This window comes from Diospyros lotus, chromosome 9 (assembly GCF_014633365.1).
Source record: "Diospyros lotus cultivar Yz01 chromosome 9, ASM1463336v1, whole genome shotgun sequence".
Lineage (NCBI taxonomy): Eukaryota > Viridiplantae > Streptophyta > Magnoliopsida > Ericales > Ebenaceae > Diospyros > Diospyros lotus.
In genome coordinates this window covers 77411-149499 of record NC_068346.1, presented here as the reverse complement: position 1 = coordinate 149499, position 72089 = coordinate 77411, and the positions used below count along the sequence as shown (strand labels likewise).

The following is a 72089-nucleotide window of genomic DNA, read 5'->3' as shown; positions in this document are numbered from 1 at the left end:
TAGAAACAAACCACTCAATCACTAGCTCTTAAAAGTGCTCTGCTCTTATGACTATTCAACAACTAAAAGCAATTAACAAATGACCTAGTGAAAGTAAGTAATGTGCAACAAATGTGTCTTAAAAATTAGAAATAGAACTTGTCTTCTTTAAGAAAATATTAAAACTAAATTTAACCAAGTAGATGCACTATAGTGATGGGTTTCAACCCCTACAACCCTTATATTCGATTGGAGAAAAGTCATAGAAACCAATGGTGGAAGAATGGATGCAATAGAGAGAGAGAACAAAAGAAGAAGAAGAAAAATAAATAGTAATGATAGTGTTGTGCGGTGAGTCCTGAGCGATTGCAAAACATGGCTTGATCTGTTGTTAGTGGATAAGCAATTGATGATGGATAGTTGTCTTCTCCATCACCAAAGAAGCGAATTGTATGGTCTTTTTCGAGAACCCATCTAGAATCCCATATGAAAAGAACTGATTTAGAATCCCTTTCCCAAAAGTTGTTTTGTCTTCTTATTTCTCTTCTTATATCTCTTTGAAACCCATTGCCACTTGAACGATTTCATATCCCTTTTTCCTTACAAGGAGACTAAATAGACCAACAACAATGGTCTCTCTTCGATGACTGGCTATCTATGATTGCTCCAATCACCATGACCATGCATGGTTGTATTCCACGACAAGCCTTTGCTATCCATTCAACCACTAGCAATTATGGTTCCAACAAGGATGTTCTGGTGGCTAGAACCTGTGACTGGTGGGCGATTAGAGGTCTCTGTCTATGATGTATTCAAGTTGGAACTAATCGTCGATAATAATGGGTTTCTCAATTTAACATTGGTTAAATTTTATTTAATTTAATTTAGTTAGGGTTAATTAGATTAATTTAACTTAATTATAATTTAATTAATGTGTTTTTGATGGAGGAGTGCTAGAACAAAAGAATAAATCATATAGACCTTAAGAGATATTTTTGCATTATAAAGGTTCTGTGTAAATTATCCAAACCACTAAGGTTGAAAGGCAATTTACCTTCCTATAAAATTGAAACTAAATACAAAATTCGGTATATAATTTGAATAAATTGAAACTAAACACAATATAATAGCTTTTGACACTTAACAACAATCAATAATTCATAGTTTAAAAATATTAACATGATATTCTTTTTATTTTTATAGATAAATATAGGCATGATATCTTTTTTTAAAATTTTATTTTTTTTATCAAAAATTATTTTCAACGTTAATTTTTGAAATAAATATAAATATAGATATGATAGTAAAATAAAGATAATTAGAGATATCAAAAAAAAAAATTTATAATTTTATTTTTTAACATTTACAGAAACTTTAGCAGAAGAAAAAATTGTCACCTGAAACCAAAATTTTAGACTAAGAAAAGATTGAATTAGAGGCCGTGGATGGCAATAAAAATTTTTAAAAGTGGAAGAACTTAGTATATTTTGTGTGTGTGTGTGTATGGATTAGATTTTAAAATTATATCAACAAGTTAAAATAATTTTTCATGTAAAACTAAACAGAAGATTAATGGCCAGGGCCACCGAGGTTGGAAAAAGTTGCTTGCTTCCCCCCGACTTTTCTTGACCTATAAGAAAGTAAAGCCCAATCCGAATGCCATCATGGCATTGCTTGAAAACAATTAAAAAGAAAACTAAAAGGCTATCTGTGTGTGGGGAAAGAGATCATCATTCTGAGATGAGAAGAATTAGCATATTCCTGAACCTCTTTCCAGATGTAGAAGGGCAGTGGACCCATCCAGTTTGCCACTCGGCAGAACTCCACATATTTAGTTACCGGCCGCCCAACCGAAACAAGTCTTTTTTCTCCTCCTACTCCTCCTCTGTTATAATGTGATAAAAAAAAAAAAAATTAGATAAAGGGCTCATACACAATACCATAGCATCTGATACAAAACAAGTGGTAAATGTATTTCAGTCTATTTGCCTTTGAGCCTTTTGTTCCTCGGGATTGAAGGTTCTCAACCAACTAATATACTACAGCGATAACAGAAGGCCAAAGGATAAAAAAAAAAAAAAAAAAATCGTTAAAGAAAAGAAAGATGCTATTCTCAGCAACCCTCAAGTACAGTTGTTGCCTAGAAGACAAAGGGTGTTTGCAAGTTGCAACAGTATGCAAGACCAATCAAACATCAGCCCGATCTCTCTGTCTCTTCTTTCTTTCATAAGAGCGTCGTCGATGGGGAAGATTATCAGTTGTGGGTTTTTGACATATAGTGGAATACGGTTGAAAATAAGGGCCAAGGTCCCACGTACAAAAAAGAAGAGGCGGCCTTGAAATTTAGCCGCCCCCTCCCCCCAAACTCGATTCTGATTCTCAATCTTCAATCAGCAACAAGGTAAGCCTCGTGGATGGATGGATGAATGGTCGGCTTATTATAAAAAGATTTAAACTTTACTATTTTCATCCCTCTCTTTGCCTGCGTCTGCGTATACTTCAAGTTCTCTTCATTTGGTCCCCTTTTTTTTATCTTTGTCCAGGGGAATATTCATCTGGGTGTTGTTTTATCATACAGAAATCCCGTCTGTCCTTTCGATTCCTCTCCGTTCTTCACTTCTTCTTTCAGACTGATTGTCGGACGGATAGCAGTGCATGCGAGGCATATGGTGAAGAAAGAATAGGGGTTTCTTTATGTCGTATAATAATTCTTGCGGGTGACTATGCTTTCAAATGATTTGGATCAGTGATTCCCTGCAGAATCTGTAAAAGTTGGTGGTGAGTTCCTTCCAGATCATGATAACTGTTTATTCAGCTTGTTGATGACTTCCGGCACGTCAATTTAGTAATTCGTCAGAGCAGGCTAATCTATAAAGATGGTTTTAGCTAGGTGGGTTTGGTAGTTTTAACTCTCCTTGATGGATGGTTGAATTGTTGCAATTTTGGGGGCCTGATATTGTCTGACTTACGGTTTCATCCAAACAATTCACCAAGAGATATTTTCATCCAACTACCATTAGATAGATCCCTCATCATGGTAATATTTCAGTAATATAATGGACAGTAGAAGAAATAGTTTTGCCAATTATGTAAGAGGACTAGGTCCGTGTTTGCCTCGACTCTGATCTGGGCAGGCAATTAACCGAGTCAGAATCATCTTTTCGTAATGGTTGGGGATAGAGATTTCTCTGGCTTGAGGAATAACCACTTCTGAGATCCATTACAGTTCGTTTTGTCGGGCTGTGATGAATTTGGTTTAAATATTTCTACTTTTATACTCCAATTTCCTCTCATTTCCGTTAAATGTCTTCCTTTTCCTCTTTCACCATCACTTGTTTAAGAAAAGCCGGTTCCCCCAAATCAGAAGGTTACTCCTCTTTCTATATAGAATTAGTGGGGTGAAGCATTATTGTCTTGACTGAGTTAACCTTTTCTTTTCCCATTTGGATCATGTGTTATTCTTAAACCGTGTGAATTGCATGGGATGCAGGACAAAAATTGCCAGCCCATAAGTAGTAAATATATCGCATTATGGGTTGGCTAACCAAGATTCTTAAAGGCTCCAGCCACAAAATCCCAGAAGGGCATTATAACAGCAAGCATGATGAGGACATAATTTGGGAAGGAGCGGTACTCATTTATTTATACCATCTCTGTACTTTTTGGCTTGGTCTGATGTGTTTTTACTTCTAGTTTTGTTAATACTTCATGTATTTCCAAATATACGGAAAATCATTCATGTGGTCTGGTCTGATCTCTGATGGTGGTTGGTGATGCTGATAGGATTAAAGTAAGCATGTTTTAAGTTGATAATTTGCACTGTGTTCGGAGGTCCTTCAAAGTAACAGTGTGCTTTAACTATATTCTAGGTATATTCCTGTATTTTTTCCTGCAGTAACTCTGCAAAATTGTGGTCTTGGATGTAGGATGCACGATCAGATTTTGATAATGAAGATATTGATCGTGCTATTGCACTTTCCCTCTCAGAAGAAGACCAGAAGGGGAAAAAAGTAATTGGTAAGCTAACATTGCACATTCAAGCTAGTAATGTGAGAAAAATACTCGTGCAACAACGGAGATGGTTTAAGTTCTGAGATGCAGTGAATAACTGAATATATTATTAGTAGGGGAAAACAAAATACAGAGATGATATATGCCTCTTGTGTGTTGTATGATCTTATATTGCTCTCTTGCTTCATGGTCCCTAACTCTGTGGTAGAATTCCTATTACTACTGTTCTGGCCGAATGAGTAGAATGGCGAAGAGCTACTATTTTTTTTATTTTTTTGAAACAAGCTAAAACCATTTAAATAATGAATTGGACTTGGCAACAGCATTTTCTACATCTGAGTAAGAGACCCTTCATTGTTTCTGTCGCATGCTCACTATTTTATGCAACATAACCTTGTTACCTGCTGATTATACCTTCTCACATAGAAATTTATTCGACTGATTATACTTACTTCATGTGTCCATCTTCTCTGGGCTGTTAAGGCAGAACTGATAGTGTTGCCTTTTCGTCTGATTCTTAAGCGACATGGAATGTTATGTCTGCAATCGGGGAAAGGTAACAAGTATACACTCTTAACTATCTTTCTACTATTGATTACCAGATAATGAGTCTCATTTGGAGGAAGATGAACAACTTGCCAAGGCGATTCAAGAGAGTCTTAATTTGAGCTCTCCAGAATCTCCAACCCATACTCCAGCATCTCCACCCCATACTCCACCACGATATAATTATGGAAATCTGTTTCAACCTTATCCATACTTCTATCCAGCTGGTCACAGGTAAATTATTCTTGCAGCCCTGAATGAAATTTCAAGGGGAAATTTGTGAACTACTTTGGAGATAAACTAAGACAAGGAGACCTGATGGCGTTGACCTGTTGCCATTTGTTAATGTCTGACCAGTTCAATGCAAAAATTTGAATTGTTTTATGTATAAAATGTTATAGTAAGTTGAATTTGCACATGAGGTGATCTTCTATAGAAGAAGAAATCCTTAAAAAACAATTTGGGGCATATCCGATGCCTCAACAAAATTTGACTCCTAAACTAGCCTTGTGCAACATCATGGAATTCATATGGATCGCCTGCTCGTTTTACTATTTTCAAACAAGATTCACTTCTGTAGTTCACATACGCCATATATGTTAATTTGAACAATCTCCTATTGCAGTCTCTGTGCCGGTTGCAATGCTGAAATTGGTCATGGACGATTTCTGAGTTGCTTGGGAGCTGTTTGGCATCCAGAATGTTTCCGGTGTCATGCTTGCAATCTACCCATTTCTGATTATGAGGTCCAAAGCTTGCTCACTTCTATTTGATATTTTGTTATTGGCTAACAGACGTGAATCTCCAGCTACTTCCTTCGCTTGCTTAGTGACTTTGAGCTTAACTAGGGTGACCTAGACTTAGAATTTCTTAAGTTCCTTTCTTTTGCAGTTTTCCATGTCGGATAATCACCCTTACCATAAATCCTGCTATAAGGAGAAGCATCACCCAAGGTGTGATGTTTGCAAGAACTTTGTAAGTGTCTATTGTATGTACCTATATATTGCCTGTCATTTTTATATGGCATACCTTTAACCACGACCAAGTACATTTTAAGCTCTTTCGTGTGCGCTGCCTATATTTTGCTTCTTGTTCGTATATCCTTGTTTTGCAAATAGATTATACTTGCCTATGATCGCAAACTTCATTTAGAATATCTGGCTACCATAGTCAATTGTAATGCTCTGTTTCCAGTCCATATTCTGACTAACAATGTTTCTCAGTCTGTCCAGAGGAAAATTTCAGATAAGCTAGAAATTAACAGGCCCACATTTCGTGAGCTGCAGTATCCTGGTAACCATCTTTAAGTATGACATTATGTAGACTTTGTGAATTTCCCATGATTCAGAGAAGGAATGTGTTTCAAAGTGACCCTGTGGTATAAACATGTTTTCAGAATAAAATGTTGTCTAACAGCCTAGTCAGACTACACTTCATTAAAGGGTATCGCTAGTGCATGAGGCTTCACTTGAATTTAAATTTATTTTATACTTTTGTACAAGAAAGACAACACGTTGCATAATTTACATTTTCAGTGCTCTGATTCAGTGTTGGAGAAAAGAAAATGATGTGGAAAGACAAAGTTGGGTCTCCATATGATTGATTCGATGATCTCAGGAAGGGGTGAGTATTTGATCAGTTTGGTTATTGAACCGACTGAATTGTTCAAACCGAATAGACCGAACTTTTTCTAAAAACCAAACCGAACTGAACCGAACCAACCAAATAGTTACTTAAAACTGAAAAACAGAACATACGAACAACTGAAGCATACACATCCAGTTGGACACTCTCAATCTTCCTTGTTTTCCTTTCCCGACCACCAAATTAACATGATTTCTGGTTACTTAGGATGCTAAGAATTCTTTTTTCAGAATGACAACTGTTCTTGAAATGAACAGCTACCTATCTTTGAGGACAGTAAATCTTGAGTCCGATTTTATGAGGGCATTGTACTTATGGATATAATTTTAGTTAGCTGAACCATCTCATAAATTTTTTCCTATTTACGCTCACCTATGTCCAGATCCCAATGAATGCAGCTGGTCTTATTGAGTATAGGGCACACCCTTTTTGGTCACAAAAATACTGCCCCTCGCATGAACGTGATGGGACTCCCCGGTGTTGCAGCTGTGAAAGAATGGAGGTCAGTTGGTGAAAATTAAATAACAAAGAAAAGAAAAAATAGATCCATGTTACTTAACTAAGAAATCCCGACAACTTGCATGAATCCAGGACTTTCTATTTTCTTATCAACAGCAATCATCACTACCCGTAATCCCACTAGGTGGTTTCTATTCTCCTAGCTTTCTTAATACTACAGTTTCCCTCCTATGCAGCAAACAGACACAACATATCTGTTGCTTGAAGATGGTCGGAAGCTATGTTTGGAGTGTCTTGACTCGGCAATAATGCATACACATGAATGCCAACCTCTTTACCTTGAAATACAGGATTTTTATGAAGGTTTAAATATGAAAGTGGAGCAGCAAGTTCCATTACTTCTGGTTGAGAGGCAGGCTCTAAACGAAGCAATGGAAGGAGAAAAAAATGTGAGGCAAATGTTTTAATGTTATTCTACATGCTATGATTTTTCTTGAAGTTTGATTTTGAGCTAAGTATTGTTATCTTCGTTAATGTGGTTAGGGTCATCATCACTTGCCTGAAACAAGAGGGCTTTGCCTATCAGAAGAACAAACTGTTAGCACTGTATGGGATTTGTTCTGACATCTCATCTCTTGACTATTGGGATACAACTAAGTACAAGATGCTTGCTCGTTAAATTCTGAAAACATAATTTGTCTCCCCGTAATTTCTAGATTTCAAGGAAACCAAGGATTGGGACTTCGCGGATCATAGACATGTTTACCGAACCTTGTAAACTAATCCGGCAATGTGAAGTGACAGCTATTCTGGTTTTGTATGGTCTCCCCAGGTAACACCTTTCTTCTTTCAGTGGTATCTAGATTCTTACTTGACTCTAATTTGTGCTATCTAAAACTGTTAAAACAAATTAAGGTTGTTGACTGGGTCAATCCTAGCTCACGAGATGATGCATGCATGGCTGCGGCTCAAAGGTGATCTTTTAAGCAGTATCTGAACGACACACTGTGGTGTTTAAACTGTTTCAGCTGAAAAAGAACTGTTGGAGGTAATTTGCAGGTTATGCCAACCTACCTCCGGATGTTGAAGAAGGTATCTGCCAAGTGTTAGCTCATATGTGGTTGGATTCTGAGATTGTGGCTGGTTCAGGAAGTAATGTTGCTTCAACTTCATCATCAGCTTCGTCTTCTTCATCTTCCTCTGGTTCCTCATCAAAGAAGGGCAAACGTTCTCAATTTGAGAAGAAACTTGGTGAGTATTTTAAACACCAGATAGAAACGGATGCTTCTGCAGCTTACGGAGAAGGGTTTAGAGCTGGTAATAAAGCTGTGCTCAAGCACGGCCTCAGGATCACTCTTGACCATATTGATCTGACTAGAAGTTTTCCTTACTGAACTGAGAAAGGCTCTCCTTGCTGTCTCCCGTCACAGAGATAATAATTCTGGCCCTTTCATATTAGTTCCATAGGGACCAAAACCTGCAATAGAGAACATCATAATGCTAAATATATAACAGAACCCTAGGTTCGGTGTTAAAAGTGATTGTGAATTTGTCTTCCCTTAAATATTTGGCTCCGCATCGTTAAGACTTCTTGACATAGAGGAGGAAATAAACAAAAAACAAATAAATACTATGAGTATATGGATTTATTCTTTATTTCTATTTGTTTTTGCATATCATCCTTCATCTCTGTTGGGTTTGCTAAAGTATGGCACTGTACATCCAGAGGGGTGAATTGAGTAATTTAAAAAATTATTTAAAATTTAAAAATATTTGCTTGAAATGAGATTTTAGTAAATTAAAACAGAAAATATAAAATGTCAAATGCTATGTTTGAAAAATATAAAGAATTTTAAGCATACTAAAATCTTTACCAAGTAGGGTCTTTAGCATAATCGTTAAGAAATACAACATTCTATTTATATATAAATAGGTTTTCTACCTCACAAGGTAGGAATCACAAGAAGAAATACAATCAAGAGAATTTGAGAGTAGACACTTTCACTTATAATGATCTCTCAAATCAAAACACAAAGGTTAGAACAAGATAATACAATTGATAAATATAACCCTTTGAGAAAAAAAGTGAAAGCATAAACACTATTAAGAAATATGAATACAAATGCAAGTTCAAATTATTTCATTCTAGTTGATTAGATTTTTCCAGTCTTTAGAATGCATTTATAGGTTTCTCCAAAGTTTGAAGAAAAGCTAGTCGTTTTGAATGGTTGGAGCCTACAAAACTAGTTGTTGAAGTGATCTATGATGAAAATGGTCGACGGGCTCAAAGAAACGATCGACATGAAAGAGAAAAACAGTTGATCAATTTTTTTTGTAGTAGCGGTTGACCAGAATTAGCCAAGAGTCTACTTAAACCAAGACGACAGGTTTGGAAAGTCGATCGACACTTCAAGAGCAAGCGGTTGATCAGTTTATAAAAACAATCAACAGTTTGACTTTCAATTATAAAAATATGATTTTGATATTCAAGTGCCATATGACCAAATTTGATATATCAAAAATAAAAGAATATTTTGATAATAAAAACTTGTTTTTCCAACTACCACCAAGGATATTGAAAATGAATTTTTGGCATTGGATGACTTTATTGTGGTGCTTAACAAAACGATTCAGTTGCACCAGATAAAGAATCATTAAAAGAAGGATGCATAATATTAAAAAAATATTTTTTATCATCAAAACAATGTCAAAGAGCAAAAGAACAATCTCTATTCTTGTTTTAGAAGAACGCATTGTTAAAGTTGGACACAAACCTATTGGACAGGAAAACTTGAGGTGACTGAGGAAGCCTGTTCATTTATGATTTATGGAGGGTGTAGAAACTGTAATAATTTTTTATATATCTCTACATTAGGGTTAATCACCCTTGATACAAGAGAAGAATTACAAAATAAGAAACTGTAAAATTGGAAATAGAACAATTGGAATTAAATCTCCAATAGTCGAGCCATAATTATAGGAGTAATCCCACAATCATCGGAAGGAAGAAAGGTAGATTGATTGAGTGATATGATTTTTGACACTCTCCTTCAAGTTAGAGAGTATATGTTACTATTCTTAGCTTGAATGTAATCTCTTGAAATCTTGCTAATGAAAAACCTTTAGTTAGAATATTTGCTAATTGATTTTTTGTTGGCATATAAGGAGTGGTCATTAAGCCACTGCCCAATTTTTCTTTGATGAAGTTTCCATCTATTTATATATCTTTGGTATGATCATGTTGAACTAGATTGTGTATAATACTAATAATAGATTTATTATCACAATACACCTTCATTGCCTTTTCTAGTTTGATCTTGAGATCATCCAATATAATTCTTAGCTCTAAAAGTTCACAAACTACATGAGTCATAACTTTAAACTCTGCCTTGTCACTTGATCTAGCAACCACACTTTATTTTTTACTTCTCATGTGACCAAGTTTTCTCCTAGGAATGTACAATAACTTAATGTTGATTTTCTATCCATAAGTGAACTTGCATAGTTAGCATCAAAATAAGTTTCTAGAGTCATATTATCATTGTTTCGAAACATGATTCCTCTTCCTAGAGTTGCTTGGATTATACATAAATTGACTGACTACTCTCACAGAATAAGCAATACCAGACCTAATGTGGGATAGATATATTAATTTGTCAACTAAGGTTTGATAAGTATCTTTATTAACTGTCATGCCTCTATCTTTTGCTCATATTCTATGATTTGGGTTAATAGGAGAACTTGCTACTTTACTATTAAGTTTTCATGTTTCCTTCAAAAGTTTCAAAATATATTTCATTTGGGATAAAAATATACTATTTTTGGAGTAGATTATCTCAATTCCTAAAAAATATTTTAGCCTCCCAAGATTTTTAATTTCAAATTCTGGTGCCAGATGTTCCCTTAGATCAATTCTTTCAATATCATTATTTCTTGTGATAATAATATAATCAACACAAACTAATAAAATTGTGATCTTACATTTTTCATTATGTTTTATGAATAGAGTATGATCTCATTGACTCTATTTGTATCTCATTTGTCTCATTGCCTTTATAAATCTTGCAAACCACACACATTTGGAGACTATTTTTGTATAATATCCCATATTGCGTAATATTAAGTAAGTTTAAGGAACTGAAAATCGATTTGAAAATTTAGTTCAATAATTGCCGAATCAATGGAAGAGAGTACCCCGGAACGTAAATACATAAGGAAAAAAGTATGTCATTGACGAATGTCTTCATATGAGATTTATGACACTAAAAGCAATCGAAACAAAAATAATTTTCAGTACAGCTAATTTTTTTTTTCTGTAAATAAGTACAGCTAATTTCAAGACTGGAAAATCGAATGATCATAAAGGATATAATACCCAAGATTTTTAGATTTAAATATTTGAGGAAATAGGACATTTCAAAGGATTATGAAAGTTTGGAGATAAAAGTTCAATTTCTGAGCTAAGGGCAAAATCATAAATACTGAAATTCGGGTAAAAGTATAATTTACCTAAAATCTTAAGGTATTAGCATAATAAATCCTTTCTCTAGGGGCATAAGTGCAATTAAAAATGGTCGATGGATCAAGTTGAAAGGGGTCTAAGTGAAATTACCCAAAAAGTTCGAGTCAAAGCATAAATTCTTGAAACCTTTTTCTTAGGGGCATCTCGGAGATTAATGATAAAGCCTCATAATGATTTAAGAGATAAGATAAAGGCTCATGATGACTTTAAAGATAAGATGAAGCCTCGTGATGATTTTAGACATAAAGATGAAGTTTCATGATGACTTTAAAGATAAAGATAAAGTCTCATGATGACTTTAAGGATAAGACTTGATTTGGATAAAGATTTGAAAAGATTTGATTTGAATAAGATTTGATTCGGATAAGAATAATTGTAGAAAATATTAGAAGATTTAGAATGATTAGAGAAGATTTGAAATGATTTGGAATGATTGGAGAAGATTTTAGAAAATTTGAAATAATTGAAATATTTTGGAAGATTTGAAAAAGATTTGAAATGATTAAGAAATATTATAATATAATGTGACTTACTTGGTGGCCAAGTTTTAAAGCCTACAAATAGGGTGTTCATGGCCAAGGGTTTTCTCATTCAAAGTTGAGATAAATTCGTGTTAGACGAGAGTGTTTCAGATTTAGTGGATAAAGGGCTTTTAAAGTATACGTAAGGCATCACACGCGTAGAGCACTTGGGCAGCACGTGAGGGCGTGTAAGGATGTGGTTTGGTCAAAAGACTTGAGGAGTTGCACGAAAATCGAGATTGGGCACAAGATTTAAGGTGTTCTGAGTTTCATTCAAGGTGAGTGTTCAGCCCCAAAACATGGTTTTATTGTTGGTTGTTCGACCCTATACTTGAATTTGTTGCATACAAACAGTTTGACATGTGAAGGTTATTTTCATGTGGGAGGTTCGTCCCAAAATATTTATACATGTGTATTGAATTTTGTGAATTAAATTATGTGCATGAAATGTTGTTTTATATGATGCAGCGAATCATGGTATGTGGCATTGGTATGTCTTTGTATTGTTCATATAAGATGTCAACCTGGGATGTTGTCTAGATAGTGTAGCCGTAATTTTCCAAGTGTGTTGCCAGAATAATGTATAGGGGTATCGCGTGCCGAGTGTGCTTGCCGAGATAGCCGCCTAGGGTTCCATGCCAAACTGTGTGGCCAGGGAAGTTATATTAGGACGACTGGTTGTCTATATGGGATATGGGTTAGGAATGGGTAATGTTTCTGGAATGATTTTGAGTGGGATCGTAATTCCTGACGTGATTGTGGTGAGCCGAGTTCCTGCGTTGATGTTGACCCTCCTGAGCTGGGAGTGGTAACGATTGTTCCCGAGATGTCGGGGAGATGCGTTGACTTTGCCCCTCTTAATTTAGGATTGTGTTGTGCCAATGTGTCAGTGTGGTGATGTTGCCTTTAGAGAGATTGCTCTTTCTCCGTGGTTGGGTTAAGCGTTGTGTGGGATTCTCTTGGACTGGGACTTATCGAGTATGTCGATTTGTTTCATGTCTTGCATACATTCATGAAAACGTGTTTTGAACTCTCACTTAGATGATTCAACATCTTATTTGGATTTTGTTTTTGGAATATTCAAACATTCTATGTGAAAGCAGCGGCAGTAAGGGGAAAGGAATTGTCGAGGATTGACGGCGATTAGTGGATTATCTGTTACATGTCTTTCAATTATGATGTGTATTTTGATGATGTCATGTTAAGTGATAAGTACGGCATTTCATGTTATGAATAAGATGAGTTTAGTTATGTACCGTTTAAGGTTACGATCTAGCTTCCGCATATATGATGATTTACCTATCTTAGCTTATTGATTCTTACTTTGGTATGCTAAGAATGTGTAATGGGATTTTCGAGAAACGATTTATGTTGAGTTTATGTTGAAAAAAATAATATATCCCCAAAATCTTACGTTATCTAATGCCTTGAAAAAGTGGGGTGTTACAGTTTTAGTCCATATAAAGCTTTTTTCAAATGACACACCTTATTATCTCTAAATAGCTTTTTGAACCTGGGTGGAGGCTCCATATAAACTTCCTATTCTAAGTCACCATAGAGGAAGACATTTTTGCATTTATAACATCAAATTGTAATAGTGGCCCATTAAAACAACCAACAAGAGAAATAAGTATCCTAACCGTATTTATCTTAGCTATAAGAGAGAATGTTTCTTGATAATCTATCCCATATGTTTGTGTGTATCATTTCGCTACCAACCTTACTTTGTATCTTTTGAGTGTCCTATTAGATTTGTGTTTCACTGTATACACTTATTTAGATCCCATTGGTTTCTTATTCTTTAGTCTAGGTATAACTTCCCGCGTTCTATCTTTTTTTAATGTTTTCATTTCCTTCCTCATAACAAGTATCCAATTCTTATCCTTTAATGCATCATGAATTGACTTTGGGATTTCTATGGTGTCTAATGAGGTAAGAAAAGCTTGATATTGAGAGGATAATCCATGGTTCGATACAAAATAAGATATATGATAGGTTTGAAATCCTATGGCACATACTCAAGAGGGGGGTGAATTGGGTAATTTAAAAACTTGATAGAAGTTGAAAAACTTCTTGATACAAATTGAGGTTTTAGTGATTTAAAACGTCAAGCATATAAAATGACTAACGTAAATTTACAAAAATAAATATGTGAACTAAGTGAGGAATAATGAAATGCTTGGAAAGATAAATAGATCGAAGAACACAAGCACAAGAGAACACAAGGATTTATAGTGGTTCGGCTTAACCCAAGCCTGATCTTTTACCTTAGCTCCTCACTAAGGATTTTGCAAACAATCTACTAAAAAACCTCCTACTTACCAAGTAGGCCCTCTAGTCCAAAACTATGAAATTACAAACCTTTTGCTTATACAAGCAAGCCCTCTAGCACCTAGTTAGATATTTCAACCCCTTGCTTCAAAGAGCAAATTCTTTAGCACAACAAGCTAGGAAATACAAGATTTTAACAATAAGAGATCATCTAAGAGATGAATCTCTTAGTTACAAGATCTCTCAAAATACAAAATAAGGCTTGAATGAAATAATACAAATTTAGATCAAAGTCTTGAAGAGAGAAAAATGAAGTACAATCACTGTAAATACAAATGAGTATAAATGTAGGCTCAAATCAATTAATTCCCGTCCATTTAACCTCTACTTGATGTCCTTGATTTGTATTTATAGGCTTCCCAAAAGTTTTACCCGAAACTAGCCGTTGGAGAATGAGAAACTAGCCATTTGAAATTGTCAGAGACATAAACTGTCAACAGACTAAAGAGGTTAGTCGACTAATTATATGAACAAAAATTAGACATAGTCGATAGAATTAGACCCATAGTCGACAGATCAAAAATATAAAGAAAACTTCTACTAAAATACACATTGATAGTCAATAGATCAATTTTAACAATTGACAAAACCAACTAAATAGTCAACAAAACAAAACATAGTCGACAAATGCATGGCACATAGTCGACAGATGCAAGAATTTAATCGACAGAAGCAATAGAGATAGTCGACGGATGAAGAGAAATTTCAATCCAATACATTACAACATATTTACATTTATTTAGTTTAATACATAAGAAAGTACCCTCTATTTGGATTCAATAAAAATATCCAAAAAATTAAAATCCATAACCATAAGAAAATAGACTTTTGGTTTTAGTACAAACTCGGGATTTAGCAAATTTGCCACTCTCAAAATACATACCTTATATTTATTGAAAAATTCAATAAAAATCGTTCTAATAACAATGAATACTAGCTATCAAAATATCGAAAGATAGTTTTTCAAAATAAAAACATTTTCATATATATCTCATTATAATAATGTGCTAATCTTCTAGACATAGAGGCATAACATTTCTTAGGCTCAACAACATGGTCTTTTGTCTTTGAAACATTTTGCATAGATCATTTAGTTTTTCATTTTCACAAAGAACTTGAAATTGATTTTTGTTTCCAAATCATATAGAGTTGAGGAAATGGAGACAAACGAATAATGTTTCATTAAGATCCAAATAAGGCTCTTGTTGCTAAGGGGTCGAGAAGTATAGTTAACACGACTTCTCCCAAAACATATTTGGGTACATAAGATTGAAATAAAAGGGTTTAGGTGGGATTTAAGAGGTGATGATTTTTCCTTTCAACCATACCATTTTGTTGGGGGGAGTCAACACAAGAAGATTTGTGTATAATGCCTTCTTTTAGAAAGAAATGAGTTAAACACTAGTTGAAGTAATCCTTGGCATTATACGACTGAAACTTTTTGATAGAATCCTTGGCATTATATGACTGAAACTTTTTGATAGATATTTCGAATTGGGTTTTGATCATTTTACAAAAGTTGGGAAAAATATACAAACTTTGGATTTTTCTTTCAGGAGATAAACCCATGTGACTCTAATGTAATCATCAATGAACGAAACAAACCATTAGCCCCCATGCAATTTCAAACCCTTGAAGTACCCCAAACATCACTATTGATTAAGGAAAAAGCTAAAACTGACCTTTTATTAACCAAAGGAAAAGAAGTTTTGTGACACTTAGCAAGTTCATAAACTTCACAATGAAGAGTTTCAAAAGATACATTATGAAATAAGGATGAAAATATAGTTTGTGATAATCTAAATGGAGAATGGCCAAACCAACAATGTTGTAGTAAGATCTCAAGTAGGTTCTTAAAAGTAGAAGCATAAGATGAGACATTTTGTGATGAGAAGGTCAATTGTTGCCTTGGCTCATGAGAACTGCTTGTTTCCTCAAGATGATAGAATCTGTCATTAACCTTCGTGAATAAACAAAGAAATAAACTGAATAGAACCCTTTATTTGAGTAACTTAGAATCAATTTACTCAATTAAGGAGAGGCTTATTCGTTGAAGGGAAGCATGATTTTATTGATCTCATGAATGACGGTATTTAGACAAGAAATATCCTACATCATCTCTTTAAAGATAGGAAAGAACTTAAAAAAATATTAGAAGATAAAGTATATTAGTTATAATAGGTCTTATCTCTTGTGAATACATGCCTCATTTTTCTTAGGGAGCGTTTGTTAAAATGAGTAAAATAAGAAGTATCAAAATAAATTTGGAATGCTTTCCAAATTAAGATATGGAATGATCAAGATAAAATTGGGAAGCATTCAAGTATTAGATTTTTTGTTAAATTTTTTGAAATCCACTGATAATTGTACTTTTTCTTTTTATGTGTTTGTTAATGCATATGATAAGCACAAAGATAAGAGTTTTTTTACTAAAATATCCCTATTATCAAATTCATTTAAAATTGTTTGTTAACATGAACAACAAATTTATGATTAAAATAGTATTTTATGATTAATATGAATTGTCAAAAAAATAAAAATAAAAAATAATATTTTATTTTCTAAATCCATTTTCAAAAATAGATTTAAAAAGAGTTTAAAAGTAAAAATAATTATTGTTGGAATTACAATAATTCCACCTAGATAATTAAAAATGGCCAAAATATATTTTCATAATAGATAATAAAATATAAAATTGAATAAAATAATTTAAAAATTGGTGAAAGGAATGGTATTAGTTAATAATATATATATATATATAGAGAGAGAGAGAGAGAGAGATTTAAATTTTAAAAATTATCAAAACATATGACAATTTAAAAATGTATTAATTAATATTAATTATAAGATTTAAATGAATAAGTTTTTTTGATAAATTTAAAATTTTTAAATGTATTAAATGGCATTAAGTATCCTATAAGAGGCATATAGGTAATTGAGGCTTATCTGCAAAATGTCAGATAAATTTATTTAAGGAGGAATGTCAGATAATTTTATCTTGAAAGAGAGAGATAAGAGGTCATGTCAAGATTTTTTGAAAATAGTCAAATAAGTTTAACAAACACATTGTAAATGTCAAACATCTGGAATGCTTCAATATTTGACATTTTCTCCTTCTTGTTTTAGTTAACAAACACCCCTTCAGGAATTCTCATCTGTTAATTCCAATCTCCAACCAACCTTATCTCTTGATTCTTATCTCTTAGTTCTAATCTCCAACCAACCTTATCCATAGTTTCGACCATAAGATAAGTGATCATCATTTAGACTTTGAATCCTCAACCTTTTATTCTCAATATCCTAGATAATTCAAATTCTTCAACACTCCTTCTTAAGCTAGCACCATAATGCATGAGATGTGGAGCATGAAGACATTTTTTCACTCACTAGGCATTAAAGAACTAAGAATTAAATACCTTGTCCTATGGTCCATTTCTATTTTTCTTAGGTCTTCCTTTGACCATTCTTCCTCATATTGAGATGATAGATCAAATACATTCCTAACAAGTCTTCATAAAAGATAATTTATAGAAATGATATAGAATTCCATTCTAATCTTTCAAAAAGTATAATCCTTTCTAATGAGCATTAGAGGATTATAGGGGATTGAGACTTCACCTAAGGATTGACTAAAATAAGAGGCCATTATAAAATATTATCCTAAGATTTGAGATTGATAATCACAAATATTTTAGAACCTGCTCTAATACCAATTGTTGGTCTCTTAAGGTATGACTACTCAAGAGGGTGGTGAATTGAGTGTTTAAATTTTTTTTCCTTTTAATAAATATTATTGATTAATTATTTTCTCTAAGAATATATAAAAATTATTTTCTTTTAATTAAATTCTTGTTATTTAATTTTAAACAAATCAAGATTTTATAACTATGTATATGTAAGTTTGAAATTAATAAATTGCAAACCACAAGATATAACAAAAATAAATAAATGAGACACAAGACAATTTATAGTGGTTCGGTGTCTCCACATACACCTACTCTACTCTCCCAAAGTCTCAACCACCCTTGGGGTTCCACTAATCTCACCAAAGTTTTCACACTATCTCACCTTGAAAACTAGATACATTCCTAGATTACAATGGGTTCTAAGAAAACCACTAACACCAAGATTTTCTCTCTAACTTATCTTGAAAACTAGATTCACTTAGATTTTAACGATTCTAGGAAATCTATACAATTCATAATAGTAATTTAAATATTATAAATAATTTATCCACATTTGGACACAAATAAGCAATTAAGAACAAATTATACAAGGTAATAATATTTAAATAAATAAATAAACGGTGACCTCAGTTTGAATGGAGAAGATCGGATTCGATTTTGCGATATCTTTTTCTCTTCTTGCCTTGTAGCTCTTCGGTAGATGAACAATGAATCTTTGAGAGCTTTGGAATACTTGAAAATTAGCTTGAGAGCTTTTGAGAGTTTTGGATGTGCAATATGTGCAATGGATACTCAAAAAATGAGTTTGGTGGATATTTATAAGCATTTTAACCACTAAAGAAATAGTTAATATGAAGTTTGAAATTCAAAAAATGTTTAGGCTTTTTCAAATAATAAGAAAACATGTCTCATATTTAATTCAAAATAAATTTATTTTTTACATGAAAAATCAAAATTTGAAAATTTAAATATAAGCTTTTGAGACATAAATGATTAAAACAAGAAAACATGTCTAAAAATAATCTCATTTAATTCAAAATAAATTTACTTTTTGCATGAGTAAGAGAAAATATGTCTAAAATCAATTCTCTTTAATTCAAAATAAATTTACTTTTTGTATGAGAAAGAGAAAACATGTCTAAAAGTAATTATCTTTTAATTCAAAATAAATATATCTTTTCCATAAGTAATAAAAGCATTTATCAATAAATGAAAATTCAGACATAAACTTTTGAGACATAAATGATCAAAAGAAAGAAATATGTCTAAAGACAATCTACTTTTAATTCAAAATAAATTTACTCTTTGTACCAACTTTTAATTCAAAATAAATTTATTTTTTATATGAGAAAGAAATATATTTATATCATAAAAATATTTTTGTTAATTATCAAAACTTAATTAATATGAGTAAGTTGGTTCAACAGTGTATATATATATATATATATATAAGGTTAAGTAATTAATTAAATAGCCACGGTTTAAATTTACTAATTAATTTAGCTAACTAATTTATTTAACTTAATAAATTAACTAATTAAAATAAACTTCAACTCAATTAAGCTAATTATTAATAAATCAAAGCTCCTAAATATCCTTACCTTACTGCTGAGTCTCCCTCCTTTAATTTAGCATTGAAAGTTTCTATTTTTCCTTTGTAATTAACTGTTGAGCACACCCTTATTCCTTTCCAATTTATAGCCTCAGTTGCCCTTGTTTTCACTTTAAACCATGGTTTAATTTTCCAAATTCAAGGCTAATAATGGTCTTGGCTTCTCCCCTGTTACATGGCTGTAAATTGGCAAAACAGTAAAGGATGAATTGAGGGTAAAATAGATGGGTGGTAGGGGAAGCATAGCATGCACTATGTGGCAAGGCTAGACAGCACAAGGCCAATACTTGGCCTCCCCGAAACGACGCTATTTTGGGCACTGAAAGCTGATTAAAATCAACCAAAATTCCCCCAGTGTGCATGAGCCCCTCTGTGGATCAAACCCATGACCTCACCCAGCACCCGTGAAAGCGCGACCACTCGTGCCAACAGCTCCCTTCAACATATATAACCACCCAATTAATCTTAAGGTGACCCACGATCGATTTTTTAAAATTGTACTAGTGCCCAAAACTTTTAAAATTCAACGCATCCACCCCCACACCTCATTTCTCCTTATTTCACTTACATCCCAAAGTTTTTAGAAATCTCCAAATTTAATTTAATTTATTTATTTTATTATTTTCATAAATATTCCCAAATAAAATAATTAATCGTCCTAGTTGCCCATTTCCTCAAAACCACACATAATTCAATAAATCACCTTAAAACCCATAAATTAATAATTTTCAAAGTCAGGGATGTTACAATTATCATGTAATAAAATCCTTCCATTAACTAATATCCTGATCGAGTAAGAGTTATAGACTGATTAAACTCACCAGACTCGATAATTTTGTCAAGATCTAATTTGTTGTGATCAAGATAACACATCAAAAACTCCTTTATGATCATTCATGTTTATGATGTGTCCTAATGTTAAATTTATATAATGTTTAGCGAGCTTATTAAACATTTAACGTATCTTTATATGTGTGACGAGTTTATCTGGTACTGGAATTTCTTAAATGTTCTTAATCTTTAGATTTTTTAGATGGAGACTCTAATTAATCAATTATGGACCGGCATATAAGTTTACTACTTTAATTAATATGAGATACTAATGGTAAAGAGTGGTGAGTCACATACCATAGAGCATGTGATGCTTATAGTAAACTCATGGGTGGTTGTTGAAAAACAATGCACCGAATGTGACACTAATGACAGAACACATAGCATAGTGGACACTGGTCTTGTTATCTAGCTAGGATTGTGTAGTTGATCCTTTTAACTTAAAGCGAACAATTATCATATGCGTTGGTGTGTGAGATTTGTTGATGTACTAAACCATCCAATTGCGAGGTAGGACATTCTTTTGTGGTCTTGCGTTGCTAGTACAAAGAGGCAAGTGTTTGCGAATAGGATCTGTCATCCTTATTAAGTTAATTACAGTGAACGTTTTATGTGATCTATTGTTAGTGTGACGAAAAAGTCCTTGGCTAAGGCAGAATGAATGATCAGGAAAAGAATTTCTTAATGTGTCATCTAGTCAAACAAATGAGATCAGATGCATAGTTATCGAGTTTGTGAGTTTATCATTTTATAACTCACTCAATCGAGATGGTAAGTGATGGAAGGATTGTATCATAAGGTAATCGTCAACTGTAATAAGTTCACATATGAATAGACTTCATTGCCTTTTATATTATCCAAAGACCTTGTTATGCGTTACTCAAGACCATCAAAATGTCTCGAGAAGATGGAGAGATTCTAGAGATGGGTTGAAGTATTCGACCAACATCAAAGGGGTTTGGTGTTATCTGATTACTATTAGCTCGGTGAGCTTAGAAAGTCACACATCATAAAGTGTGGCGTCCTTAACCGGATATGTGTACCTGTTATGTTCTCAATGCCATTAAAAGTTAATGGTGGGTTTAAACATGTCAATAAGAGTTAATGATGGGGTTCATTCAGTGTTAACAAACCACATACAACTAAATGGAGGACCATATAGCATGCATGACAAAACTGTCGACTGCTTCTATAACCAGTCAATTATTTTTCCAAAACTTGAGAAAAACAGTCGATAGTTCCTAAGAAGCGGTCGATCGATTTTGCACTTTAAATAGTTGATGGAAATTTCAAGAGAAACCAATTTTCTTAGATAGTGGCTTACATGTGGCAGGTCTATGGGGCATGTTTTTGGGCCGCTTCTTGTGCGCCAATTGGACCTCCTAAAGTGAAGATTAGAAGAGATATTAGAAAAAGAGAAGGAATGTGCATGCGCTCATGCTTGCTCTCAGTTATTTTCCATACATGCACTGTTGTTTTTTTTTTTTTCTTTCTGCTTCTTGTAAGCTTCAATTGGCTCAAGTGTTGAGCCAAGTTTGAAAGACTAGAGAGAATACAATGGGTGCTAGTAACTTGAAGTCCTTAAGCTGACATAGGATGAGGACAACGAGTTGGTTTTGGATAACTTACTTAGTGTGGACGGACTAGGCCCTCCACAACTTAAAGAGGATTCGATCTCAGTGTAGAGATAGTTTCTACACCCACCTAACATCGAGCTTGTAGGTACGCATTCATTTGATAAAATGTGATGTAATATTGTGTTGTTTAAATATCCATGTTGCGTATGGCTTGTGTAAAATTCCATTGTGAATCTCTAATGTAAATTTTTTAAAATCTATACGCAACAATATGGCATATCTAACAAGTCATACCCTGACTAGGAGTTTTTACCAATCAAACACCAACAAAAGATCACATAGGATGTTCACTAGTAGAAGAGATACCACATAGAGAGCATTTCCACCCACAATTGGACGATTCTGCTTAACGTCAAATCTACGACACTAACATATCATATAATTGTGTCGCCTCCAATCAAAGGACTAGTTATGCTATCGCGACTAATAATAAATCATTAATTCTCTTAGTCATATGATCTATTATTCATGTTGCATTTGGTTTGTGTTCTCCAACACTTATCTCCACATTTATTATTCGCATCTTATGTGATATGGTATGTGACTTACCATTCTTTATCATTAGTATCTCATATTAATCAAAGTAGTAAACTATAATATCCATAATCGACTAATCGAAACCCCATTCGAAGAAGTCTAAGGACCTAGAACTATTTAAGATTCTTATATTAAGAATAAAATCTTTAATAAGATATCTAAAGACTCATTCATAAGAATGGAGAGCATGAACGGAGAAATGACTATTTTATTGATGATAATAAGAAAACATCATATGCTCTTATAACATCATTTAAATCTAATATTATGACACATCACTAATAGTTTCATCAAAATCTCCTATGCTTGTTTAGTGAAAATATGCCAAGAAGACCAATCCATTCTCTTGTGGGTCTGAGTCCTTTTGTACACACTGATTGTCTTGACCTCTCCAGTGCGAGCGGTGGCAGAACGAAATCTTTGGGAGGGCCAAACTAAAATTAACTATGTGAATTTTCCTCACCCACATATAACCAAAGCAAATCTGTATCTTTTTAAATTTTCCTCACTAACATCTAACCAAAGCAAATATGAATCTTTGGGGATCAAATCACATACTTGTCACATTTTATAAATAAAAATCTTATAATACCTTTTCTCACCAAATATAACCAAAGCAAATCTCAATCTTCGGGGGGCCAGGGCCCCCTGCCCTTGAAAAGCTCGGCCCCTGAGTGTGAGCCTCAATGCAAGAGAGTGCAGCCAACTCATGTCATGTAACACCATTTGATTGGCCACCTCCGGATAAAATATTTAATATAACGGTTCGAAATATTGCATCATCGACGTGGAATTATTATTGTATTAAATATTTTCTCCAAGCTCCAAAAGAAAATATGAAATTGGGAATATCCCCTGTTTTTGACACTGAAATGGATCATTAAAAAACAATGTATGATTGAATGTTTCCAACAAGGCAACCTGCAGCAAGCAGCATCACATATCCTTCTCCACCTGCACCATATATATATATATATATATATATATAAGCAATGAGGGAGATTTTACTGTATCTCCACTATCAAAACTATTCTTGACATTTTCTGTCTGGATGCTGGAGCCATTAGGCACAAGTTGCTTCTTGTGCTGTACAAAGGGTCGACCAGTCGAAGACTAACTTGCCGTCCCTTCTTGGATTGTTATCTTAAATTAACCTCGTCATTACTGTCACTAATAAACTATGTTATAGAAAACAAAAACATCCTGATAAAAACAGCTTGTACTCAGGCTTAAAGAGAAAGTAGTTCAGTTTGTAGAATGTGACAAGGATATGTTCGGCTTAGAAGAAGATCATCATATGGCACATCTATCAGGGAGAGGAAAACAAAGAGATAAGTACAAATCAAAGCTAGAGACAAGGCCTCCCCATATTTCCAATTAAATTAAACACATTGTAAGCAGCACGTAATGGTAACGCCCCCACTACTGTTTAACCAAGACTCTTAGAAATATGTAGCACTAGTGGAGTGGCTGCCAAGATTTAATTAAACTTCCAACCTCGTGGCTATGGCAATCCCTCTTCTATACTTGCAGCCTCTACTTTGCCTGTTTCTCTTCCTTGGCGCTCAGTCACCGGGTAATGCCATCACCGACCCAGACACAGACTTCTCATGCTTCCCGGGCTCCCATGGTTCTTGTAAAACATATGTCACTTACCGTGCCCGTGGACCGGAGTATTTGGCTCTGGCGAATATATCTGACCTGTTTGGTGTCAGCCGCTTGGCAATTGCCAAGGCCAGTAACATCGCCTCGCTGGATGCTCGCCTGATTCCAGATCAACTCCTACTGATACCTATCACCTGTACCTGCAACGGAACAGAGTTCTTCACCAATGTCTCCTACCAGATCAAGAAAGGTGACAGCTTTTACTTGGTTTCCATCACTGCTTTTGAAAATCTCACCAATTATCATCTAGTGCAAGAGATGAACCCAACACTAACTCCAACCGACTTGCATGCTGGTGATGAGGTGGTCTTTCCTTTGCTCTGTAAGTGCCCATCAAAGGCCCATTTGTACAAGGGAATTAAGTACCTTGTAACTTATGTATGGCAACCAAATGATGATGTCTTACCTGTAAGTTCGCTGTTTAATGCATCCTCTCTTAATATTGTTACTGAAAACAACTACCGGAACTTCGCCGCCGCCGCTTGTCATCCTGTTCTGATACCGGTCTCACAATTACCAGCTCTTTCTCAATCATATCCCTCGCCTTCTGAAAGACAGAAATTCAGACATCCACGGATGTGGATCCTCATCACTGTCTTGTGTGCGAGCGGATCTTTCTTGCTTTTTTTTTTGGTGAGCTTGTCAGTGTATCGTCATCTTTCATTTAGGAAGAAGATGACGTTGAATCGCAACAGCTCTTCATCGGAGACTGCTGAGCTCATCCAGATGAAGAAAACATCAATGGCCGAAACTTTTGAGCCTAAGGCCTTTCAGGATAAGCTACTTCCTGGGGTTTCAGGATATCTGGGCAAGCCAATTATCTATGACAGAAAAGTGATTATGGAGGCAACTGTGAATCTCAGTGAAAGGTACAGGATTGGAGGATCAGTTTACCGGGCCGTGATAAATGATCACATCTTTGCTGTAAAGAAAACAAAAGATGCCTTGGAGGAACTGAAGATTTTGCAGAAAGTAAATCATGCAAATCTGGTCAAGTTAGTTGGTGTCTCATCAGATATTGAAGGGAACTGTTTCTTGGTGTATGAATATGCTGAAAATGGATCACTAGATAAGTGGTTGTACCCGAGCTCTTTATCTTCTTCTGGAACTTTAGCATTCCTCACTTGGACTCAGAGGTTAAACATAGCAATAGATGTAGCCAATGGCCTTCAATACATGCACGAACATGCTCAACCAAGCATAGTTCATAGAGATATTAGAACAAGTAACATACTTCTCGACTCCAGGTTTAAGGCCAAGATCTCGAATTTCTCTGTAGCTGGACCTGCAACAAGCTCAGTCACCTCAAAAATTGATGTTTTTGCTTTTGGGGTTGTTCTGTTGGAGTTGCTTTCAGGAAAAAAAGGCATGGTAACGAAAGAAAATGGCGAGATTGAGATGTTGTGGAAGGAAATACGGAAGATTTTGGAAGATGAAGAGAAAAGAGAGGAGACGTTAAGGAGGTGGATGGATCCAAATCTGGAGAGCTTTTACCCCATCGAAAGCGCTCTGAGCTTGGCAGCCCTAGCAAGGGCATGCACATCAGAGATGTATTCAACAAGACCAATAATGGCAGAGATAGTCTTCAACCTCTCTGTTCTCACTCAATCATCTTCAGAGATGTATGAAAGGTCGTGGACATCAGGACAGGAAGTAGACGATGTCCTTCAAATTATCAGTTCTGTTGTAGCTCGTTGATCTACTGATAGCATGATGCTTTAGGTTAGTCTTTTGTTGATTTCCCATTGTGTTTCATGTTCAGAAAAAAAAACCACATAAATAAAATGACTTAAATAAACACTTCTTTCAAATTTTATGAAACTATTGTCTTCCTATTATTGGGAACACCCAAGTTCCAAGCGAAACTATGTGAATAACTTACTTTGCCTTCTAGAGTTTATTAACACGGGATTATGGCATATGAAATGTATAGCATTCCAAACAGAAACTTCAAGGTCCGGTCTAGAATTAGCATCACATCTTTCAGACAAGTTCTGGAAAAATATGCATCATTCTAGACAATCTATAGCTGTAACTAATAGCTTGAAACAACAAATCTGTCATTTCAAAACAATTTACACCTAACAGATAGTCCGCAAAAAGGGAAACAGAAGCCAAGAAGATGAAAAGGCAAAAAGAAAGAAGTTGGTAGAAAAGCTGTAACTGAAACTTTAGTACCCTGAGATGCTATTTGACATTTCCCAGTTCTGCGATGTGGTCATAATTTGTGTTAGAGATTGCAAAATCTCATCCATGCCTGGCCGGCCTGATGGATCTTTCTTTATGCAACTATCAACCAATCGGGCTACAAAAATGGCAAGTTCTGCAGGGTAATTCCCTTGCAAAGAAGGATCCATGAAATCAACCAAGCTCTGCTTCCCCTTTTTCTCATTAAGCACAGGAATCAAGATGTCTGACATGATGCTAAACCTTTCATACAACTCTTTGACGTCTTTCCCGGTAAGTATCTCCAGCATGAGTACCCCAAATGAGTAGACATCCATCTTCGTCGAGACAAAACCATGCTCCAAATACTCCGGAGCCATGTAACCTTGTGTGCCAACGATATGCCTTGTCAATGCAAATTCGCCTTCCTGACCACCTGCTGATCTTGCTAGCCCAAAGTTGGCAATCTTAGCCCTAAAATCACCATCCAGAAGAACATTACCGCTCTTTATATCCTTGTGGACATAGGGTTGAGATGTATAGTTATGGATATAGTTAAGCCCCGTGGCCACATCCAAAGCAATCTGTACTCTCTGTGTCCAATTTAGAAACTTGTGATCACTGTTACGGTGATAAATCCAGTCACTCAAGGGTCCATTAACAGCGTATTCATAAACAAGATACCAATGCCCTTCATTGAAACAAACACCTGACAGCCGGATGAGATTGAAGTGGCTGGTCTTGTTTAGCAAATCTATTTCCTTTGACACGTCTCCGTCCATCTTCTTGATGGCAGCAGAATCCCCATTGATCGTGCCGTGATAAACAGATCCTCTAATCCAACAGCTGGGACTGAAATTCTGGGTTGCAGACTGAAGTTCTTGAAAACTATATACTTTGAGAGATTGAGCTATATCAGATATACTCTCCAAAAAGTCCTTGGACTCTTCCTCCACAATTTTCTCATGTGGCTTCTCCGCCGCCTCAAAACTCTCCGAGTTGATACTTGGATCTTTTTTCTGCTTGTTTTTCTGGGCGCTTTTACGGAAGAACAAGCAGAAAAGAATGATTCCAGCGAGCAAAACAAAGGCACCGCCCCCAAGAGCTCCGACGAGAGCATACACCCATGTTTTGCTAGAGCTGCCGCCATTTGACGGAGGAGAAGTGGTTGGAGGCGGAGGAGACGCTGGCGGAGGCGGAGGCGGCGCTCTAATCTGCGAAATTGACGGTGGCTTTCGGAGAGGAACTAGAAGGGTAGTATTGGGATAGATGGTGGGATCCTGTTCAGATAGTTGATTGGCTTCGAGAGTCTTGCCAGTATCTACCCTGAAATTCGAACTTATGAGAGAAACGGAGTCAGCCGGGGCGATCACATAACTCAATAGATAATTAAAGCCAGCATCGGTTTGGTTTTTGGTAGGACAAGCACATCTCAGGGGAATAAGTAATCTGTCACCGGGGTGTAAGGTTTTGGCAGTGAGATTAGGGTTCTGGGCCTGGATAGCCTGACAGGCTGATAGACCACGGAAGACGTAGTTGGCAATGGACAAATAAATATCTCCACTTTTAACAACATAAGATGTGTTTGCTTGGTAATAGGTACCTGAACGAGAGCACCGGGTGGGAACAAGCACCAGTTGATCTGTTTGGAACGATGCATTCTGGGAAACTGAGTTGAGCTGGGAGAGCAGGGATGGGTCGGCTCCCAAGAGCTCGGAGATGGAAGCAACGGTGGTGTATGGGGGCTGGGATCTGAAGGTGAGGTAAGCCTGGCAAGTCGCGTTTAAGCCATTGAAGGTGTAGCCAAGAACCGAATTTGAATTGCCGTCGCAATTTGACGTGGCCTTGCCCACATAAGGCTGCTGGGCGTGAATCGAACAAGGGGCAGAAGAAGAAGCTATGAGAATGATTGAGAAAACAGAGATGAGACGTCGGGGCAACAACAATTCCATTGTGGTAGTGTTGGTGTTGGTGATGGATCAACAAGTCAAGAAAGAAGACGCCCTTTCTTCTTTATAAAATAATGAACGGGAAAGCAAAGGGATGTATTTCAAGGTGAGGTCGGGGCAGAGTAGAGTCCTCCTCCTCCTCCTCCTCCTCGAGGGAAAAAGATATATGCCTAATTAATAATATATAGGAATCAGTAAGACGAAGAAGAAATTTCCTGGAAGAAAAGAGAGGTGTAAAACGGCGCGAATAGATAGATTGCAGTTTCCTTGCAGTCAACTGATCGATAAAATTACAGGGAAAAAAAAGTAAAAAGAAAAGAAAACCAATTGTGTGTTTGTCTTTGTCTTTGTCTTTGTCTGGCTGGCACAAGCCAAGTCAACGCAGCGGCAGGTTGAGTTTCTGCGTGGGACAATCAGCGACCGTGATGGAAGGTTTGAAACCGTGTTATATGTTTATATATATATATATTTATTTATAATCATGTGAGACAGATTTGATAAGCAAAAGTAGTTTCTGAAATTCCGTGAACGACCGTCGTCGTAGAATTCATCTTAGAACAGTTCCTCTTCCTTTGCCTTGTCTTGGGGGTTGGTAGTTGCTAGTTGGTAGCGGTAGCTAGGCGCTTGCTGGAAACGACTGGACCGACTGAGCAAAGCAACAGAACAAAACATACATACATACATACATCATACATACATACGCGTGTGTTATGTACTTTATTTCGGTTTGTTGAACGTGTGCATCAGTAGCTGTAAGATTGCTGATATAGATGCTCTTTGACCAAGTTTTTAGGAGATTTGTTTCTCATTTTCCGTTATCTACTGGCTGTTAACGTTAGTAGCTAAAGTTTAGGAAGTTTGTTGCCTTTATTTCTGGATTTTAGTTGTAAATTCATGTATTTAAGAAGAGCATAATTCAATAAAATTAGATTGCTCCAAATTTTACAACAAATTGGTATTAGAGCCGTCATATCTTGAGGGACCTTGTGAGTGTAAAAAAGTAATTTGAGACATCCTTTGTGGCTGCAGCACCTCCTGTGTTCGACGGAGAAAACTATCAAATGTGGGCAGTGAGGATGGAAGCTTACTTGGAAGCCAATGATCTTTGGGAAACAATGGAAGAGGATTATGAAGTTCCACATTTACCAGAGAATCCAACAATGGCACAGATCAGAAATCACAAAGAGAAGAAGCAGAAGAAATCCAAGGGAAAAGCCTGCTTTTTTACAACAGTTTCATCAACTATCTTTACCAGGATTATGACTCTCAAGTCAGCAAAGGCAATTAGGAATTTTCTCAAGAAAGAGTATGAGGGAAATGAGAAGATCAAAGGGATGCAAATGCTGAACCTAATTAGAGAGTTTGAGATGCAGAATGAAAGACTCAGAAACTGTGAAAGAGTATTCTGATAAGCTTCTTTGCATAGCAAATAAGATAAGGATACTTGATGGTGAGTTTCTCGACTCTAGAATAGTTCAAAAGATTTTGGTTACTCTTCCAAAACGTTTTGAATCAACAATTTCTGCTTTGGAGAACTCAAAGGATTTGTCCAGCATCTCTTTGGCAGAATTGTTGAATGCTCTTCAGGCACAAGAGCAAAGAAGACTTATGAGGCAAGAAGGAGCTATTGAAGGGGCTTTACAAGCCAAATTGCAGGCCAAAGGCAAGAAGAAGTAGGGAAAGAAAGGAAGTGTTGATCAACCTTGCAATTCAATCACACCTGGGGGAGCAGACAAATCAAATTATCCTCCATGCCAGCACTGTGGAAAAAAAGGTCATTCTCCTTTTAAATGTTGGAGGAGACCTGATGTGAAGTGCCATAAGTGCCAGTAATTAGGTCATATTGCTAAGATCTGCAAGAACAAAACTCAACAGCAGTAGGCAGGTGCACAAGTAGCAGATCAACAAGAGCAAGAGTAGGAACAATTGTTTGTAGCTATTTGTTTTTCCACTATCAGTTTTGAAGAAAGTTGATTGGTGGACAGTGGTTGTACTAATCACATGACAAATGATGAGGAGCTATTTCAGGAACTAAGCAAGTCAACTACCAATAAAGTCAGAATCATAAATAGTGAACTCATTACTGTTAAAGGAAAGAGAACTGTAGCCATTGAAAGTTGCACAGGTACAAAATTAATTTTTGATGTTTTGTATGTACCTGATATTGATCAAAACTTGCTAAGTGTGGGACAATTAGTTGAGAAGGGATTTAAAGTCATCTTTGAAAATAAGCAATGTTTGATCAAGGATGCCAATGACAAGGAAGTTTTCAAAATCAAAATGAGAGGTAAAAGTTTCTCACTTGATCCAATAAAGGAGGAACAAGTAGCTTATCCAGTAACTGTAAACAATACAGAGATCTGGCACAAGAGGTTAGGTCATTTTCATCATATAGCAATCTTGTCTATGCAAAGGAAGAAGTTGGTTCAGGGATTGCCTCATCTTGAAGTTGATGTGCCAAATTGCAAGGCTTGTCAGTTGGGCAAGCAAACAAGATTATCCTTCTCACAGTCAATTTGGAGGGCAATTGAGAAGCTGAAACTCATCCACATTGATCTGGCTGGACCTCAGAGAACTCTTTCACTTAAAGGGAGTAAATATTACATAGTTTTCATTGATGACTTCACTCGAATGTGTTGGATTTATTTTCTTAGGTTTAAGTCAGAAGTTGCAGGAGTTTTTTTTTAAATTCAAGCAATGGATTGAGAACCAAAGTGGTTGCAAGATTCAAGTTCTAAGGTCTAACAATGGAAAAGAATATACTTCAGAAAAATTTAACTTGTTTTGTGATGAAGCAGGCATTGAGCATCAACTCACTGCACCATACACTCCACAGCAAAATGGAGTGAGTGAGAGGAAGAATAGAACAATTGTGGAAATGGTCCGGTGCATGCTCTATGAGAAATGATTGCCTAAGGAGTATTGGGCAGAGGCTGCAAACACTGCAATATTTCTGCTAAACAAACTTCCCACCAAAGCTGTAAATGGGAAGACTCCTTTTGAGGCCTGGTATGGTTACAAGCTCTCTTTGCAAAATTTTAAAGTGTTTGGATGCTTGTACTTTACTCATGTGCCACAGATTAAAAGAGACAAGCTAGACAAGAAAGCTGAGCCTGACATCTTTGTGGGATATAGCTTAATATCCAAGGCTTACAGAGTTTTCCAAACTCACACGAGGAAAATTCTGATAAGCAGGGATGTGCACTTTATGGAGAATGAGAAATGGAGCTGGAAAGATGCAGAAAAGAAACTGATTGCTGATCCTTTACAAAATCAGGATGAGTTAGTTGATAATCCTTCTATAAGAGGAACTAGATTACTCTATGATATTTATTAGAGATGCAACGTTGCAATTCTTGAACCTATAGGGTATTGGGAAGTTGAAAAGGATCACAAATGGAAGGCTACAATGTAGGAGGAGCTCTCCATGATTGAAAAAAATAAAACCTGGAAACTTGTTGAAAGGCCTGAACACCGAAAGGTGATTGGAGTCAAGTGGGTGTTTAGAACAAAGTTAAATGCAGATAGCTCAATTAACAAGCACAAAGCAAGGCTAGTGGTAAAAGGGTATGCTCAAGTTTTTGGTGTGGATTTTTTTGATACATTTGCTCCTATTGCAAAGCTAGACACAATCAGGTTGTTGTTAGCCATTGCAGCACAAAAGGGATGGACAATCTACCAACTTGATGTGAAATCAGCATTTCTAAATGGATTTCTAGAGGAAGAAATCTATGTAGATCAACCTGAAGGTTTTGCTGTGAAAGGACATGAGAACAAGGTTTATCTATTGAAGAAGACTTTGTATGGTTTAAAACAGGCCCCAAGGGCTTGGTACAGCAGGATTGATGAGCATCTATTGGACTTAGGCTTTGTTAAAAGCCTTAGTGAGTCAACTTTGTATATCAAAGGTGATCAAGCTAATTTTATCGTGATCTCTTTATATCTTGATGATCTCCTAGTTACAGGTAACAATACTGAACTTGTACAGCAATTTAAAGAAGACATGATGCAAGTCTTTGAGATGACTGACCTAGGAGAAATGACTTACTTCCTTGGAATGGAGATTAAGCAGGAAAAGAATGAAATTTTCATCTGTCAAAGGAAGTATGCAAAAGAGATCCTAAAGAAATTCAACATGGAAAATTGTAAAAGCATGAGTACTCCAATGTGTCAAAAGGAGAAGTTGTGTAAGGATGATGGAGCTGAACAAGCAGATGAAACTCTTTACAAAAGTTTAATTGGCTGCTTAATGTATCTCACAGCAACAAGACCAGATATCTTGTATGCTGTAAGTGTACTATCAAGGTTCTTGAATTGTGCAATTGAAAGTCATTTTAAAGCAGCAAAAAGGGTTCTAAGGTATGTCAAGGGGACCTTAAGTTATGGTATCAAGTTCAGTACATGTCAGAGTTTCAAGCTACAAGGTTACTCGGACAGTGATTGGGCAGGGTCTTTAGATGACATGAAAAGTACCACAGGCTACTGTTTCAGCTTTGGATCAGGTGTATTCTCTTGGTGTTAAAAAAAAATAAGAAATTGTTGCACGATCAATAGCTGAAGCAGAGTTTATAGCAGCCACAGCAGCTGTTAATCAGGCCTTATGGCTAAAAAAAATTCTAATTGATTTGCACTTGGAGCAAGGGATGAAAACAGAGGTGATGGTGGACAACTAGGCAGCCATAGCCATCTCTAACAATCTAGTTTTTCATGGAAAAACAAAGCATTTCAGTATAAAATTGTTCTTTCTCAGAGATGTTCAAAAGGATGGTACAGTGTGTTTGAAGTATTGCAAGACTGAAAACCAGCTAGTAGATATCTTTACTAAAGCTCTTTCTAGAAGCAGGTTTGAGTTTTTAAGAGAGAAACTTGGAATCTTCACCCACTGATGCAAGGAGGAGTGTTGAACGTGTGCATCAGTAGCTGTAGGATTGCTGATATAGATGCTCTTTGACCAAGATTTTAGGAGATTTGTTTCTCATTTTCTATTATCTACTGGTTGTTAACGTTAGTACCTAAAGTTTAGGAAGTTTGTTGCCTTTATTTTTGGATTTTAGTTGCAAACTCATGTATTTAAGTAGAGCATAATTTAATAAAATTAGATTGCTCCAAATTTTACAACACGATTAATAAGAGTGTCTCTAATTTTTCCCATTTTCTGATCTCTCTTCTTCTTTATTGCATCTCCTTTTCTATCATATTTTACATTTATTCCAACAACATATTCTACATTTTTCTATCGTATTTTACATTTATTCTAACAATATATTCCACATGTATCGTGACAATATATATCCATAGAAGGGACATCCACCCACCTTCTTGGTTCCTCAAGTGAAGTGAAGGGGGCGATCCAATTCCAGCCTAACAAGTGAGCAACCTATATCAACTTTATGTGGGCTGTCACCAAGGCCCCAAGTACGTAGCACAGTTAGCGGATGAATGGGCTTGGGAATGTTTTAAGGTCAGTTTGCTGTGGCCCATTATATATATATATATATGTGTGTGTATATTATACACATTAATAATTTATTTAAGGTGAATGTAATAGGTCAAGGCCTTTTGTTGGTAGGCTTGGAAATGCTAAGGACTGGACAAGCTTCGAATAATAATATTCTGAGTGGTCATTGCATGCATGGTATTGATTTATCCGACTCTTGCTTTAATATCGTATATGCATGATATTGATATCATACGTATCTACAATTAGATATGATACAGTTAAATTGTACGAAAATAAAAATAAAAAATGTTATTGATTTCAAATAAAAATGAGAAAATGATATTTTAAAAAAAAAATAAGAAATAGAAAGTACAGAGTAAAGAGTAAATTAAAAAAATATAATTTTTTTATAAATATAATTTTTAATATAAAAAATTATAAAAAAATAGTTCAAACATAATACAAATAAATATAAATAATAAAAATAAATTCTACATTAAAATAAATATAAACATAACGTTCACAGTGCATTCAAATAATCATCAATAATATTTACAATCAAAACTAACCACGAGAAACGTCAAGCCAAGGGGTACATACACAAAAATGGGTCAAATTTAATACTTAAATTTTCATAGATTTGACTTTTAAGTTTTCAGCCAAAACAGAAAGCGCACTATCGATCACCATAGGTCACTGCGCCTGGTGGTTCCTGGCGATCAGAGGCAACCACCCGACACTCTTACCCCCCACAACCAACGTATCCAAAAATCAATAAAATCCAATGACTAGATCATCGTAAATCTAGGTTAACCTTTTCAGCCAAAGTTGCACGTATATACATATATATATATCAATGGATCTTACTACAAAAGTTGCAAATAAAATTGAAAGTCTTACCTTCTTGTAGATTTGGACCACTTTCATAGTGAAAATGTGGTTGGATTGAAGATTGAACGGTCAGATCTAGCAAAATTTGTGAATCCAAATGTGTTCTTGAGAGAGTGTTATAGAGAAAATGCGAGAGAGCAAGAGAAAGATAGAGAGTTGAGATGATAAAATAGTGGCGACTGAGAAAGGGAACGACAAGGGAGTAGCAAGAAGAAATGGCTATCGGAAGAGAGGGATCAACAAGAAGGATGGAGTACCTAGAGGAACAAGCATTGATGACCGAGATAGGGAACTTCGAGATTCAGAAACAAAGCATTAAAGGAAAAAGAAGAAAAAGAAGACTGAAAAAAGAGAAAGAGCATTAGAGTAAGTATTAGAGTAAAGTATATCAGTAGGCTAGTAGGGAAAACATCCCTTGGCTCTAAAGAGAACTTGCTAGATGTCTTCTCCGTTTGCATCGTGCTTTTGCAGGTGATGGGACTGAATATCGGCATCGGTGGGGGTTCCCAGGTGACAACATGGTGTTGATAGAACCCTCATTAATGTGGATGTAGGTGAGCATGTAGATACCTAGTAGAGGCTATAATGATGTTGTTGCAGGCTGGTATAGGGCCAGGATGGGACCGAAATGGCCCAAGAGATGGGCCGAGAGAAATGGGCTAGATTGGGCTTGGATGGTCAAGCCAGAATGATGCCTAGCATGTGACTATTCTTTGGTTATTTCGTGGCCCTTGCATATGCGAGCTGAATGGTTGGCATGCGAGATTATTATGTCGCTGGGAGCTCATTTGGTTTCGCGGTCTGCGAGCTTAATGCATTACTGGGAGCTCACATGATTCCGCGATCTGAGCTCGGAGTAGACGACGTGCGACCTGGCTCTGACGACCTTAGCCTTGGGCCTATGTGGGTTTCAAGAGATTGGGTTGTCTCGCTAGATCTAGTCCAGCCCGCTTCATATGAGCAGAAAATACATATAACAGAGGCTGATTTATTCTAACCATTGATATTTTTTAATAAACCCTTGATGTAACGGTTGTAATGATTTTCCCCTTTGTATATAAAGTGTTTCATCTTCCATTCAGGTAATTAGATTGAAATAGCGCACGATATAAATCCTCCAAGGACAAAACCCTAACCCTTTATTATTGGTATCGATTATTCCTCTGAAATGTACACTTGGTTGTGAGAGTGAGAGGTTATGGAGATTGAAGAGTGAGTGCTAGGAATAACTCGATTATTGGAGCTTTGTACTTGAGTGTCTTTGTCGTTTTTGATACTATAAGTAGGTTTCAGTTTCTTGTTGATTTCTCTGTAATAACTGTTGTAATCCGATTGTTCTACTAATTAGTGGATTGATTAGGTGAAGCCCTACTGTGAGTAGGATTGTTTTGATTTTAACACGTAAACTGGTGTTGTTTGTGTTGTGTTCTTGTGTGTGCAATTTTTTTTGTTTCTTTTTGGTTCGTGTTCTACTGTGGGTGTGTTGTTATTTCACAGATATTACAAATGGTATTAGAGCCACTCGAGGGACTTGAGATCCAAAACATGTCTCAAAAGATTCAAGAGAGATCAAGAAAAAAAAAAGCACGAAGACGATCAAAAGAACAGAAGGTTGCGACATTTAGGAAGATCGAAGAACGCAATCGACCTCAGACTTTCACCAGTCCAAGAAATTAAGGAAACAAACCAAAGATGGCACCTATGAAGTTTTGAGCTTTAAAAGTTCGACAGTCAGGGGGATTTTATCATGTGACAAAAGAAGATTAAGGCAATTCTTGTCCAAAACTAGTGTGCAAGGGCACTGGTAGAGCAGAAGGAAGAAAATGATGCACCGGCAAAAATGATCATCCAAGAAAAGGAAGAAATGAATGAGTTGGCCTTCAGCCTCCTGATCTTGAATCTAGCAAACAACATTAGGTAAATGAAGAGGATACAGCCGCAAAGGTATGGTCTAAATTGGAATCTCTTTACATGACTAAATCTTTGTCAAATAAAATATATTTGAAGGAATAGCTATTCGATTTTAAAATGAATCCATCTAAGTTCTTAGAGGAAAACCTAGATGATTTTAAGGTCATTACAATAGGACTAACAAATATTGATGAGAACATTTTAGATGAAAATTAAGCCATCTTGCTGTTAAATTCACTTCCAAAGTCATATAAAGATTTGAAAACAACCATTAAGTATGGTAAAGCCTCATTATCATTAAAAGATGTCCTGATATCCCTTAGATTTAGAGACTTAGAAATCAAGAAGTCAAAGAAACCTATTATTGGAGAAGGATTACATGTTAAAGGGAAACTAGATAAAAGACATCAATTTAGAGGCAAGAGTGTCACTAGATCTCAATCTAGAGTTAGAGGCAATTCTAGAACATTGATTTGTTGGTTTTGCAAAAGTGAGGGCCACCTTAAGAAAAATTGCCTTACAAGGAAAAAGGGCTATGAGAACCGGAGTGATAGACAAGATATAGCAAATCTCTTAGATGGTTATGAGAGTGGAGAGGGGTTAACCATCTCAGAACATAGTTCTAGAGATGAGTGGATTCTAGATTTTGGATGCTCTTTCTATATGACTCCTAGAAGAGACTTGTTATTAAACTTTGAACCTATTAAAGGAGGAAAATTCCTAATGGGCAATGACTAATCTGGCAGCATAGTTGGAATATGACCAATAAAGTTCAAAATGTGCGATGGACATTGAGGACATTGGAAAATGTTAGGTATGTACCTGATCTGAGAAGAAACTTAATCTCTCTAGGGATGCTAGATCTAAATGAAAGGTCTTATAAATCTGAAAAGGGGATTCTAAAAATAATGAATGGATCTACGGTAGTCTTAAAAGGATTATTAAAGCAAGACCTCTATATCTGCCAAGGTGAGGTTATTTCTGGAGATGCCGTTATCTCATCATCTTCAAATGATAAGGCTATACTGTGGCATAAGAGGTTAGGTCACATTGGAATGAAAGACCTGTAAGAACTATGTAAGCAAGGTATTCTAGATCACAAAAAAATTGGAACTCTAGATTTTTGTGAGACTTGTATTGTAATACTCGGGAAATCCTTAAGGGTATAAATGATATTTAATAAAGGGTATAACTGAAATTTTGGAAAGAATAAGGCTTTAGGGATCACTATCGCAGTCTTAAACGATCGAATCAACCGAAAGGAGTACCCCAGATCCTAGATGATTAAGAGAAATGTAATGGTGTTGACGAGTAATACGAGTTATGATTTTAGGTAGCAAAAGAAATGGAATCGAGAATAGTTTTCGGTATAACTGTCAACTGGGCTAAGAAAATCGAATTGACATAGGGAACATCCGAAAAGTCAACGGAGCATATTGAGGACCAATATTTTACGTTTAGAACAACTCTCTAGGGATTTCGGGTTGAAACGAAGAGATTTAGGGTCAAAACAATCAACCGGGCCAAAGTGTAATTTTCTAATTTTGTTCTAGGAGATCAAAATGATAATTTTTCAGGAATTTCGAGGATGAAATGAAGTGTACGAAGCTTGTGGGACTTAGTGGTATAGTTGGATAGATTAAGGGTGCTTGGGAAATGGCAGAAATGTCATTGGAAGAAACTAAGAGGGTGAAAGTGTAAAAAAACAAACCTGTAATATGAACACAAAAGTCGGTCGCCGCCTTCAACCGCATGTGGCCGCCATTTTTTGGGATGGGACGGTTGAGGGAGACTTGGGGGAGGTAGTATACGGCGGTGGAAAGCTTGGAGGCCAAGCCTTGGCCGCTGATTGGTTGAGATTTGGCCGAAAAACGCTTATAAATAGCCTAAGGTTTGGCTAAAAATTAACACACAAATTTCTCACATTTTGGTGTGAATTGAAGAGAGTGGATAGAGGGCTTTTGATCTTTGCTTCAAGAGGAAGAGATCTGAAGCTTTTGGGAGAGATTTCATCAAGTTTGGAGGTTGTTTGAAGCTTGGCTGGAAAACGCATGACGGTAAGCCTCCGTCGACCTACAGCTGCCCGTTAAGGGGTCTTTCCGGTGGCCTTTCGGCCAGAAACTAGTGTCATTGTGATTGACTAGGCGAGGGCTATAAGGGGGTATGCTCAGATTTGAAATCGAAGTCGTCGTTGGCGGTCGGAAGCGAGGAAGAAGACCGGCGTGTTCCTGCACGCGCTGAGTGCGTGAGGGCACATGGGAAGTGGTAATTTCGGTATTTTTGATTCAGTATTTTCCTTGAATTATTTTAAGATTTGTTGTATTGAAAAATTTAGAAAAATGTTTGAGGAGATAATTATTCTAGAATTATTGAGGTGAAAATTAGGAGAAAAATAGAGAAAATTATGAAAAATTGAGGAAAAATGAATTTTGATACTCTTTAATTAAATATGGTGTTTAGGGAGTGTCGTGGCTTGAGGTTGAGTACAAGCACGAGTGTTTGTGATTTGGCACGCAAATCTAGGTTATGCATGAGGATCGAGGCAATCCGAATATGTTCAGGTGAGTGGTTTGATTCCAATCTTACCCTTGCTTGGAAGTGTCTTGGCATACGTGTAGTGAGTTCAGGCGAGTAGTTTTACCCTCTCGAGCTTGGGTTGCATGTGATTGAATCAGTTTAAGTGAGCGGTTATACCTTCCAGAACTCGAGGTGTTATGCATAGGAGTTTTACTTATGTACTTATGGCATCGTATGCATATTGAATATGTGAAATATTGCATCAACTATTTTTGCTTGTAAATGAGTCGGTGCATGGCGTGTGATTTTTCATATTATCGGGACAATAATTTTCGTGTTGTTGTATCCATGGGGGACGAGATAGGGTATTCTTGAGAATAGGGCAAGGTTAATCCAGGTGAACGAGTGACATGGTAGGGCACTCGAGAATTATGTATGTCTTGGCAAGGTCAACCCCAAAGGTGTGTGGAATGAATTTTTCATGGGAGGTTGAGTATGTTAGGGAGATTTCTCAAGTTAGACGTGTTGCATGTCGTTGTTGTCTGTATATGCCATGCTCGTCTGTCTTTCATGCATTCAATAAACTGTTTCATGTCATCATTTAGATGTTTTATCATCTAACTTGGGTTATGCCCTTGGAACATTCAACCTTCCAGCCAGGGATTGCTGCGAAGGCGAGGACGTGGCCAGTTGAGAGCCAATGGTGGTTTAGTAATTTGATAATTGTCGTATCATTTTGGAGGCGTTAGTATTTATTTTGGTATATGCATGAATGGTTGTATGATAATGTTGTTATCGTTTGGTGGTTTTCTAATACATATTTCGGTATGAAAACACTTTATATGAAACTCGTGGTAGACCACAGTATTTTGATGTTAATGTATCTGCTGCGTTATGCAATGTCTATTTGCATGTGAAGATTGTTCCTGAAATCACCACGGATACCGACCATCGTATGTGTCGGGCGTGTCTTCTGCATGTGAAGATTGTTTTTGATACACCGCGCGTGATGGACTTAAAAAAAAAAAAAAGATTCCTAGGAATTCCCTTATAATGACACGCCTAGTGAGGCGAGGTGTTACATGTATTCTAGGTAAATCTCATAGACTCCAATTTACACTATCTGTCTATAAAACTAATGTTATCCTTGAAGCTCTGGACTTATTTTCTTAAAAATAAAAGTGAAGCTTTTGAAAATTTTAAGGAATGGAAGACCTTGGTAGAACATCAAACAAGGAAGATAATTAAGAACCTAAGAATCGATAATGGACTTGAGTTCTGTAGCAATGAATTCACAAACTTTTGCAAGAAAAATGGCATTGCTAGACATAGGACATGTAGTGATACCCTTCAATAAAATGGAATTGCTGAAAAAATGAATAGGACCATTTTAGATAAAGTCAGATGTATGCTAAATGAATCAAGCCTATTTAAAAGATTTTGGGCAAAGGCTGTAGCAACTGCATGTTATCTAATAAATAGATCTCTAGCCTCATCTATTCAATTTAAAGCCCCTAAAAAATTGTGGACAGGTAAGCCACATAAGCTGAATCATCTGAGGCTCTTTGGGTGTATTGGCTATGTGCATAAGAAGGAAGGGAAATTAGATCCCAGGTCTAAGAAAGCAATATTTTTAGGATATCATAAGGGTGCTAAAGGCTACAAGCTATGGTTAATTGAGGAAAAGAAGGTAGTGATTAGCAGGGATGTAATATTCAATGAATTTAAAACATGTAAAAATAACCTGTAGGAAGCAGACAAAGATAAACAAACTGATAATTTTCAATTTGAGGTAAAAATGAGTAAACTCAAGGTGGAACCTTAGGAGACACAATTTGTCAAAAATGTCAGTAGGACTTTCCCAACGCCTCAATAGAAAACACCATGTCTGATGCTAGCCCTAATGACTCATCAAACCTTTAGGATCCTCATATGCTTTTTTGACGATTATGATCTAAGGGATTACATACTATTAAGAGATAAGGTAAGAAGAGAAGTTAGACCTCCAGCTAGCTAGGTATGCCTATGTAGATATAATAGCCTATGCTTTGAACATAGGAGATTCAATAGAATTGGATGAACCTATTAGCTATAAGGAGGCTTGCGAAAGCAAAGACAAGACCCACTGGCTGAAAGCAATGTAGGAAGAGATGGATTCTCTTCATAAAAATAACACTTGGACCTTAGTAAAGAACCTTAGAGATATAAGAATAATAGGCTGCAAATGAATTTTCAAGAGGAAACCAGGTATTCCTAGGGTAAAGACCACTAGGTTTAAGGCAATAGTGGTTGCCGAATGACATTCCCAAGTTGAGGGAATTGACTACCATGAGATATTTTCTCCGACAGTGAAACATACATCAATTAGGCTAGTCTTGGCTATTGCGGCTCTTTATGAGTTAGAGCTGGAGCAATTAGACGCTAAGACTATCTTTTTACATGGAAACCTAAAAGAAATAATTTTCATGGAGAAACCTATAGGTTTTGTAGAAAATGGGAGATGGAAAATGGTTTGTTTGCTGCAAAGGTTATTATATGGCCTCAAACAATCCCCATGGCAATGGTACAAAATGTTTGATGAGTTTATGTTCAAGAAAAGTTACAAAAGATGTAACTTTGACCATTGTGTGTATTTCAGGCAAATTAAGGAAAACTAGGTTATATATCTCCTAATATATGTAGACGACATGCTTATTGCATGCCATGATAAAGGAGAAATTAGAAAGTTAACCTTGGATCTTAAATTTGAGTTTGAGATGAAGAACTTAGGTGTAGCTAAAAGGATTTTAGGGATTGATATCAAAAGACATAGAAGAAAGGGTACATTAAATGTGTCTCAATTGAGTTATTTGAAGAAAATTGTGCAATTATTTGATATGCATAATTGCAAGCCTGCTACAACTCATGTCCTACCTTATTTTAAGATGTATGTTGCCAAAGGAGAATTATGAAAAGATGAGAAAGCCTACATGAAGAAGGTTCCCTATTCTAATGTAATGGGAAACTTTATGTATGTAATGATTGGGACTATGCCTGATATGGCATATGGAGTTAGTTTAGTTAGTAGGTTTATGAGCAACCTTGTTAAGAAGCATTGGAATGTTGTTAAGTGGCTTCTAAGATATTTAAAAGGATATGAAAGTAAAGGGTTAGTTTTGAGTGCGAACATTGAAAAATGAGACTGTATAGAGGGTTTTTGTGACTTTGGCTATGCAACTGACCTAGACAAAAGGAGATCCCTAACAAGGTATGCTTTCACAATTGGAAGAAACCTTGTTAGCTGGAAATCCAATCTACAACTTATAGTTGCTCTCTCCACAATAGAAGCAGAATATGTAGCCCTAATAGAAACTATAAAAGAAGCCATTTGGTTGTAAGGGATTACTCGAGGATTATGAATAGGCGAGCAGATTCCAGAGTGTTTTGCGACTCTCAAAGTGCTATTCACTTCTCTAAAAATAGTGTATTTCATGAGATGACTAAACATATAGATGTAAGATTTCATTTGTGAGAGATATTATTTCAAAAGATCAGGTTAGAGTTGAGAAAATCTCAACTAAAATCAATCAAGCAGAAATATTAACAAAGTATGTTCCTGGTCCTAAGTTTGAGTAAGTATTATCTTTGCTCAATGTGCTCCCTACATAATTAGGAGAGTTTGCAGGGTCTCTAGTCAAATCCATTATAAACTAATCTTGATACAAGGTAGAATTTGTTAAGTTTTTATTGTGATTCAAATTAATTGATTTATAAAAGGAAGGGTTATTATTTTCTTACTTAGATGCTTGACACATGGCACTAATATGATGATTAAAGGCTGGTTTATTCTGACCATTGTTCTTCTTTAATAAACCCTTGATCTAATGGTTGTGATGATTTGCTCCTTTGTATATAAAGTGTTTCATCTTCCATTCAGGCAATTAGATTGAAATAACGCACGATAGAAATTCTCTAAGAATAAAACCCTAACCCTTTATTGTTTGTATTGATTATTCACTACAAGAAAAATAGTTTTTAATGACAAAATTTGGTAACGGAATTATTCCGTCGTTAATATTTTTAAATATTTTTTTTAATTTAGCGACGAAAAGACTCATCACTAAATTTAGCTATAGAAACCCCATCACTAAAAAGAAAAAAAAAATTAAATTAAAAATTTAACCTTTAGCGATGGAACAAATTTGTTGATAAAAAACAAAAAAAAATTAAATTTAAAATTTAAAATTTTAGCGACGAAACAAATCCATTACTAAAAAAGAAAAAAATAATTAAACTCAAAATTCAAAATTTAGCGATCGAACAAATCTGTCACTAAAAAATAAAAAAAATAAATAAAAAATATAAAACTTTAGCAATGGGGTTATAGCCATCGCTAAAAAGGAAATAATAAATAAATAAATAATTTAAAATTTAACTATGGGGTTATACCCATCACTAAAAAAAAAATTAAATTAAAAATTTAAAATTTAATGACGGGTTTAAACCTATGCCTAAAAAAGAAAAAAATTAAATAAAAAAATTCAAAATTTAGCGACGAGGTTATACCTATTGCTAAAAGAAAAAAAAATTATAAATATTAAAATTAATATTAATATTCATTTTTCTCTACTAACATTGATATTAAAATTAATATTCATTAAATAAGTTTGAAAAATTTTGGAGTGTAAATATAATTCTAAAAAATTTGGAAGAAAATACTATAAATATAATTTATGCATATTAATAATTAATGAGGCTTCTAGATCGACTCTCGCTCCTGCGCGTGCATATAGGTGCTTAGTCCTTAAAGGTTGGGGGTTCGATTTCAAGGTGCGTGTTTGGGATTATTGTTAGGATTATTATCCCAGCGTTATCACCTAGCGAGTAGAGGTGTGGCCACACAGCTCGTGCGGGTTGATTTTGCACATGCTTTAGCGACGGGTATATATAACCCATCATTGATTCCGTTGCTAAAAAAAATTCGTCATTAAATTTTAGTAATGGATTTTGATGTTTTAGTAATGGATTTTCTGTCGGTAAAACGATAATTTTTTTGTAGTGATTCCTCTAAAATGTACACTTGGTTGTGAGAGTGAGAGGTTTTGGAGATTGAAAAGTGAGTGTCGGGAATAGCTTGATTATTGGAGATTTGTACTCAGTGTCTTCGTCGTTTTTGATATTGTATGATAGGGTTTGATTTCTTGTTGATTTCTTTGTAATCCTTGTTGTAATTTGATTGTTCTATTCATTAGTGAATTGGCTTGGGTGAAACCCTGCCGGAAGTAAAATCGTTTTGATTTTAAACTGGTGCTGTGTTGTGTTCTTGTGAGTGCAATTTTTCTTTTTCTTTTTGGTTCATGTTCTGCTGTGGGTGTGATGTTAGTTCACAGTTATTACACTTGTTGTACCAATTTGTAAACTGTAGTGCTCATGAAAACTCACACAAGAGCGGGTAAATGCAGGTACTTGTTTTTCATATATTTCAATTGTTTCCTGCATTAATCAGGTTTAAATAATTAAGGTTTTCAATGGAATAGTCAAGGTGAAGCCATCATCTGATGAAACTCGCGAAGGTCGAGCTCCCCATTGCCGTCGGTATCAAAGACTTGAATCATGGCGACGCACTCGTTGTAGGATTTAGGGTCACCGAGGCGAGACAGCACTCTCTGCAAGCCCTTGGGGGTTATCCGCCCGCACCCTTTCTCGCATTCAAACATCTCAAAGGCTGCCTTTATTATGTCTTCCTCCCCTTCCTTCTTCATCATCAGCTTCAGAAAATCTTTCAAGTCTACTAGGTTATCTCCGTCGGCGTCGAGATCGTCGATCACGCTTTGAGCCTCCTCGTGCGACATGTACTCGCCTACCGATCCAAAATAAGCTCTCAGCTCCAGAGCTGAGATCTTGCCGTCGTTGTCGCTGTCGAAACAATGAAAAACTTGCCTAAATTCGTCTTCCCGACTGCTGTTACTGTTATTTTTCTGCGTTGGAGTTCGGGGAGAGCTCGAAGAAGTTGAGGAGCTGGACTTTGACGACTTCAGACGATGGAGGCTTAACTTGAGACCTCGGTGAGGAAGACAGCCAAAAGATTTTGGAACTCTACTAGGTGCCGCTGCTGCTGCTGCTGGTTCCATCTAAGATAATATTGCGCAGAGAGCTAGCGAAGACAAATAAGAAATATTAATTGGCTGGCTGTCGCGAGGAAATGAATGACAATTGATCAAGATTGGGTGGGCTTATATATAGAACTCGCTTGATCGATCTGTCAAAAGTTGATGATAAGATATGAAAGAAAGTCAAGCACGTTAAAGGAAAGGAAAAGAAAAAGGAGCAGAATATGTGTCATATCTTCTATATCGGAATAATGACGACTCGTGTGGAAGAAAACTTGAAGGAAGGGAGTTGCAATGAAGTTTCTGGGGTGGGGGTGGGGTTGGTTGAGACCAAAGTTTCTTTGTGGCGCGACCCAAAGGAAATTGCATGCCAGCTTCCTCCGGGGCCCAGAGACTACAATTGACGAGTGTGCATGCGCCTTTTGGCAGAGCATTATTCATTCCACCATAACCATTATCTATCTTCTTCTTAGCGGTGATAACCAAAAATAAAGAAGAAAAATTCTCAGCTCTTAATATCTCATAGTCACAGGTCTGTTCCCATGGCTGGTATTGCTGACTGCTAATAATATATATATATATATATATATTGTGTTATGTTTTAACAACAATGTTGATGATTAATGCTTCTTTACTTAATATTTTACTGTTATGCAAAAATTAGTATGTAAGATGATTAAAATAGACACTAATAGCATGATTACAGATAAAACGAAATTGCCCTTCAAAAAACAATCTGGTCGAAATTTAATTAATTAATTAATCAGATATGGCCCCGCCCTTCGAAGAAGCTGATATGAAATATTTTTTTGAAATTGGAGCCTTACGCACGCAGGTAAGTCTGTCCATGAGCAACGAAGAAACTTCCCCAATATATATAAAGCATCAATCAGTAGTAAATAGTAACGGGAGGGCCATCTTATTATTTTGGTACGCATTTGTTTTCTAATAAAATGCAAGATCCCAAACTTCTTTTATCTTTATAATTTAACAGTAATTGCTCTTGTCCTTGCTGATGACTTGAAGTTTAAATTACGCTAATACTCATTAAATTAATTTAAGGAACATCCCTCTATTTTAAAAAATTATAATGATTTTTTCCCCCTAGCTAGCTAATTGATATAATGACTTCTTTGAGATTTAAAAAACACAACAGTTGATCACTTTTGTCCATAATAAAATATTTTAAAATTTTTAAAATATCAAAAACAATATTCTTATTTTCTCTTTCCTCTCCTCTCTTTCTTCCTCTCATATGTATCTCTCTTTCACTCTCTCCCTTCTTTCCTTCTCCTCAAGCGACCGTACTCTCCTTTTTCACCTGCGTGACAAGTGTTGGCACATTGTGGCTCTCTCTCTCTCTCTGGCGAAAGGAGCTAGAAGACGAAGATGGTGCCGAACAAAAGAAAAAAAAATAGAATCAAAGCAAACCAGAAGACCAATTAATTTGATCAGCACCCATCCAAATCTGTATATGCATACAGAGAGCTTTGTCCATTTTCTGGTTTCTAGGTGTCACTAAATTAATTAATTGGTTCCCAGAAGATAAATGGACATTTACATGAGAGAGAAAAAGTTTTGCAGAGAAATTAACCTACTTCCATTTATTTTCTTGCCTCTGTCGAAACTAGTCACTATTAGCTTTATCATCCATCGGAATTTAAAAGCCCAAGTTTTTTCTTTTTTAATTTGTTTTACGCGTATAATAAATATATTGATCTCTTTATAGAAGTAACCATATCCTATTAGGGATGGTAACGAGACGGGAATGGAATAATGTGGGTGGGCTACCCTCCCCATTACGTACTGGCCTCCCTTCCCTTCCCATCTCCGTCTCAAATTTAGATAGAGCAACTAAATTAATTGACGACAATAAAATCTCACTCACTGTTCAAAATTTATTATATCAAATATGGGATACTTATATTATTGTAATTTATATATCTTTTAAATTTAGAATAAACAAGAAATGTGATTATTTAATTTTATTTCATCATTATTTATTTAGTTTTAATATTAAAAAAAAGTCCACAAATGAATTTGATTGAAATTAGATTGAGGAAGAAAAAGGGAAAGAGGGGCCCTGAGCCCCATAGCTCGCATTCTTCACGTCCACGCACGCACCCTTAATTGGGGAAAGTAGACAAAAACTACCAACTACTGTTTCGCTCATTGGTACCATTAATTTTGACGCATGTCGCTAGCTGTGAATCAGCAGGGCCAACGAGCTTGCAACATGTTTTTATTTTAATTTTGGGAAATAATATATACTTAACGTAGGGGGTTGTCTCAAATTATTCAAAGTAGCTATATCCCTTTTTTTTTCTTTTTTTTTTTTCCGATCACTTTATAAGTAAAAATCAATCCCTAGCATCTGCCCGTGTGAGTGTGAGCAGTTGAGTGTCGTGCACCACCACCATTCATTTTTCTTTTTTTTTTCTTTTTTTTTTTGACGTACCTATAAAGTAATTTAATCCTCGTCTCACCTGTCTGTCAGGCTATGGCTATTCCTTCTCTCCCACACAAATTATTCTTAATTTTGGCCAACGGATATATAAAGCAGGAGATGATCAAGGCGTCTATCCAATTCTTAATTTTTGAATGCGGTTGGCATTGCGGATCCCTTGAGCTTTGGGTGCTCTTTGATTCGCCCGGCACCCAATTCCCATTGCCATTGCAGCAGCTGGGCTGGCTGGGAGAGATTGATTTTAATTTTCATGTATCCATCCTCCTGTGCCTGTTCCTGGCGGCCTGGCTCAATTATTAATTATATATATATAGTTCTATTAAATAATTGAACATCGATCGATGCTTGAGCATGACGATGTCGACGCTTAGGCATTACCTGTCGGAGCACCCGCTGATCGTGGGTTTCCGCTGGAGCCACGCCCAATCCTGGGGCTCCACTTGGTCCTTCCTCTTCACCTCCATCTCCCTGTACGTCCTCCTCTCTCTCCTCCTCCACCTCCTCCTCTCCCTCCTCCGACCTAGCCGCCGCCCTGTCCCCCTCGGTCCCATTCCCGCCCTCCACTCCCTCTGCATGGCCCTCATCTCCGCCACTATCTTCACCGGCATCCTGTTCTCAGCCGCCGCCGAGATCCGCGACACCCGCTGGTTCTGGCGCCGCTCCAAGACCACCCCATTCCAATGGCTTCTCTGCTTCCCCCTCGGCACCCGCCCCTCCGGCCGCGTCTTCTTCTGGTCCTACGTCTTCTATCTCTCCCGCTTCCTCCACGCCTTTCGCACCCTCGTCGCCATCCTGCGCCGCCGCAAGCTCTCCTTCTTCCGCCTCTTCCACCACTCCATCCTCATCGCCATGTCCTTCCTCTGGCTCGAATTCTCCCAATCCTTCCAGGTGCTGGCCATCCTGCTCACCACCTGCGTCTACTCCGTGGTATACGGCTACAGGTTCTGGACGGCGGTGGGGCTGCCGGGCGCCTGCAGCTTCCCGTTCGTGGTGAGCTGCCAGATGCTGGTCCTGGGGTCCAACATTGTGTGCCATGTGGGAGTGCTCTTGATGCACTTGATGAAGGGCGGGTGCAACGGCATCGGGGCCTGGCTGTTCAACTCCGTCCTCAATGCTGCCATTCTCTTCCTTTTCCTCAACTTCTACGTTAAGAAGATGCATCTCCAGCTCCTCGTCAACAACAACAGATCAAAGCCAAAGGTCGTAGTCACTAAGAAGGCCACCGCAACATAGACCGATCATCTTTGGACGTACACGTACGATCGAACGGAAGGGAACAGAAGGGACAATATTAATTGATTGATTGATTGTACAAGTAGGTACCTGCAGCCGGGTTTTTCTTCTTCTTTTCTGGCTTCTTTAATTAATTAATTGCTTCCCTCGATCATCTCAAGTGATATATACTATAGTTTTTTTTTTTTTTGTGTGTGGGGGGTAATAATTTAATATTAAATTAATTTATGGGTGTGGGTGGGGCCAAGGCAAACTGCAGCCTCGTCCCCTCCCATTATTCCCAATTAGTATAATTAGTCAGGCTGAATATTTTATTATATACACACAGGTAACAGGATCATATAAATATATGCACAAGAAGAAAAGAAAAGAATTGACTGATTATAATTCAATTTCAAACCGTGCATGCATGATCAATAGAGGAGGTGAGGTGCTAATTAATTAATGGCTGACTATATATCTTTTTCAGCCGGGAAAATAATTAATGAAGAGCATTATGAGGCCATGGACCATGCTATATATTGCGCTATGCTAGCTCATTGAATGAAAAGATGCACATATATTTTTTGGTTGTTGGTCATTCTTGTATATTACCAAGGCAAGGGGCCGGGCTGGTTGGTTGGTGGTGCTGCGGGTGGCTTGTGAGTTGTGACACTATGGTGTATATTGTCACTTTGAGAACTTTCAAGATATTACTTCATCAGAAAATTTTAATGTTTAAAACCAATTATATATATATATATATGCGTGTGATCCATGTCTACGATGATAAAGTTAAATATATTTATTTATATATTTTCCAAGCTGAGCCTGAGACTGGTATGATTAAGGTACGTTTTCTCTAGCAGGCCAGATAAATTCAAGAAGAGTGTGACCTACAGCTATATGCGAAACAGATCATAAATTTACCTTATCGATGTTCAGAATTGGTCTATCATAATTTTTCAGCCCATTAAGATTAAATAAATACGAATATGAATGAAAAAAACAAACAACACAGATAACAAACAATACGTAAGAGAATTTTTACGTGATTCGAGGTAGAACGATACTTACTCCACAACTGTTCTCTAATAATTTCGGCAGAATAACAGTATGTGATTCATCCATTTTTTCTACAATGGTCTTTTACTCCTATTTATAGAGTGGGGTGTTTACAATTGACATGAAGTTCAAAGTAATAGAGTCACATCGTGAGGGATAAAGTGTCCTTATCAACCCCATAAAATTGGGAATAAATTCCATACCATAAGGGATTGAGTTTGCTTTTGATAAGGTAGGTGGGCATCACCTCCGATTATTACACGGTCTTTTTGTCTTGCGAGCTGATTGGACTAACTAGCGAGCTAAAAGCATTGCTGGGAGCCTGCTCACTCCTGCCATTTGAGCTCGGGCTTCCAATACATGTGACCTAAGGCGTCTTCGAGCTTAAGGGCGTCTTCGAGCTTAGGCTCATTAGGCTTTGGGAGGCTGGGTCGGCTCGCTCAGTTGATTTCAGCCCATAGGAAGGCCCATAAGAAGTAATTCGAAAATTACCGTAACACTAGCCCCTCAACTCGCGATACGATCTTCAGACTGTGAGCTGATATATGTTGATATCGGATTGGGCTATGTGAGCTGTCAATCCGTTTCTCGAGCTTTTACCCAATCGTTTCAATGCACGTCGTTCCATGCTGTAGGTCTTATCTAATGTGCCTTTAATGCCCACGTTCCCCGTAACTGCTTAATCATTATGTCCATGGGCCCTATGCTTCTGCGCGTTATTGTTAGATCTAGGGCAGTTCGTTGGTCTCTTCATCCAACGGTGATGCAACCCAACCTATATAGGCGTGAGAGAATTCTTTTCCCCTTCATCGTGTCATTTTGAAACATTTTTCACTCCTGCAACCTTTTTTTTCCTTCCAGCTCCCAGACTCCATTGCCAACTACTTTGAAGCTATTCCACCTTTCACCGCCGCTTTCTTGCTGGATCTTGTCCTCGACTTTTGCAACGATCGATCGAAAACAGTAAGTTTCTTGTAGTTCTTTAGTTTACTTTATCATTGGTCCCATCATTTCTGTTGATTCATTCTCCGTGCCTCGCCTTCTGGCGATGGCTGTGTGTCTTTAGGGCTAGCTTTCATCTGTTTTAGGGGGCTTAATAGACTCATAGACTTAACCCCCTTTGTCTTAGGTAATACCATGTTGCGAAGCACGCAATCTGACAGATAGGAAGTGTCATTTGGGACTTTGGCGCACAAAGACCGGTATGCCCTCAGTGATCTGACTCTTCTTTTTTCTTTATATCGTAGATGTCTACATCAAGTCAGAAGCACCACAACCACAGGGTAGAAGATGATGACACCTCTAGCTCTTCGGAGCATAGAAGAGGCGCGCGAACTGCGATCTCATTTGGTGCGGAGGTCGTTGGAAAAGTACCTTAGCGGGTTGATCTCGTAGTTACCCAGCGAGCTGCCGAGGAGCACGCAACTCACGAGGGTTTCAAGTGTTATCCCTCGAAGCTGACGATCAGCGAGTTGAGGTCGTGTTTTTTGGAGTACTGCCTACCTTGCTGCACTTGCGTAATGGTGCCTTCTCCCAACGATCATGTAGTCTTTCCTCCCGCAAGGTTCGTAGTTGTTAACCCTCAACATCTAGAGTTCGGTCTTAGGTTCCCAATTCAGCCTTATCTTATAGATATCCTCAACAACCTGAAACTCGCACATTTCCAGTTGACTCCGAACTCCTACGCCAAACTGACCTTGTAACGCCCCATTTTCCCAGAACGCGCATTACCTCAAGATTTCAGGAATATTTTTTTTTTCTTTTTTTCAACATCATACACACAACATAAGTCTCTCGATATACATACCCTCATCATAATCATTTCCTGACAATCCCAATTATATTTTCTTAGCATATCAAAATTTAAAAAAAAATAATAGATTAAGACAGGTATTATCAGTCACATCAGCGGAAGCAAGATCGAAACCTCAATGATATATAACCGATAAATTCCTTTCACAGTTAAATAACCAAATAGATGTTTTACATGAAAATATCAAAATATTACATAACCTCTGAACATCGTAATCATAGACAAAGACCTACGAAAACTAAACATAGCAGTTACATCTCGACGACAATCTTTCCCTTGGCGCCACTACTTTCACCTGGAACGTTTGAATATTCTAGGGACATAGTCCAAATTAGATGCTGAATTATCTAAGTGAAAGTTCAAAAACATTTTTATGAATATATGCAAAATCATATATAAAACCAACAAATCCTGACATGCCCCAGCCTAAGAGAATCCCACATAGCACTTAGCTCTAACCGGGGAAAATGCAATCTCTCTAAAGGCGACAGGACCACATCGACCCATTGGCAAACACAATCCTGTTTAAGAGGGACAACCTCAACATATGAATCCGGGAATCATTCTGAAACCCAACGCAACCCTAGCACCAAGTGTATCACATCAGCATTATCCCTGGAATCAACGACACCTCGGTATTAATGCTATTGCTCAAAGGAACCTGGGGTGGTGTCCACTCTCAGCCCCGCTACTTGAGCCAACCATCGGGGTGGTGTCCACTCTCAGCCCCGCCACTTGAGTACTGTAGGGTGAAATCCGTCTTAGCCCCGTCCCAAGTAGGTCACATAACATTAATCCTCGGCACGCATCCCGAGTGCTGTCACTCGAGGGTCACGTCATAGGATTACAACCCACATCCCACATGGACAACACAACATGCCAATGCTGAAAAATCATAACATGCATGACATAAAATCAACATCTCAATGTACGCAATTACCGTACAAAATCTAATACAGGTGTAAATAATCATTTGGAAAACCATCAATAAACCTAGCTGTGGGGATGAACACTCACCTTTAGACACAACTTGATTTCCTCGACAAGCACGGTACGCCTCGATTTGCGTGCCCACCTCGAACTTTGCACGAGTCATTTCACCTTAACCTGCTAGGCACCCTATTTATCATATCTATCCATCAATTATCCAAATATAATTTTCTTCTTAATTTTTCTCATATTTTCCTATTTTTCTCCCATTTTTTATCACTAATAATCCAAAATAATTATCTACGCAACTATTTTCTCAAATGTTTTTACATAATAATTCATAAAATTCATAAAATAATTTTCTGAAAATAATAAAAAAAATTCCAAAATAAATGGACCTGGCATGCGCCTCGACGCGCAGGCGCGTGATCTGAAGGATTTGGCTGGCGCATGACAGTCACCCGCCGGTCATCTTCTTCGATTTTCTGGTCGCCGGTGATGCTCTGATGCCCGATTTTCTTACACCAATCGAAAGCCCACTTCTAGTCGATCACGATGGCACCGTCCTCCAACCGAAAGGACGCCGAAAAATCCCCCAATCGGGTAGTTACAGGTGCGGCGCGACAGTCCGCCTCGCTTTTCCGATCAGCCCTCAAAACACCCTCAAAACACCTCGAAAACTCACGAAACTTACTAGAAACTCTCCTCTCACCTCAAGGATCAAAAGCCCCTTATTGGCTTCCCTCGATTTGTCCTCAAACTCGAGAAATTTGATGCTTCAAAATCGACCAACACCCATTGCTATTTATAGGCCAAAATCGACCCCCACGTGGCCAATCTCCGGCCTTAGCTTCTTCCATACGCCTCCTAGACCATCCTTGGCCATGCCCTGATGAAGCTAGGCTGCCAAATCTCCAGATTTTCGGGCCAAAAATCACGGCCAGATCTTCCATGTGTGTGCAGATTTTTTGAAAATTGCAGTTTGGCTCTCTTGAAAGTTTCTTTTGCATTTTGGCCCTTATCCTAAAGCCCCTGATCTTCCCAGCACCATCACTAAGACCCTCAAGATTAGTACTTCTCATTTCTCCCTTGAAACTTCCAAAAAATTACCGTTTTGACTTCCCTCGGGCAAATTTAGAAAATTGTAGTTAGGTCCGACTGATCGTTTTGACCCTAAATCCACTCAATTCAACCTGGAATCACTTAAGGGTTGTTTTATACATAAAATATTATTCATTGACATGCTCCGTTGACTTTTTGAACATCTCTTACGTTAATTCCATTTTCTCAGCCCGATCGACAGCTGTACCGAAAACTGTTCCCGATCCAATTTCTTTCATCACAAAAAATCATAACTTATATTACTTGATGATGCTATACCATTTTTCTTAATCATATAGGGTCCGAGGTACCCCCTTCGGTCTATTCGGCGATTTATTTTACTTTTAAACCCACTTTTCGGTATTTTAAATTCATCTAAATTACGCGATGACCTCATACAGATATGGGGTATTACAGACCTCCTTAGCCATACTCTTTAAAAAAAATAACCTTCCCCTTCCATCACCTAAGATCCTCAAGTACCTTTATTATTTCAAGGGTACCAAGGATGGGTTGTATTACATGGCAGCTCATTCTTCTAATTGTAAGAAGCTCTTGCCTCAAGGGAAGTCCAAGGGCAAGTCCAACGTAGGGGACTACAAGTCCTGTGATTTTATATCTCTTGTTCCTCGCTTCATGATCTTAATAATCTCAGCTTCGTCCTTGTATCGAGTAAGTGGACCTTTAGCTCAAAAATTTTATTTATTTATTTATTTTTAACAAGTTTCTTCTCTGATCATGCAGATGTTGCTGGTGGAAAGCCCAAGTTGACCATTTCTGAGGCCCAGGTGCTTGAGTCGGCTTCGAAAGCAAAAACTAATGAGGATGACTACGAGCTTACCGATACTTTGCTTCGCGACTACTAACCTGCTCCTCCTCTTGGCTGCAAACACCTCAGGGAGGTGGATGTAGGTGTTCAGGGCCAGAAGAAGGTAAGGTCGGCCTTCGACGTGGTTGACTTTAACGAGAGTTCGGTTATGGAGGCTAGAGCTCGTCAAGAAGCTGCGCTTGGGGCCTTACTAGTGTCATTAGCGATGGTGAAGTTTCAACTCGAGAGGCCCAGTCGCTCCGCGAGTTCAAGCTTGTAATACCCTATATTTTCGTAAGGTTGCCACGTATTTTAATTGAGTTTAAAATACCAAAAATGGGCTTAAAAGGGTAACAAGTGACCAAATCAATCATAGGGAGTGCCGTGGAGCTTAGATACTTGAGGATAAAGGTATATTTTTGACGAGCGTCTCAAGACAAGATTTATGACGCTGGAAGAAATTAAATCAGAGATGATTTTTTGATTAAGCTAAGTTGTAGTCTAAGATAATCGAATGATGGTAAGGGGCTTCGAGAAATCGTACATATTGAGTAATTTTGAATTATTAATTTCGAGATTTTAAGTATCTAGATAAATTTGATGTTTGAGGGTGTAATTGTAATTAGAGAATTATCCAAACGAAATAAGGATAAAATTAAGAGCTTATGTGATAAAATATTAAAGTTGAGGACTTGAAATAAGGGCCAAAATGTCATTTGGAAGAAGTTAGGAAATTAGCTTGGATTTCAAAAGTTAAATCCATTCTAGTTTTGGATTTCAAAAGCCATTCAAATATATCTTTGAGTCTTTGGAGTCCATAGCTTAGATTGTGACAAGTGGCATAATGTGATTGGTTGAAGAAATCTATAAAAAGGCACCATGGGTTGTTCTCAAATCATTCCAAACAAGTTTGAGAGTTGAGGCACTCTAAGAGGAGGAGCTTGCTCTAGAGAGAAAGGAGGAAGTTCGGCAAGAAGGCGGGAAGAAATCGAAGGAGAAGCCTGGGAGAACGAGCCTCGTCGGAGTTACGATCCTTCGTCGGAGTTCGCCAAAATCAGTCAGAAAAAAGTGAGATAAGTCCGATTCTTTTTTTTTTTATAGTCCTGTAGAGGGGGAAGAGAGGGTCGCGTAGGTTCAAACAGGGGTCGAATCGGAGTTAAAACGAGGGAGATATGGTCGAAATACGAAAACGACGCAATGTTGTCCGAATCTGGTAGGCAGCGCGTGAAGGCGCGTGAGCCACCTTCCCGAGGCGCGTGAGGTGCCCATTTTCCTTCAAAATTTTCAATTATGCCCCTACTTTAGTGCCCCTTAACCCCATATAAAAATATTTGAGCTTAGCTTTACCAAAACGCGTGTTTTCTACAGAAACCTAGGCCGTTTGCTGTGAAATTATACTATCCAAGAGATAAACCAACAAGGTGAGACTCCTATACTCTAAATCCTATTTTTTCTTCTCTTATGAGAGACTTCTATTGTATGAGATGTGTTTTGTGAAGTTCTTATACATAAACTCTTGTTATTCTCTTACGTGAAATCATATTGCATATATGAAATGTATTTTTCTAGAAAATATATGTTGTTACCTTTTTAACTGTTGCATTTATAAAATTCATGTGACCATACTGTTGTACCTATTTGTTGTTGGCTGAGAGCAAAAGTCGGATATCCCCCGAGAGGCGCTATGCGTACGCCATCGAGAAAGCTCTCGTGGAGAAGACCGTGAGCCTAAGGAACAACGGATGTGGTGCTTGCATGAGTGCTATGAAGTCGGGCCAAAGTGACATGGTTAAGGGACCTCCCGAGAGGCGCTATGCGTGCGCCATTGAGAAATCTCTCGTTGGAGGAGGGTGATGTGTTCACGAGGCACTTCAGAGTAGTTCTCCTTGTCTTCTCATACATTTTATACTTGATCATGCATCGATATAAACTGTTTTTGGAGTTTCTCACTAGAAGATTCATCTTCTAATTGGACTGTGTCCCTGGAATATTCAAATGTTCTAGTTTCGACGAGCGGCTCTAAGGGAAAGAAGGTAGCTGAAGAATTAGCTTAAATTACTGTCTGTAGCATGATTAGCATATTTTTGTTTATGTGTGAACTTATGTAATTTTGGATATGTTTAAGATGTTCAGTTATCACTTGATGATGTCCATGTAATATATTTTGTAAACATCTTGAACAATTTTATGATAAATAAAGTATTATGATTGTGAACCATATCAGGTTCGATCTAGCTTCCACATTTGAAATTTTAACACCTGCCTTAGCTATTTAATATTGGGTTTGTTAAGTTGAGAAGGTGAAAAATTAGGGTTTTTGGGAATTTGTGTGATGTATGGCAGCGATTGTGGTATGAAAAATTTTTATATTCCTGAAATCCTAAGTTATAACATGCCTAGAAAATTTAGGGTGTTACAAAGCTCAACCGCTGTTGTCTCCTCAACTTCTTCTCCTGCCAACAACCAAAGGGCGAAACCTCATCCTGATGAGGCTAGCAAGAGTCGTAGCCTCGTTGCTCTACCCGGATCTGACCCCGCGACTTTGCCAGAGCATGCTCCTGATGCATAGCCCGCCTCTTCTTCACAGCGCGAGGTGGCCATGGCCAAGGTTGAGCACCAAAAATCAATAATTTGTGAGGAGGCCCCTACTGCTGGGAGCAAAAGGAAAGCCCCCACTCCTTCTCCTGCGGCACAACAAGCCCAGGCGAACAAAAGAAAGAAAACAACCACTTCCACAGAGCCGAGCGCACCTGAGGTCGCAATTAGAGGGACATACTTCGACCCTCTCCTTGACAATTTGGGTAAGGTCCTTGGTAACTCCACCAAGGCTCTAGACAGGAAGGAGGTGTTGGGTGATTTGCTCTCCGACTACCTTACTCGCCACAACCTTTTGGTAAGGGTCTTCCCTCGTCTTTGTAACTTTTGTTTATCTCTTTCTCATATACTAACCTCTTAAGTTTTATAGGTTTCCCTGGGCATCTTCAAACAAAAAGAGGAAAGAGCTCATGTCGCTAAAGATAGAGAGCATCTTGAGGCCACTGTCGAAGTGCTCAAGAAGGACAAGAAGAAGCTAGAAGGCAGCTTGGCCTTCCTGACTACCGAGTCCCTAGAAAGCCTAGAGCAGGGCCGACGGCTTGGAAGACTGGGTGAGGGAGGCTGAAAGAGCTAAGATGGAGGCTAAAGATGAGTTAGCTCGTGAGAAGAGAGTTTTTAATTCAACCTACTTCCAAGCTACTTCAAAGCTCAAAAAAGCTGAATATGAGCTGGTTAAAGTGCGAGGTGACATGGAGCTAGCTCATCAGCGAGCTGACATTACGTCTGGGGAGGTTGAGGCAACAAAGTGGGAGGTCGAGCAAATGAAGGTCGACGTCGAGGCTCGGGTCGCCAAGGAGCACGAGGAGGTTGAGTCCGATACTTGCAGTGCGTTTCTATTCACTTTGTGGTTGGCGCATCCGGAGCTTGACTTTTCCTTCTTCGGCGAGGAAGCGGTGGATGAGGTAAAGCAGTGTGCTGTAAAAGTCGCAAATAGGGAAATCGTCCCTACCTCGCCCGGGCTTGATTAGATCGAGGTCGACATTCCTTCCAAAAATGCCAGTGATCTAGCTCCCAGGATGCGGTTACTCCGAGCTCACACTCTCCAGGCCACTAGGGCTTTTTTCTTTTTCCTTGTTTTTGTTTGTATTCGAAACAATACATTTCGTCGTATGTAATGAATTCTTGTTTCTTTGACATTTGCTGCAAGCTGGAATCCAAATATAGAAATCATGCATGAGTTTAACTTTATTTTAACTCAAGGATATTTTTAGCTCGCAACTGATAAATTTTGAAACCGAATAATCTCGGATAACATGTTTAAGTAAGATCTCGTTTAGTTAGAGCCGTATGTCCAGTAAGTCACAATTACGAATACTTAAGTAATTAAGAGTAAAACTAAGCTAACATATGATCACTCGGTGAGAATTAAAGTGAATCACATATTGCCGTCAAGTTTATATCCAGATAGATTGCAATTCGATCCTAGCTAACACACCATGACTTTCAAGGGCTCAGTGAGCTCAAGATGAACACCTGGGTAGGTCGCAAACCATAACTTTTGTCAAGATGAAAGGACCCCAGCTAGTGAATCATGACTTTTAGGTTTTTAGTCAAGATGGTCGGTTAATAGGCCCCAAACCATGACACTGCGGTCAAGATGAGTATGCTTTAGTTTTCTGACCACGGCCTAGGGTAAGGACTAAGATGAATGCTCAGATAATCTACAAACCGTGGCTCATAGGCCAAGTTGAATGGGCCTAGCTCGCAAACCACAGCCTTTTATCCCCAGATTGACATCATTTCCTACCTCTTATTTTTGACAAGGGATGGAAACAACAAAATTTGGCAATAAAATTCAAGAATTAAATTCATTAAAGAGTAATGTTTAGAGTAAACGAGGCATCAATCAATGAGTAATGTTATGTGAAGCAAAAGTGTTGCTTATCGGAAATATGACCTGAGGTGTTCTGCATTCCAAGCTTGCGAAAGGATAGCCCCATCCATATTTGCCAAGTGATACGCTGCGTTGCCCAAATTTTCATTGATAATGTAGGGACCTTCCCAGTTCAGGCCTAGTGTCCCGTCGCTGGTCTTGTGAGCTCCAGGGAGAACAAGGCACAGAACGAGATCACCAACGCTATAGCACCGAACTCAGACCCTCTTGTTGTAATACCTCGCGACCCGCTGTTGATAGGTGGCCACCCTCATGCTAGCTAGCTCCCTTATTTCCTCGTGCAGATCGAGGTTCGAGGCCAGTAGCTAGTCGTTGTTCTCTGAGATGAAGGTGGCTCTTCGCTGATTGGTTACTTCGTATTCCGCCGGGATCATTGCCTCAGACCTATAGACCATAGAGAACGGAATTTCTCCTGTGGTGGTTCTAACTGTGGTTCGATAAGCCCAGAGCACTGTTTGTAGCTCGTCTACCTAGGCATTCTTTCTTGCTTCCAACTTTGTTTTCAGGATCTACTTGATTATTTTGTTGACAGTCTCGACTTGACTATTGGCTCGGGGGTGGTCCACGGTAGTGAAACTTTTCTGGATCTCTAGCGATTCGCAGAACTGGATGAATTGTTTGCTGGTGAATTGGGTTCCGTTGTCTGTGACTATCTATTGGGGAACTCCAAATCTGCAAATAATGTTACTCCAAACAAATTTTTCTACCTTTAATGTGGATATTTCTACGAGCTCCTTTGTTTCCCCCTATTTGGTGAAGTAATCAACTGCCACTATTGCATATTTGCACCTGCCACGAGCTGTTGGGAGTGGCCTGATCAGATCCATGCCCCAAAAGGCGAAGGGTCATGGGCTGCACATCTGCTGTAGATAAGCGGGTGGAGCTCGTGGCACCTTTGCAAATCTCTGGCATGTGTCACACTTTCTTACCAGATTCATATCGTCTTACTTCATGGTAGGCCAGTAGAAGCCCTGACAAAGTGCCTTTTGCGCCCAAGATAGCCCCTCAGCATGGTTGCCACTTTGACCCGCATATATCTCTTTTAGAACTACCTAGCAATTAGAGTCATCAAGAATCTTAACAACGAGGCTATAAATCCCCTTTTGTAGAGCTTATCATCGTGAATGTAGTATCTGGCCATGCGAGCTCGCATACATCGTGCCTCTACCCTGTCGCTTGGTAGCTTTCCCTCTTGTAGGTAGTCGACGATGGGCCTCATCCATGAGTCTGGGCTCACCGCGATTGCCAATACTTCACCTTGCCCTTCCGTGCTTGGTGCTGCTAGGAACTCTACTGGGATGACTCCCAAGGAGTCTACATCTTGGGCTGATGCCAAGCGAGCTAGGGTATCGGCATGGGAATTTTGATTCCTTAGCACTTGATTCACTTTGCATCCTTCAAAAGTTCGCATTAAACTCCGGACTCTTTGGAGGTAAGCCGCCATTTTTGAATCCTTCGCTTGATGTTCACCTCGTATCTATCATACCGCAAGTTGGGAGTCATTGTAGACCATTAATCTTTTTGCACTCACCTCTTTCGCTAGGCGTAGTCCCATTAATAGTGCCTCACACTCCACTTCATTATTGGTCACCTTAAACTCAAATCTCAATGCATAGGGGATTTTATGCCCCTCCGGGCTTATTTGGAGTACCCCAACTCCAGCTCTGTGCTCGTTGGAAGACCCATCCACATACAATTCCCATGATGGACTTTCTGAAGATTCGGGTTCCTCCTCTAATGGGCCTGTGAAATCAGTAATGAAATTTGCTAGCACCTGCCCTTTTATAACCTATCTTGGTTTGTACTATATGTCGAATTGAGTGAGCTCGATGGCCCACTTGAGTAAATGGCCAGAGGAATAGTTCTTTTGCAAGACTTGCTTCAACGGGTATTTGGTCAACACATCAATCCGATGTGCTTGGAAATAGGGGCGTAATTTTCTCAATGCCACTACTAAGCAATAGGCGAGCTTTTCCATAGGGGTATACTGGTTTCTGCATCGAACATCATGTGGCTTACATAATACATAGGGTATTGTACCTTGTTTTCTTCTCACACCAACGCCGCACTGATAGCATATTGAGACACCCCCATGTAAACGATCAACTCCTCTCCTTCCTTTGGCTTCGACATGAGTGGGGTATGTCCCATGTATTCTTTTAACTGTTGAAAGATGACTTCACATTCTTCTGTCCATTAGAAGCTCTTTGTCTGCTTCAACACATTAAAGAATGGAATGCATTTATCATAGGTTTTGGAGACAAATCTGCTGAGGGCAGCAATCTAGCCATTTAAGCTTTGCACTTCATTTATTTTGGTCGGTGATCTCATGTCTAGCAGAGCTCGAATCTTCTCGGGATTGACCTCAATCCCCCTTTCGTTCACCATGAAGCCCAGGAATTTCCAGAAGCTACATCGAATGTGCACTTGAGTGGATTCAGCCTCATTTGATATTTCCTCAGGATTTGAAACATCTCGTCCAAGTCGCGAACATGGCCATTGATTTGCTTAGACTTCACCAGCATATCATCCACATATACTTCCATGGTGAGGTGCGCTCCTCGTTTTTGGGTTTCATAGGAATCTGGTTGTATCTCGAATAAGCATCCATGAAACTGAGAAGCTGGTATATCCTGGGTAGAGGGAAGCTATCTTTTGGGCATGCCTTATTCAAATTCGTGAAGTCAGCACAGGTCCTTCACTTCCCATTCTTCTTCTTTACTAGGATTGGATTAGCTACCTAGATTGGGTAATGAGTTTCTCTGATAAACTTGTTCGCCAATAGCTTATCCATTTCTTCTTTTAGGGCCGCATAACGCTCTATGGTCATAGGCCTCATATTCTGGCGAACTGGCTTATGATTTGAGTCTATATTGAGTCGGTGTAGCATCACATTCGGATCTACTCCCACCATGTCCTCATGATTCCAAGCGAACATGTCCAGATTTGCTTTCAGAAATCCAGTTAGCTGGGCTTTTACCTCTGGGGCGAGGTCCCTACCTAGCTTGGGATACCTCTCAGTGTTTGTGTCACTAACCACAATGTCTTCCAACTCGTCTACTATGCTGGTAGCTCTGTCACAATCCACCTCGCGTGGATCCAAGTCAAGACTGACTCCCCTTTTACTGATAACGGGTGACCTCCCTCCTGAGACAACATTGACCTTCTTTCCTTTGAGCCCCATTTTCAATGCTTCTTCATAGCATTGTCTTGCTGAATATTGCTCATCTCTTATGCATCCCGTCCCATTTGGAGTTGGGAATTTGATCGCTAGAGCTCTGGTTGAGGTGACCATATTTAGATCGTTCATTGCGGGCCTCCCCATGACAACATTACAAGCCGAGGGGCAGTCGATGATCAAGAAATCCGCCATCATGGAAGACTCACGATCTGAGTCTGCAACTATGAATGGGAGTCTAATACGCCCCATTGGAATCACCAGGTTTCCAGTAAAGCCATAAAGTGGTTTTGGGGATGCTATCAGCTGGCTCGACCCCAGGCCCATCTGGTTAAAACATCCCCTGTACATCACATTCACTAAGTTGTCTGAGTTTATCATAATCCTCCGTACTTCAACGTTGCCAATTTTAGCTCAGATCACATGAGCATCGTTATGAGGCCAATGCACGTCTCTATTGTCTTCTATCGTGAAGATGATGTCGTCAGGGGTAGTCCTGGCCTTTTTGGACGGTTCCTCTTGTCCATTGTATGAGGTGAGTAGCAAGTGACTGGCCTCTCACACATAACGCTCATGCGACTTGTTAGACGTCCCAGTGATATAAGGACCACCATGAATAGTGAAGATAGTTCTTATCGTAGGCGCCCGCTCCTGCTCGGGAGCTTGATGAGGCTCTGGTTGAACCAGCTGTTGGGACTGCTAACCTCCTGGAAGCACCACATAATCACTCAAGCAATCTCTTCTGATCAATTCCTCAATTGCTTCCTTCAATGCCCAACACTTGGAGGTGTTGTGCCCTGCCTCGTTGTGGTAGACGCAGAACTTATCCTTATTCCTTAATCTGTTAGGAGTCCTCAGACAAGATATTGTAGTTATCCTTATTCTTGAACTTATCCTTCCTTGTTCTTCTTAGTAGCGAAGATCTTATCCTGTGTGTTAGACAGGATATTGTAGTTCTCATAATGATCGACGTAGAGGTCACTCGCCTCCTTGCTTGCTCCTTGCCTTCTTAGCGACCTGATCATTAGGATTTTACCCCTAGACTCGTTTATTGTTGTCGCCATTACCCCGCTTCTTGTTCTGGTTGGTGTTTCCACCTCCATCCTTTTGGTTACCGGGCTTCTTCGAGCCGAAAGTTTCCTCCCATCTAATTTCCTTCATAGCTCGCTTGTAGAACTCGCCCAGGTCCCTTACAGGGGACTTATATACACTCTCATAGAGCTTCCTATCTTTTTGCAGCCCCGTGGATATTGCTATCAGGATACTTTCGTCTGATGGGCTTTCAACATTATTGACCTCGTGTCTGAACCTTTCTATGTAATCCTTTAAGGGCTCACTGGATCGCTGAAAAATCGTAGCGATGTGATATGTTGGAGCGAGCTGCCTCCGAAGTGATCTATATTAGTTGATGAACCTTTTCTAACACTCTTCCCAGCTACAGATACTGTGAGGGCGGAGACTTCCTAATCATGTCTGAGGTATATCCCCTAAGGTCGCAGGGAATACTCGGCATTTCACCGACGAACTTGAGATCTGCAGGTTCATTTGGACATTGAAGGCATCCAGATGGCCGTATGGGTCGCCAACACCATTGTACTAGGGGATGTTGGGGACATTGAATCTACGAGGAAGAGGCTCCAATTTGACTTCTCTGGAGAACAGGGTCCTTTCATTGTGGTCTCCCATTCGATCGTATGCTCCATGTCGCACTTCCAACTACCGGACCCTTTGCAGTAATTCCTCCACAGTTGGGTTTTGATCCACATATCGTCTATAGGGAGACCACCTCTTCGATCCGCTACCTCGCTCTGGCGAGTAGAGATTTTACAACATATGTCATCTCCTATTTCCAGGATCTGGCGAGTTGCAATATGTGGCGTGACCTGGGCTGATCCGGGCCGAGCTCTCCCCTGGACGTGGATCCCCATATCGCCGATTCCCTTCATGAATCTCTTGGCAGCGATTTCCATTATGATTTACTCTTGCCCTCAAATTTGTGGGATGTGCCTCTAGTTCTTTTCCTCAAGATCGCCGCTCTTCTGATCTCCTGGCCTGGGAGTTCGAGGACTGCATAAATCCAGCTTGTCGCGATGTTCTTCTACCTTCCCTTTCGTCCGAAATGGGTCTTTCATCTTAAGGCTATAGGACACCTCCGGGTGGTGGGACTTCCACATGATTTTCGACAACTTGGACCTATGTTTGGGCCAACGCCCTCACTGCATCTGCAAGTTGCAAGATTGTATTCTTCAATGCCTCATGTCATTGCTGCCAGGCCTGAATCACCTCTATCCCTGGGATAGGGGTCACAGACTGATTGGAAACCCAGGAGGGGATGCTTAGGGTGGTCCCAACCAATGGGGGAACGAAAGCAATTGTAGTGGTAACGACTGTGTCCCCGATAGGCGAAACTTCCGATGGTTGGCTAACATAGTCTTCGAGTTAGTTGAGCACAACTTCAGAACTCCTTGTGTTTCTTCCTCTTGCTATTGCTATCGATCAGAGCAGGACCTCCTTCTAGCGCCAAAATGTCGACGTTCAAAATTGGTCGACCATGATTCTTTAGCCTGCACTAATTAAATAAACACAAATACGAATGGAAGAAACAAACAACATAGATAACAAACAATACACATGAGAATTTTTACATGGTTCGGCCAAAACGATGCCTACTCCACAACTGTTCTTTAATAATTTCAGCAGAGTAATAGTATGTGATTCATCCCCCTTTTCTACAATGGTCTTTTACCCCTATTTATAGAGTAGGGCATTTACAATTGACATGAAGTTCAAAATAGTAGGGTCATATCGTGAGGGAAAAAATGTGCTTATCAACCCCATAAAATTGGGAATAAATTCCATACTATCAAGGATTGGGTTTGCTTTTGATAAGGCAGGTAGGCACCACCTCCGATTATTATGCGGTCTTTTTGTCTTGCGAGTTGATCGAACTGACCAGCGAGCTAAAGGCATTGTTGGGAGCCTGCTCACTTCTGTCATTTGAGCTCGGGCTTCCGAGACATGCGACCTTGTTGGGGTGTCTTCAAGCTTAGTCTTATTAGGCTTTGGAAGGCTGGCCCGACCTACTCGATCAATTTCAGCCCATAGAAAGGCCCATAAAAAGTGATTCAAAAATTACCCGCAACAGGTCTTAAATGCTTGCTTGAAAAAAATTCGTAAAACTAGCCTACATACAAGAAGCTACTGTCGAGGTTTTATAATGAGAACAAATTAATAATAAGTTAAAATCTTGAAATAAGTCTTAATTTGTTGGATTAAAACTATATATTCCAACAATGAAATGAAATTAATAATAAAAAAAGATAATGACTGATAAAATACACTTTGTTTTAAGATAAAAGTGTATTTTTTATTTTTTATTTTTTATTTTTAAGCACTCTTATTATATTATATTATAGAAATATTTGGAGACTGGAAATAATGAGTAATTTTTAACTCGAAACAAATTTATATCACTTTCCTTGATGGTGGGTACTTAAGGCGATCCATTCCAGGACCATTTGGACAGCGCTTAGCTCTTACCTATCACTCACATGATGCTGAAAACCAAGTGTTTAATTAATACTAGAAAAAAAAAGATAAAAAATCACCTTATCAAGAGCCTTAACATAACTGCATATATATATATATATATGGGAACAGTACTACATAATGATTGATTATATCGTGTTGTAAGTGAAGCTTCAATACGACACCGTTTCTGGCAGGGCAGGAGGGTCATTTGGCAACCCCTATGGCTGCCCAAAATGGCAGCGTTTTGGACCTTGGGTGGAGGGTCAAAACGGCAACTGCTTTTGCCGTTTCAATTGGCATGCTTCTCTTTGTCTTTTAGCCTGCCTCTTTCCCGATTGTCGATGCTCTACTCTCTGCTTTATACGACTCGATCTCTACCGCTTGAGTCTCATTTATATCAGCTACAGTCTCCTCGGGATGATGGAAGAGACGGCCTCCGATTATCCGCTGCAATTAGGGTTTGTTTTGATTCATTCTCTTTTACTCATTCTCTCTGTATAGATGTTCTTTTTTGTTCTCTAAGATTGTAAGCCTCTGACATTAGATCGTGGTTATGGGGCTGAGTTGTTTTTCTGAGAGTTTGTTTGTGTACAGTGAGATTGATGAGTGGTTTTTGGTTTGTAATTGGTGGCTGTAAATTTTATCCCTATAGTGCAGTGAACTCCCTTTGCCGGAGCTCAACGTGGAAGTAACCCTCTTTAACGGGTGAACCACGGTAAATCGCTTGTGTTGATATTGTTATGCTTTGTGTATGATTCTATCCGTGTAAGATTTTGGTCAGTTTTTTTTTTTTTTTTATTTTAGTTTAAAGGGGTTGATTAGGGTTGAGCTTTCGGCTCATCCTAACAATGGTATCAGAGCCTTTATACTCACAGTACCTTCGACTGAGGTTTGTCTCAATTAGGGTTTACTGGTGTGGTGTTGTCTTTCTTGGATTCCTAGGGTTTACTGTAAGTCTCTCGTCGGTCTATTATTTTTTGTTGAGTGAGTCTGGTCAATGTCTAGGGTTTCCTAGGGTACCTTCGTGCAAAGCGAAAATGACATCAACCCGATTTGAAATTGGTACATTCGATGGTAAAAGCGATTTCGGTAGTTGGAAGAAAAAGATGAGAGTCCCGCTCTCTTATCATAAAGTGTTTACTACACTTGAATCCAACAAAGAGAAATGGACAGCAGAACAGCTCATAAGAGCTGCTGAGGTAAGGGAAGAAGCATTCAATCTTATTTTTCTGCATCTTGGTGATATTGTTATACGTAAAGTAGATGGCATGAATACCCCTCTTGAACTGTGGAATAAACTTGATTCATTATACTTTGTTTTGTCTGCTCCAAATTTAGTTTATTTAAAGGGTATGCTATTTAACTTTAAGATGAATGTTTCTAAATCTATGGATGAAAATATAGATGAGTTTACCAAACTTAGTTTATTGTTAAGAGAAACTGATCAAGCCCTTGGTGATACCAGTGAGGCTATGATCCTTTTAAACTCTTTGCCAGATGAATATAATGTGATTAAACATGCTTTACAATATACTGGTATTGTGCCTAGTTTAGACCTTATTATCTCAAGAATTAAGGTAAGAGAATTAGAATTAAATGCATCTAAGAAACCAGCTAACAACTTGTTTGTTAAAGTTAAATTTGATAAGAGAAATAACATAGGAAATAGTAACCAAACTGTAGGTTCAGGTTTTAAGTGTAAGGGTAAGCAAAAGCCTAAATGGAAATGCTACCATTGTGGGAAAGAGGGTCACATAAAGAAATATTGTTATGACTTGCTAAAAAAACAAAAGCAAGGAGGGATGTATCGGTAGTTGCAAGTAGCTCCAATAACCTAGTTGAAGTTCATATTATTTCTAGTTCAACTGTTGCTAATGAATGGATAATGGACTCTGGTTGTTCATTTCACATGTGCCCAAACATTGAGTGGTTTCAAAATTTTAGTAACAAAGAAACATTTTAGTAACAAAGAAACAGGAACTGTTTATATGGGTAACAATCAAACTTGTTGTGTTCAAGGCATGGGTGATATATCTTTGAAAGTGCATGATAACAAGATTAAGATTCTTACAAATGTTAGATACGTGCCTGGATTAAAAAGAAATCTCATATCTCTTGGAACCTTAGATGAATTAGATTATTCTTATAAAGAAGAAAATGGGAATATGCATGTCTTCAAGAATAAACACCTAATTCTCACTAGTACTAAAAAACATGGTCTATATGTTTTAAATGGTTATTCATTACCCTCTGTTAATTTTTCAATTGCATGCATTGCTAAAGCTGATAAGACAGATCTCTGGCACTTGAGACTTGGTCACATGAGCTAGAAAGGTCTGAAGGCACTATCAAACCAAGGTTACCTTGGTTCAGTGCCTACAAATCCTTTGTACTTTTGTGAGTCATGCATCTTAAGCAAGAAACACAGGATGAGTTTCCATATAGGAACTCACCTGACGAAGGTATGCTTAGAGTATGTGCATGCTGATTTGTGGGGTCCCTCTCAAAAGCCTACTCTCGGTGGGAACATGTATTTTCTATCCATTGTGGATGACTTTACAAGGAAGGTTTGGGTCTTTCCTCTTAGAACTAAGGATCAGACTTTAGATAAATTTAAAATATGGAAAGCCTTAGTAGAAAACCAATATGACAAAAGGGTTAAAACTCTAAAAACTGACAATGGTTTAGAATTCTGTAATAGAGACTTTGATGAGTTCTGTGACTCTCATGGCATCGTTAGGCATAAAATCGTGAGAAACACACTGTAACGCCCCGCTCCCACTTACGGGTGTTACTCGTGAACAATTACCTGAATTGTCCACCTGTCCGGTCTTTGATGAAGGGCGGACTATGTTTCAAGAAGAAACACCCTAGGTGGGAACTAGGCTCGTCCTTCCCTTCCCTCATCCCCAGGATTCATTAGCGAAATTGGGCTTCAACCACACCGCATTTGATTAAAAGAAACTCATGAACATGCCCAACCGCCATTTCTTATTTATATTTAATTCCTTTCCATACAAGAATTTTACCGGGCTCCATAAATCACCATTTAAACCAATCACTGATTGATTACCAATTTTGGAGGAAAAACTCAAATTTTTAATTTTCCAAAATTTTGGCATTTTCTCCAAAAATGCCCGAAAATCTCTTTATTTTGAAAATTCCTCCGGGGCCCAAATTCAATTAAGAAATGCCCCTAAAATTCCCCAATTTTTCCAATTTTTTTAAAAAATTGGCCGGCGGGGTCCGCTGGCGCACCTGGGGCCCCGCTGGGCGCTGGCCGCGCGGGCTAGCCGCATGCCCGCGCGCTTGGCCGTGCGCGCGCGGCCGCCCGCGCGCCCCCGCATGCGCGCCTGGTCGCCCGCGCGCCCCCGCACGTGCGCGCGGCCGCCTGCGCGCGCCTGGCCGCCTTGCGGCCTGCTGCTGCTGCCAGCAGCCACTTCCACTTTTTTTCCTTCTTTTTTTTTTTCTTTGGGCTTTTAAAACCCAAATTTTCCAGAAAAATAAATTAACAAAATACTTCACTTTCATCCAAATTTGCCTTTATTTCTCCAAAATTAAGGCTTGAACCAATCTCTTGATGCTTCCACAACATACATCAACCATCCACTATTTGGAACAAAGGCTTACACAATGAAGTGGAAAATACTACATCTAACCTCATTCATGGAGGTTCATACACATGAAACCAAAATGAAACATAATTTATTTTACATTTCAACCAAAATACATAGGCTACACAACTTTAGCCTTCCCCATTCATGGCCATTTCTCTCCCACTTTCACCTTTCCCATGAGGCTTTCAACACCTACAAAGAGGTTCAACAAACCTCATGAGCTCAATAAGGGTGCATATGCAAAGTAAATACAAGCATATCAAGTCTATGTAATGGCAAATGAATGCAAGTATGGTTAGGTCATTCCATCCTCACAACCCAACATGGTTTGAGGCATCAACCTACCATTTCTTTCCCACCCCCATGGCCATAGGTCTCATGAACAAATAAAGCATGCAAAGAGATACATAAAAATTTATGCAACCTACTTACAATGCAATGCAAGGCCTCCTCCACATGGGGCCATCCCTTACCTTAACATTCTTCTCTTTGAAGCTTTAATTCCTCTTCTCAAGAGAGCTCCTATCTTCATTTCTTCCCATCTAAGATGGCATTCAAACAAGGAAATTCACTCTCTTTGCATAAAAGATCACTAAATAAAGAAAGAAGAATGCACTTACTTGATTTCTTTCTCTTCTTCTCTCTTTCCTTCTCTTTCCTTTTCTCTAAACAATGGAAGACTTCTTCCTTCTTCCTTCCTTTTCCTTCTTCATTTCTACAAATGGCCAAAAGGGAGACAAGTCTCCCACACTTGCCTTTTTATACTAGATTTCCCATATTTCAAGAATGCATCCTAGCCATTAGATTTATTTGGTGAGAATAAATTCTCACCCTCCAAACTAACACAATCCATGGCATTAAGTCTTGCTTAAAATCCACCATTGGATCTTTTCTCACTTTACAAGACAACATCTTAGCCATCCAAAGGAAGCACAATCCATGTGCTTTGCTAGGTTTTAATCCTAGCCTTTGATTTAATTTGGAGATTAAATCTCCACATTCCAATCATTTCTCTTTAAAAATCTTTCCACCCATTTGGCAATCCATGCCAACTTCCAAGATTTAATGGCAACCCTTGGATCACTTTCCCATTTCAAGAATTAATCTCATCCTTTGAAATATCCTTTCTTTCCCATTTAAATTTAATTGGACTAATTTCCACCATCACATGAGAGACCACTTGAAAGACATAAATCCCTCATTTTTCATTTAAATAAATCCCACCATTTTTCAAGCATTAATGGGTGACCATTTTTCTATTTTTCATTTCATTTATTTAATTCACCATAATTTCAAACATTAATGGTGACTATTTTTCCATTTCATTTGGATTTTCTTTAATCTAACACCATAATGTCTCTCATTAAATGCTTAAAAGACCAATTATCCTTTCTTTTTGCATTTAATTAAATCTCCCATTTATACTTGAACCACAAAATGCCAAGTGTCACAACATGACACTAACCTTGGCTTCCAAGTTTAATCTCACCTCTCCAAGTGGCATTACCACATTAATTCACAACTTAGGGAAAATATAATTATTCTCCTCAAATAATTTAATATCCACCATTTTCCTATTTTCAAAATTAAATTTCCTTTATGGAATTAAATTCCAAATTTCCCAAATACTCTTTGTGAATTTATTAATCCCATATATCTCACATAAATACCAAATTGGGATTTTTATTCACTTACACACCTAATTTTACATAGAATTATTTTTAATTTATCAAAATACCCTTTATTGGATTTCTCTATCCAAATTACCAAAATACCCCTCTCATAGGGCACCCTCAATCTCAAGGATCCAACACCTTCTCAAGGGCATTTTTGAAATTTTCTCACTTTCTTTCTCATTCTTTTAACACCTGTAACACCGGGTGCTACACACACCCCAACAAAATGGGGTGGCTGAGAGAATGAACATGACCTTGTTAGAAAAAGGTTAGATGCCTTCTGTTTACAGATGGCCTGCCTAAAACCTTTTGGGGAGAGGCTCTCTCCATTGCTACCCACCTAATAAATCGTAGTCCTTCCACTATGTTGAACCTAAAGTGTCTTGAAGAAAAATGGACAGGTAGAAAATTAAATTTTAATTATCTCAAGGTTTTTGGCTGTGAGCATATGCCCACCAATCAGTGGAAAAATTGGATCCTAGATCCATCAAATGTGTTTTTGTGGGGTACCAAGATGGAACAAAAGGATATAAATTGTGGGATAGGAGTTCAGGTGGAGTTAAGATAATAATTAGCAGAGATGTTATATTCAATGAATCTATCTTCCCTTGTAAATAAGAAAATTTGGAAGACTATCCCACACCTAGCACCTCAGATGACTTCCCTATAATTGGTAATACCCAAAATGAGGTGGAGCAACCGACAGATGTTCTTGATCTGCCGGCTACTTCCTCCTCAGATGTCTTAAACCCTGAAGTCAACCTACCCTCTGATCAAGAGGAGCCATCTATAGCTCCTGAAGGTGAGGAAGAGCAATATGACTCTCCTCACCAGAACCTAAGGGACTACCAGCTGACAAGGGATAGAAGCAGGAGGACCATAAGGCCTCCTGTAAGATATTCTTACTTAGATTTAGTTTACTGTGCCTTAGTGGCAGGTTTGGAGATGAGAAGTAGTGAGCTTGCCTCTTATGAGGAGGCTGTCAGCTCCCATGACTGTTTAAAATGGCAACAAGCTATGGATGAAGAGATGAACTCTTTGATGACCAACAACACTTGGGAACTGGTCCCAAGACCTCAGAAGCAGAAGCTGGTAAAATGTAAGTGGTTGTTCAAAGTTAAAGAATGTATGTTACCTTCTGATCCCTTAAGGTTTAAAGCTAGATTAGTAGCTAAAGGGTTTACCCAAAAGGAAGGTATTGATTATACTGAAATATTTTCTCCTGTTGTTAAATTTAAAACTATTCGAATGATGCTTG

The 72089-nt window shown here is 38.0% G+C and overlaps 5 protein-coding genes across 10 annotated transcripts; 3 read left to right on the top strand and 2 right to left on the bottom strand.

Moving 5' to 3' along the window:
• Window positions 1–2121: 2121 nt before the first annotated feature.
• Window positions 2122–8295, top strand: LOC127810108 (protein DA1-related 1-like). 6 transcript variants are annotated; one of them, XM_052349365.1, is made up of 13 exons: window positions 2122–2380; window positions 2558–2754; window positions 3470–3609; window positions 3906–3996; window positions 4593–4770; window positions 5162–5282; window positions 5428–5511; window positions 6563–6682; window positions 6876–7088; window positions 7183–7245; window positions 7356–7471; window positions 7555–7613; window positions 7699–8295. In XM_052349365.1, exons 3-13 carry the CDS (start codon window positions 3511–3513, stop codon window positions 8031–8033), a joined length of 1479 nt encoding a protein of 492 aa, XP_052205325.1. In that variant the 5' UTR covers window positions 2122–2380; window positions 2558–2754; window positions 3470–3510; the 3' UTR covers window positions 8034–8295. The 6 variants fall into 6 exon arrangements, with proteins under 6 accessions (XP_052205325.1, XP_052205324.1, XP_052205326.1 ...); XM_052349364.1 differs by having other exon boundaries at window positions 2558–2869; XM_052349361.1 differs by having other exon boundaries at window positions 2123–2380; window positions 2558–2757.
• A 15453-nt stretch (window positions 8296–23748) lies between these two features.
• On the top strand, window positions 23749–25679 carry LOC127810415 (serine/threonine receptor-like kinase NFP). The gene has a single exon (XM_052349898.1). It carries the CDS (start codon window positions 23823–23825, stop codon window positions 25677–25679), a length of 1857 nt encoding a protein of 618 aa, XP_052205858.1. The 5' UTR covers window positions 23749–23822.
• A 341-nt stretch (window positions 25680–26020) lies between these two features.
• LOC127810414 (lysM domain receptor-like kinase 4) lies at window positions 26021–28339 on the bottom strand. Its single transcript, XM_052349897.1, has one exon. It carries the CDS (start codon window positions 28097–28099, stop codon window positions 26153–26155), a length of 1947 nt encoding a protein of 648 aa, XP_052205857.1. The 5' UTR covers window positions 28100–28339; the 3' UTR covers window positions 26021–26152.
• A 15630-nt stretch (window positions 28340–43969) lies between these two features.
• LOC127810171 (probable calcium-binding protein CML41) lies at window positions 43970–45056 on the bottom strand. Its single transcript, XM_052349488.1, has one exon. The coding sequence runs from the start codon at window positions 44963–44965 to the stop codon at window positions 44372–44374; it is 594 nt and encodes a 197-aa protein (XP_052205448.1). The 5' UTR covers window positions 44966–45056; the 3' UTR covers window positions 43970–44371.
• Window positions 45057–47410: 2354 nt separating this feature from the next.
• LOC127810102 (elongation of fatty acids protein 3-like) lies at window positions 47411–48798 on the top strand. The gene has a single exon (XM_052349356.1). It carries the CDS (start codon window positions 47763–47765, stop codon window positions 48642–48644), a length of 882 nt encoding a protein of 293 aa, XP_052205316.1. The 5' UTR covers window positions 47411–47762; the 3' UTR covers window positions 48645–48798.
• Window positions 48799–72089: the final 23291 nt, after the last annotated feature.

Bases quoted from the DNA above. Each gene is read 5' to 3' on its own strand.
- LOC127810414 (XM_052349897.1), bottom strand. From the start codon at position 28,099: ATGGAATTGTTGTTGCCCCGACGTCTCATCTCTGTTTTCTCAATCATT.
- LOC127810415 (XM_052349898.1), top strand. From the start codon at position 23,823: ATGGCAATCCCTCTTCTATACTTGCAGCCTCTACTTTGCCTGTTTCTC.
- LOC127810171 (XM_052349488.1), bottom strand. From the start codon at position 44,965: ATGGAACCAGCAGCAGCAGCAGCGGCACCTAGTAGAGTTCCAAAATCT.
- LOC127810108 (XM_052349365.1), top strand. From the start codon at position 3,511: ATGGGTTGGCTAACCAAGATTCTTAAAGGCTCCAGCCACAAAATCCCA. The intron at 4,771-5,161 runs GTAAATTATTCT...CTCCTATTGCAG, and splicing joins TTCTATCCAGCTGGTCACAG to TCTCTGTGCCGGTTGCAATG. The intron at 5,512-6,562 runs GTAAGTGTCTAT...ACCTATGTCCAG, and splicing joins GTGATGTTTGCAAGAACTTT to ATCCCAATGAATGCAGCTGG.
- LOC127810102 (XM_052349356.1), top strand. From the start codon at position 47,763: ATGACGATGTCGACGCTTAGGCATTACCTGTCGGAGCACCCGCTGATC.